The 72,089-nt window shown below is 39.2% G+C and overlaps 1 protein-coding gene across 1 annotated transcript; it reads left to right on the top strand.

Moving 5' to 3' along the window:
* Positions 1-5,001: 5,001 nt before the first annotated feature.
* NDP (norrin cystine knot growth factor NDP) lies at positions 5,002-36,072 on the top strand. The gene is made up of 3 exons (XM_026713676.2): positions 5,002-5,256; positions 32,020-32,375; positions 34,996-36,072. Exons 2-3 carry the CDS (start codon positions 32,202-32,204, stop codon positions 35,221-35,223), a joined length of 402 nt encoding a protein of 133 aa, XP_026569461.1. The 5' UTR covers positions 5,002-5,256; positions 32,020-32,201; the 3' UTR covers positions 35,224-36,072.
* Positions 36,073-72,089: the final 36,017 nt, after the last annotated feature.

Here is a 72,089-nt window from a genome sequence, read left to right on the forward strand (position 1 = left end):
TTACAGATACTTGGAAATGGAGGAGGCAGTAGCAATAGCGGGTAATGAGCTCTTTAAATAGCAATATTCCAATTTGTGGCATTAAATATTCATAAATGTGTTATTATCCTCCTAGCTAAAGATATCTGGGTTAATGGGAATGGTTGGGGTACTGTTCTTGGATCACTTGGTAACTCTTGTGTAATAACTTGCAAATCAGATGGACTATGCACAGCTGAACAGAAGTGCTTCAGGACCATACATTTGTTACCCCCCCACCCGCCGTAAAATAGCATGCATGTTGGTGTATATGTAATTAATCACATTTTTTCTGAAATTCAGATAAAATTTCTTTCAACCAGGCTAATGTAGTAGTATAGTAAGATTTTGGATTTGGTCCACAAAGATGAAACTTCACTTACCCACTCAACACTGGAGTTCACAGGAAACTTGGGGACAGATCATTAACTTATCCTAGTCTATCTTTCATATTATAGTTGCACAGGCATTTATGTGGAAAGCCAAGCGGAGGTGGGGGGATGGAGTGATACAATGTAGTTAGTGACAACATCACACAAATCTCGCACCATATGCACTTGTGTTAAGTGCCATAATGCAAATATAATTCATGGCATTTACACAATGGTATCATCATCCATGTATCCCCATTATTGTGATTTGCTGCTGTTGTTGTGAGAATAAATGATGGGCAATTCTCATATGTGCTGCATAAAGGTGTCAAATAAAAGTTGGGTATAAATGAAATTATAAATAAGTAAAATAAATACAAATAAAAAGCATTATTTGATGACTTAAAATTCTATTTTTATATAATCTGTGATATGCAGTCTTTATGCTGATTTTAGAGTAAAGTGTGGGAATGAGGCATCCAAAACACCAAAATCTAAAATTTCACACTCCCTGGTAGACAAACCCACATTGCTCCATTCAATACAACAGGGCGTATAGCAAGAGAAATGTGTATAGCAAAGATGGGAAGACTTTGGAAGATAATGGCCACATTTAACAATTTCAGAACATATTATATATGTCTCCGAAAATGGATGGTATGATAAATTGTTCATTTATAAAATGCTGAATGGTGGGTGTGGTCTTTCATAAAATACACATTTAAGAAAGAGTGGGGGGATTGTAGAGAATCTCAAAAACTCTTGACAATATCTTGTGTTTCTGAAGTTGCACCAATCTAGCTTATTTTTCCCCTCTCTCAATTTGTGGGGTTCCATTCCCAAAGAAACACACTGAAATATATGGTATGACACAGCACTGCTATAACCTGAGAATGCCAGAGATAGGTGTAGAGAGAGAGGGAACCTCTGGGAGAGGATGGGACAATGGCCGGTAACCTTTAGAGCAGCACATCTTTTACAGATAAAGATGTGGAGGAAGAGACAATCCCCAACCCATCTTCTTAGACCTATTGAATTCTTCCACACAGTCAGATGAAAATACAGAAAGGGGTGCAGAGCTTGATTATCACTTAATGTGAGCTCTCATGGTGGTGATTGGCTGAGTTTCTCTTTCTCACATACAGTACATACACACAAACACACATATAGATGCACACACATGGGATGAGGAAGCTTACCAACTATCATCATTTTACTGCAGCAAAAAGCCTCCTGTTCCAGTTAACTGAATTTTCAATATATCCTTGGAAATTGTTGGGCTCTATTATTGCTGCTAGCACATTCAGGAAAATGCAAAGATAAGTAATGGAACAGCTTGAAAAGATCTATTGCAAAATGATACCTCCTCTTCTGCCTTGCCTTATTTTTTGCGGGAGGCCAGCAAAAGGAGAGCTTTTAGAATAAATCATTTTGCATGAACAGAAGTAAAAAAAAGACATTAGGAAGAAAAAAAACTATTTTGGGGGGTATTTTTATCTCAGCATCTCCCCTCCAGATTTACCCATGGTCTGAATAGTTCAACAGCTGGAATGTTTGCCTCCAATTCATGGCTTGTGTCTTGATATTCAAGCAGGAAAATAATATAGCTATAAATGGAATGATAACACAATAGATATATCTAAAGGGCAGAAATAATATTCTATTTATAAACATAATTGTTCTCAATTTTTCACATACTTGAAAAAGATAATTTTATATGCTAAAAAAATGTTTCTATGTATTGAAGGAATAAAAGATAGACAATTTCTCTCAATCATTAGGGCAGAGTCCAGTTGTAAGAAACCTATTCAAAGAAACCAGAAAAAATTGTATTCAATTAGTCTAGGTTGTGGAGTTCACTAGAAGCTATGATCTCAACCGTTCACTAGAAGCTATGATAAGAATCCTGAACCAGGAAGCTTACTATTAGCTTTCACTACAGGAACAAGAAATCTTTAAAGCCCCTCCCTGTTGAGGCAAAAGAACAGGCAACAACAAAGGTCAACTAGAAAGAAGCTCTTCCTTATCTATGGAGATGCTGCCATTTGTTCCTGCGTGTGATGGCTTGTTACATGGGCTAAATACACATGATATGTCATGGTAGGTTCCCTGAAAGTACTAGGACAAATAGTGTGCTGAAGATAGTTATTCTACTCCAATTTCTTCCCAAAGCTACAATTACATTCATCTTCAAAAACCATTTGATGGTTCTGTTCTATATTTGTTGATAGTATTATTGTGCTTGTATATACTTGACAGTATACTGATTATAATCTATAAATTGTAGATTATCTTGGGATACTTAATTTTTTGGAATATACAGCTCATCATAAACTGTTTCATGAAGGAAAATGGCACCCAGGTAAAAATTCCAATTTCAAGACTTTTATTTTAACAGGAAATTAATAGAAACTGGCACATGAAATACAGCAGAATTAGCAATAAATCATTTTACAACCCCCCCCCCCCATATTTTTCATTGCCAGGAGTTTGATCCTGACTGGCTCAAGGTTGACTCAGCCTTCTGAGGTTGGTAAAGTGAGGATCCAGATTGTTGGGGAAAATATGCTGACTCTGTAAATCATTTAGAGAGGGCTGTAAAGCACTGTGAAGCAGTATATCAGTCTCAGTATATTGCTATTTGGAGACAAATAATTCATATTATTTTTAGGCAACTATATTGTTGGCATTGTACATACTCAGCTACGGAATGCACAATAGAAGTGCACTTTATTGAGTGATTTTTCATACACACACAGATATTTTCTTTTTCCTTATATTACATGATTTCAATGCATGAGCACTTTCACCTGTTGCTTTCACTTGCAAAGCTGCAGGGGCTTAAAACCATGTTGTAAGTTTCATGGAATGGAAATAAATTTTGGTTCTTGAAGTTTGATCCTTAACATATTGCCTTTTAATAACATGTACTGGTCAGAAAAGATGCTATTAGATCCCTGTTTTTTGTCATCATACTGTCACTCCTTTCTTTTACAAGAAGAAAAGGAACCCTTACATTCTATCCCAGGGGCTGGTTGGCTGGAAGAAATGGCTCTCTTAAGCCAGCCTAAAAGCAAAGTGGTCCACTTACTTTTCTCCCAGCCAAATCCAACTATACAGATCAAGTTGAAGAATGTTTCCTTTGTTATGTATGCATGATGGTTACTCATCTAGCAGCCATTCCCCTTTTAGAGGAGTCTATTTTTATAGCCTAATTTTCCACTTGTCTTTTGATCTTTTATCACAGAAGAGGCTCAGATATTAACAACACAGTCTAAAGAGACTGTGACAACATGGACTCAGGATGTCTGCTAGTTTGGGAGCCAGGGGCTCCCTGCATAGCAGTTTTAGATAGAAAGATGTGAGCTTCACTTTGTAGCTTAGAGGGCAAAGCTTTTATTTTTAATGGATGACACTGAGTTGTGTGAACTGATACTAATCCTTTGAGCATTACAGCAATATACAGTAGGGTCTGTTTATGGCAAAGGAACAGGTTTCATCCCATGTTAGTTCAGTCAGTATCAAGGAATGAGAACACAGCATCTATTACACTGGGTGCTTTTTCTGTGCTTAGATTTCATCTTATCCAACATTGAAGGCACATGGTGGCTCAGTGGCTAAGATGCTGAGCTTGTCAATCAGAAGGTCAGCAGTTCAGCGGTTTGAATCCCTAGCGCTGCCTAATGGAGTGAGCTCCCATTACATGTCCCAGCTTCTGCCAACCTAGCAATTCGAAAGCACGTAAAATAATGCAAGTAGAAAAATAGGGACGACTTTGGTGGGAAGGTAACAGTGCTCCATACGCCTTTGGCCTTTAGTCATGCCAGCCACATGACCACAGAGATACCTTCGGACAGTGCTGGTTCTTTGGCTTAGAAACGGAGATGAGCACCATCCCTAGAGCCAGAAACAACTAGCACGCATGTGCAGGGGGACCTTTACCTTTATTCAACATTAGAAGGGGATCATTATCATCCTGCCCCTAATACTTCAAGGTTAAGCCAAAAAGATTAAAACAATGAATCAAGCCAATAGCAAAGGACATGGAAAAAAGTGATAGCAAAAGAAATTGTTGACGAGTATGCATTAATGCTTCATGAACAAACTATTCTCTGAGCTTTAGACTTTAATAAAAGAGACTTTCAAGCTAGTGAAAAAAAATTCAGAATTACAATTCTGTGTCTATAAAGGCTTCATGTTAGGCTAGTATGATATACAGTGCCTGACTGACTTCTGTAAGTCTTCTCAAGTTCCAAGCTTTAAACTGGGGACAAATATTTCAAATACTGTACAGTGCCTGATTTTTCACATCTAGTGCATGTAAGCATCACCAGAGTTATGTGAACTAAGTTACTTTTGGTACTGAGATATATTCTGCACAGAGGGCTTCAAACTTTCATGCCTTCCTAACTTGCAGCATTATATATTTCCATATATTAACATACAATTATGCCTCTCTCCAATGAGCAACCCCTGCAGAACCGAGTTGGACTGGTGGAATTTAGTGATTTCTCAGATAACAAGAGCTTCACGTTTCTGCAAATTCTCATTTGCTGGTGAATTGCTGCTGCTGCTGCTGTGCTGCTGCTGTATGGCTGCAGCTTGCCTGATTGATCGATGGCTGCAATGGCACTTTTCCATCTGACATTCTCTCTCTCCCTCTCCCCTTTGCACTCTCTTCCCACTCACCCACCCCCCTTTTCTGTTGCTTAAACAGCAGCCCCAACTTTTGTGTGTTGCAAATATAAAAGGCAAACCATGTGATAGAGGGGCAGAAGAACAAAAGCATTTGGAAGTAACAAGACCTCATTTTAGCCCTCGATCTGGGGAGTCCAATAGAAGGGAAGGCACAGTGCATTTGCAAAAGGTAAGCAAGCATATCGCCAAAAGCTTTGGTTCAAACGCCAAATATTTCATGTGCTTAGTGTCACTCGTTTATTTTTTTGCAACCCAAGGTTATTTGAATATCTTCTTTGAAGCTTAATAAGCTTTGTTTTAAAGATAGATAACTCCAGTACCTACATCTTTTTTTTATTGTCAACATGTCTAAGGATATTTGTGTGCAGTTAGGCAGCAACAGAGAACATCTTGGCTATCAATGGGTTATGTTAAATTTATGCCTTTAGACTGCTCTTCATTTGCACAAAACCATTATCTGACAGCAGATAATATTAGAAATATTAGAATTGCATGTGAGTTCCAAAAAGGATCAGGATACTCTCAGCACTGTCTCTATATGCCATCATAATGGGACTCTACAATCACAGGCTAAGCATCTGCTTTGAAAACAACGTTTACTTTTATTGCAACTTATAGATGTTGGTCGTCTGCCAGTCATCTGATAGAATGCTTAGAATAATTGGAAACAATGGCAATAGTTATTTCAGGCATTGTCTGTCATCCTTCACAGAGAATAGTTTTAGGTTTTGTATATGAGCATGTGTGCATGAGCGCAGAGGTAGGGTGGAGGTTATTTTAAAAAAAACTTCATTAAATGTCCTGGGAAGATTTGTCACACAGTATACACCACTGGTTATGGATTAGAAATAGATTTAATATGTATATGTGATTGGTTAAAGGGAGTAAGTAAATCCATTTTGTTTGTCTTGGCTGCAGAACAGAGGAGATATATTGAGCAGTCAGCTTACCCCTTCTGCACAACCATTAATGCAATGTGGATGCCTGTTGGCAGATCAGACTAGAGGATGCTCAACAAAAAAGCAGTCTAGAGGAATCATTTACCAGGTCTTTAGTGCCTGTCCTTAAGAGAAGTTTGTTCTATCTTAGAATCATGTTTTGATGAGCAGGAGATTAAGTGGTTCTTTTAAAGAAGAATTACCTTGCAAGATAAAAAGGTCATGGGATTTAAGATAAACCAATGTTAAAACATGAAATTAACAGAGACCTTAAAGTAAGATAAAATATGGAAAAATCCTCAAATATTATTTTATTAAAAATACAAACTACTACTAGATGCTGAGCTAAAATACGCAGTCAGAGATGAATGCTTAAAACTAACAAGCTTGACTGTGGGATTAAGAACATTGTCATTTATTTTTTTTAAAGGTTGCATTTGAATTTGAGAGATTTCTGGCTGTTAGCATGAAGAATGTGAGCAAATGTTTTAAGTATAATGCCAATTTTGGAATCAGCACGTTAAAAAAATTCAATGTACATATGAAAGATTATCTTACAAGTAACTTCCCAATCACTATCTGAAATGTCATGCTACATAGGAAATGCATCAGCCAGAGTCAGGCAAAAAATAGAGGAAAAAATATACCCGAAATCACTTTAATAGTGTGATTTTTTTTTCATTTACAATTGGGACTCTATTCCTCCCTGATGGAAGGTAGCAGAAAATATAGTTATAAGAGGTGCAATATAGTTTCATTATCTCATTTCCAAAGAATTTCTTCTAGTTCCTTTGTCCTGGAACACCAGGCAACATCACTATTAAACCACATGATATGACCAAAACCCATATGCAAGATAATGACTGGGATTTAAGTGGATGCATGTTTGACAGCTTCCACCAAAGATTTACACAAGGAAGAACTTGGGATAACAAAGAACTTGGGTCACAATCAGTTTCCTTACATAGAGGAAAGGAGGCAGGGGGATTTTACCCAATGCTCTGGCTGTAATACATGCTAATGTAATCCAAGGGACTAGAGGGGGGAAAAACACTAACTCAAATCCTTAAGGCAGCTATTGTGGCTTCCTAACTGTCTGGCAAGGGCATTCTGAGTTTTAGATGAACATTTTTCTTGCTGTATGAAGACTGAACCTTGCAGCTCTTGTTTGCAAATAACTTTTATATGATAGAAGATAGTGTCTTAAAAGAAAGAGAGAGAAAATGAGAGGTAATAAAAATTCTACTTACCAACAATAATAAAGTACATAGCCTGCCAAAGAAATAGACTTCTTTCCATAAAGGTAAGACAAGATTTTCTATGATGATCATACCTATATTGATTTGCATTAGCAGCATTCTTCAGCTCTTCCTAGAGATGCAGCCAATCCTGAGAAGTCTGCTACTGCTACTTGAGAAGCAATCCTAGACCACAGTGATCCCAAGCACATTTTCATAGCCTTTTAAAGGGCTTGCACATGCACACACCCTACAGTTTATGTTGCTGAAATTTTGGGGCCCAAAATGCAACATTTTTAGAAGGAACAATTGTTATCTCAAGATAAAGTGCCAAGTCCCCATCATATTATAAACTTTACCAACTCCCTCGCATATTACCCAAATCTTCTTGACCTTAATCACATTATCCTCAGTCACCAAATAAATGCAGTATCCAACATTAATAAGATTTTCCAGTTTAGATCCAGAGAATTCCCAAATAACTATGTACAAAGGAATAGGAAATCTAGGATTTAGATCTCATGGGAGCTCACTGTTGTAGCAACTTTCTCTCTACACACACAAACCTATTCCAAGATAATTACAAAAGGTTGTTTGAATATTCTTTTTACTTTAAATATATAGTTGATCCTTTACAAAATGGTGTTTATTCCAAGTTAACAATACTTCACAACAAATTCTATTTTGTTATGTTAGTTATAATAGTGCCATCATTTATATACATTATGTTAGTTATAATAGTGCCATTATTTATATACATGCACTCCAAAATTTGCTACAGCATATTGGGTATACAAAGCAATTATAAGATGTGGATTTGTGGGGAGTTCAGGGAGAAGAAAAGTGGTCTGTGCTTTACAAATGCTACATTATACATTGGGGCTGTGCAGCACTTTGGATATGAAGGGAGAAATGGGATTCAGAGAAAAAATGGAAGCATCCGCCAGAAATGCCTTAATCCAAACATGGCTACATAAGGCAGCCACTTTAGTTCAGGAAAGGTCCATCTGCTTTAAGGTGTTTCTGACAAATGCTACATCTCTCTGAATCACATGCCTCCCTTTGTTTCCAAATTGCTGCACAACTCTACCGCACATGGCCATTTACACTTAAACTAATTTGCCAGTCCCACTCTTCTCATCTGCGATCACATTTATTCAAAGACAGTGCCATGCATGCCTCATGAAATCAACTTCCTGACTTTCAACGCTTTCAATAGAGCTCTGGGGACCTATCTTTGGGGAATTCCACCTTGCATCCTAAGGAACAGATTTCCATTTTCTTCTTAATCTATCAGTGTACTCCACCACATCTTGAATGCAGGAAAGGATGACATCATCATCTCCTCACACCCAGCCCATTGCAAATGCGCTCACACAATGTTTTCCAACTCAGATTCAAAACTATAGTTTTAGGACATCAATAATCTTAAGCCCTTTAGTGTAGAGGATATCTACAGTTTCATTCCATTGTAATAAGAGCCCTAGCTTCAGAGATGGGCTGCTGCTGGTTTGCATCAGTTTGGGCATACTGGTTGTTAAGATTCTGCACAGTTTGGCGAACCAGCAAATCCACCACTGGCTGGTCCCACCCCACCCCACCTCACCCTATCTCATCTTGCCCACCTTGGCTGGTGGCTAGAGTCACACCCGTAACCCAGATACTCTCTGGCTCCTTTGCTTGCTTGCCCAGACCACATGGCCCAGCTGATCTCCGTGCCTTGCTGGCTCTGCTCACCACAGCTGACCACAAAGATAAGACACTCAGCCGAAGGCCGCCTCAAGGTGGATACGGCGAGGCTTGGCCACCTTTCGAGCCTGTCTCTCACCATCCTTCGCCTCAGGTTGGGGAATGAGCCAGGCCCTGGCTCTGCCTTCCCTGGGGCCTCCACCCACATGCTGCCCACAAACCATTTGCCTCGGGTCAGGGAACACACCAGTCCCAGGCTCCGACCTTCCCTGTGGCCTCGGCCCACATGCCACCTGCTCGCCCTTTGCCTCAGGTCAGGGAATGTGCCAGTCCCTGGCTCTGGCTTTCCCTTGGGCCTTCACCCACATGTACGGTGAGGCTCAGTTGCCTTTTGGGCCCAGCTTTGGCTTCTGCGGGGCTTTCCAGGTATGAGGCCTGACAGAAAATGCCTCTCCCAAGGGTTGCCCACTTGCTCATCTGCCGGCCAGGCTGGCCTGGAAGCAGCATGTCTCCTTGTTGTGGGCTGGATGCGGGACCTGAGATGGAACAGAGGTTGAGCAGGGAAAAGCCCAGATCAGATCCCAAAAGGTGGCCGATCCTCACCATGTCCCCCCACTAAGAATCTTGCAGCTGCCACATCTTTGCCAGCATGAGAATCCTGCAGCCGCTGGTCTTTGTTGGTGCGAGAGTCCTGCAGCTGCCACCTCTTTGCTGACATGAGAATCCACCAGCCACTGGTTGTTGCCCTTGCGAAAAGCCTGCAGCAGCTGGTCTTTGCCGGCACTAGAACCCTCCAGCCGCCACTCCCGGCTTGGTTCCAGCCGGCAAAGAGGGCTGCTGCAGGTCCTTTGCGCCAGCAAAAAGCAGCGGCTGCAGGATTCTCATGCTGACAAAGAGGTGGTGGCTGCAGGATTCTCACGCTGAAAAAGAGTGGCAGCTGCAGGGCAGTGTCTCAGGGCAGTGTCATGTGCCCAGCTGCACCAACAAAGGCCAGAAGTAGCCGCCCGTTGTTTCCTGCTGCAAAAATCTTTTTAAAAACCCTAACTGTCGGGCAGCAAGACCCAGGTGAGCCATTGGAGAATCACCGTTGCTGCTGCTGCACAAGGATAAGTCTAAGACTTCAGCTACTGCAGCTTTGGCCTGCCTGTACCTTGCCATGAGTGACATCGAGTTGGCCACACCCGCTCAGTCACATGATACCTCCCATCTGTGCCCACCCAGTCTTTAGGATGATCAGATTGTTAAATTAGTTGGAACCCACCATTGTCTAACTCTGATGGGATACGGTGCTCACATACCTCTCTTCCCTCCAGGCACTGCTCTTTAGGCACTGTTCTGTGTTGTTGTTTCATCCTAGTCTGGCAAGCTGGCATGTTCTCTGCTGGTTGACAACTGCTACTTTTTTATAATCCCGTATTGATCTAGCAATGGCCTTTTAATTCAATGAAGTCTTTAGAAATTTATGCTTCATTCAATCCTTGCATCTCTTAGTGGGCACTGTTTTGATTTCTGCCCAAGCCAGGCAAAACATTCTCCCCATTTTACCTTTACCTACCCCAGTACAATAATGTATGCAAACCTTCATTACTCTTCCTAGGAAAGTTGCTACTTTTTGCCCCCCTAGGAAACCGAATCATCAATTCTTTCTTCTTACAAGTTTTCTTGGACCTACAAAGGGTCTTAGAATCTAATGAGCAATGATAAGGAGAAAGGAAAGGATGTGAAGGCATCTGTTTATGGAAATCTCTGGCAAAGCATGATGCTAGCAAGGTGGAACAATTCCTCAGAAAAGAAAAAAGAAAAAAAGCAGGCATTGGTAAAGTGGTCTTTGTAGCCAGGGAGGTTTGTCTTTCTTGCATATATGAAAAGAGCAAGGAATGGGAACCATCAGTCAGATCTTGAGGTGGACAGCCCAGCCCTGTGCCCAATGTTTTGCAACCAAAACCTGGAATTTTTGAAGACAGCATAGTTAAAAACCAGCCAGGAACAGCATAGGAACCAAATAGCTAAGCGGAATTTGAACCTGAAACATTTAAGATGACTTGGATTAGAAAACAGCTTTGGATCAATTTTAGAAACACAAACACCAGTGCACTTGACTAGACAGCATTTTGGCTCTCTCTCACAATGGATCCTTCCACTGTAAGGAAAGGTTAATGGTGCAGTTAACAGAGGGAAGCAACTTTTCTTCATACTCAGCTCTTTCTCAAGCACGTTTCTGCTGGGGTGAGTTGTCCTCAAAACTGCAGAAGATTCAGAATCTAAGCTTTTTCTGTTTCATAAAGAGCTAAAAATATGGGGAAAGTCAGACATCATGATCAGGCTGCCCTCTTTTCCTTTTCACTTAGCCCAGGATTGACAATGGTGGAGTTGTTCTATTTATTCTTTCAAACAAAAGAGCCAGAGAAAAGGACAATGTTTCCCCTGCCTATGCCTTATGGTCCTGATCCAGATTGTATTACAGGTACTTTCAATAAAATAAATAAAATCTGAAATTGAAGCAGAATGGCCCATTCATACCTATCTTTCTGTCTGTCATTGATAGCTATCATTTCATATCTAATCTTAGTTCAATGAGACTGAACATGGGGATATAAGATGTAGTCTGGATCAGAAAGAATGACTGGCCTAAAATTACTCAGTAAGCAAAATGAGAAATTAGGACTTTTATTCTGATCCCCAGTCTAACCACCATGTTATCCTAGGCACCTGTCTTGCTTAGCTCTGAGGAAAGAATTTATTGTAGCAATTCTACTGCCTTTCTTACATAGACTATATATACAAAAATGCCCAGAAGCCTTTCTCTGGTGAACATGCAATTTTTTTTGCCCCAATGAATTTAATCTTACAATTGTTTATTAGTTGTGGAGACAGAAAATGTCCTTTCATAATTCATGAAAATGGGACACGAGGCCTTCATTTTCCATTTTCAATGTATATGAAGGGTCCAGGAAGAGAGAGAAAGGGGGGGGGGGGAATGAGAAAAACTTTTGTGAGGAAATGCTGGAGAGGGAAGCTGTATTAGTTTTCTGATGCTTGTGTTCTGAACTATACACAGCAAATCTGACTAGTAGGAGGAAAAAAATGCAAAAGCCAAGATCAGCACCCTGCAATTGCATTCAAAAAAAGTTACTTGATGTATGCACTTGATGTATGTACTCAATCAAAGGAAGATGGCCTTCCATTTGAGCACTGCAGTGTCATGCAGATGGTAAAAAAAATGGCATGAATAGGTATTCTGGATAATCTTTGCTTGAAAGGTTAAAAAGCTTCTGCTGCTACTATTAGTCAAAGTGGACACTATTGGGTTAACCAGAGAGTCCAAACTAGATAATGCCCTCTTGATGGGCTGCATGTTCAATTCCCAGAATTCCAAACTATCAGTGGTGAAAGAGCTTTCTCAGATTTTAATCCAAATCGATCAAGAGATGACCAAATAGAGTAAAAATGTATTAGACTATCTTCATTTTATATATTTCAGACTTCTCCTTTATCAAAGAATCAACCCCATTACATAAGGATGGGTGTATGTCTAATCTGACAGAGAATAAGGGTTTGATTCAACCTGAGTAAAGCTTGTTCTAGCTTAGAAATATAAGAAAAATTTCTGACACATTTCAGCCTTTCCGCCAACTCTGTTTATATCCCAAACTCAATGCGAAAAATATACCTATATTAGATAGCTGTTATAAAATATCCCTACAGTGAATTTTACCCAGTAATAGGAAATTATAATTGAAGTTTAAAAAAAAGACAAAAAAAGAAACAATAGTCAATAGTTGGAAGACATTTCAGAAACCAAAATAATAAGGATGTTCATCCAGTCTAGCAGGATTCTTCTAATAATGCAGTGAAATCTATTTATTGCTAGTCAGCTTAAGAGTTAAACCTTCCTACTAGGCATGGATTACCAACAAGCCATGTTCTATACAGAGGGAAAAATAATTTTAAATGGAGTTTTCCTTTATTTCTTTAAGGCAAAAGCTGGCTTGGGTTCTGAAGCATAACTGAAAAACTAATAAACTTTAATGCTTCAGAACATTCTAATTGTTGTTATTTTAATTGATCATGAAGCATCCATTTCATTTCATAGATTTTATTTAGCTCTTGCTTTAAGAAAAATCCTGTGGCAGTGAATTCCATGGTGCTGCTTTAAAGATAAAAGTGTTATATTTTACCAATATTCAGTAGATTGCTTCTTATGCCATTTATTATCCCCTCGGTTCTTGTAAGCTTAGAGATGGTTAAGGTACTAAATGGATATGAGGCCACAACACATTAATTTAATTGCCTTTAGGGACTAATGACTGCCTATGAGCTGTATGGTTAACTTTAATAACAAAATATAGTTGTGGTTTCTTCCCTGAATTTATTTGCTCAATTCCGTGCACACAATGATGCAGCCTAAGTGGAGGGCTTACTATTTTGCATACATCTAAAGGGAGAGAGTGTGTGATTCTGTCGCCTGGTCTGACTTACAATCAGCTGTTATTTCCTTTTTATATGTGTCAGTGTAGAACATATTAAAATTTCTCAGTAACAGCATGCAAGGAATCTCTTTGATGCCCCACCTCTAACTTAACAGAACAATGAAACTAGGGTTGTAGTAAGCCTTTGAGCAGCTGGTTGTCTATATATTCTCTCTGTCCCTCCCCCCATACCTCTTTCTTTCTTTCTTTCTTTCTTTCTTTCTTTCTTTCTTTCTTTCTTTCTTTCTTTCTTTCTTTCTTTCTTTCTTCCTTCCTTCCTTCCTTCCTTCCTTCCTTCCTTCCTTCCTTCCTTCCTTCCTTCCTCCTCCTCCTCCCCATAATTTAATTCAGTGTAGAATTTAGGAAGTACTGGCATGGGCACTTCTTTGCTGTATCAGCTCTCATGCCAGGCACTATTATGCTTAATAAATTATAAAGTCCAGGTAGCCTTTTTGTCTGATTATTCTCACCATTTGCCAGTCAAAGTTCATGCTAATTGAGGAGACTATGAACCACCAGGAATAAGGTTGTTTCCTATTATTTTAGTGGTATTGAAATTTAGTAATATTTTACCAGCAGCAGCAGCAAAATTCAATCACAGGGATGAGGGAGTCTGCTAACAAGGTTTTCAGGCTTATTATAACAGAGACACAATCTGCATTGGTGTGGTAAGGTTGGAGCAGAAGGGGCCATACTGCCCTTTAGGACAAACAAGTTCAGCACTGGAGTTAACACCAAGTGTCTAGTTTGGCAAAGATTGAGCATTCCATGGCAGTGACATGCACATCACTGCCGCAACGATGAAGCTCTCTATGAATGGGATCTCCAAGGGTGCATTTGTATTCTTAATAGAAATAATACAGATGTATGGGTCTTTATCTACTTGCAATTAAATAGTCTTTCAAGGAAAATGGAGCTTGCATAGATTAAAAAGATGTAGCTGAAGATACAGCAAAAAAGCAATTCTTTTTCATTTTTTAAAATTCTTTTTTGCTCTAGAAGTGACTGGCAATGTCTATATGTGTAAGAGAGAGAAAGAGAGAGAGAGAAAGAGGGAGGAAGGGAGGAGGGGGAGAGGGGAGAAGAGGGAGGTTCTTCTTTATGACTGTATTAAAGTGCTATCAACCAGGTCTTGTGCTGATAAAAAAGTATGTTAGCCTAAAGTGTGTCGCGCCCATTGCTAGTCCCTACTCTGTAATAATGGCAAGGCTGAGAAATGATGCGATCCTTATTTACTTATTAAAAGGCAAGATTGATGCTTCCATTGGCTTCACTTCCCCTCTCACTAACTGTCACCTGGTGTCAGGAAAACAGCCACCAATCATTGTGGGATAAAGCAAAGCGGAAATGGAAGGAGTTTAGGCCCAAGCTCAAAATGGCAGTTATCTACCTGTCACATTGCCTAACTAAGAAAGGGGCAGGCATTATGGAGAGGGCATCAGTTGAAGCAAAAGATTTCTTGACATCTTCTTTGGGCTTCTTATCAGTCAGTTGAGCTGTTTAGTGCTCTTGTGAAAGAATCTCTCAGAGACATTCTGGCTGACCAATAAATGGCATGTAGGTATTGGGTAAAATGAGGATGATTGAACTTTGTTCCCAGTAATGCTGCAAAAAAATAGTGGTTTTGGAAGCAAGTTGTCACTAAGTCCAGGTCTGACCTCATGGATGTTGCTGAGAAACAAGATACTTTTAGAATTAGTAGATTACACATGAGGTTTGAAGACATATGGTGCAATAAAGTTAAGGTTTATATGGATTCCAAAATTTAATTTATTTAAGAAAATTTGTGTGGCTGCCCACTCTCTTTCAGGGACTTTGGGTGTTTTACAAAAATAAAAAACCAATATACAAACAACAAAAACAATAATGCTCAACCCCAACAATCAATCAGATAAGTCACTTTAGGTTCCTCTGGCCCATTGGCAAAATCAAGTCTTTAGGGCATTGTGAAAGAATGTCAAAGTGGGGGCCAATCTAATCTCTACATTTCATGAATTTTCAGAGCCTATCAATAAATATACTTCTCTCTCCCTCTGCTATTCAGTTCATACTATAGTAAGGGGCAAATGAGGAAGAGCAGAGAAAGAGGTTTCTTTGTTGACCTATCTACCCCCTCCTCATCTTTAAAAATCTATCTATATCTATATCTATATCATCTATATCTATATCTATATCTATATCATCTATATCTATATCATCTATATCTATATCTATCCATCCATCTATCCATCCATTATCATCTATCTATATCTTTCCTGCTATGCTGTCAAGGTAGTCCTTCCCATTATGCCTGCATTTCCAATCAAGTGTTCTCCACAATGAGTTGGGGATTATGGAGGCATTAACTGAGCATGAATTAGACTGGAAATTTGTTCTTGGCAATGCAAATATTAATGGTTGTACTTTTGATAGTTAGGATTCACAGAATTTGTATCAGGAAATATTTTTAAATGGGAATTCTTCTCTTTTTATCCTTGATTTTAATTTGAAAAGGAAAATTTTATATTAAATATGTTTACTTCCTCTGTGTAGTCTGTGTATATTGATTATTACAGTCTTGCTTCTTTAAAAAATCTGGTTCCATATTTTAAAAAAGTTGCTCAGTAACATCAGTGTTTCCTAATTGTTCTCTAAGCTTATAAATTTTAATTAAAATTAGTCAGTTTCAGTCACCTAGAAACCTATTCAAAGATTTTTTTGGCAACATGTGTGGTTAGTGAACAGAGAGTGGGGAAGTGAGAGTTACTGTTTTCTTCAGTAGAGAGGACTTTCACCACTCTCCCCAGTTCACATGTTACCAAATAGTAATCAATCTTCTGAATTGCTACAACTCTTTTTCATGCAGTCTGATTGTTAACCAAAGGGGAAAGGCTGAAGGCTATGGGAACAATTGGATGTGATTAGGAAACTCAATTCTCTGCAGTATATCTCACACATGAAGGCAGATTCGGCTTGATTAATCTTTACCCAGTGTGAAAAAACAACAATCCCTGGGTTCAAGTTTTTCTAAAGCATCAAATAAATACTAATTCCTCATTTTGTAAAAATTATAAATTCTAGCAGAATCTTCACTCCCCCAGGTAATTAGAATTTAAAGGTACTTTGTGAATCAGATTAGAATTTAAAATAATAGCATTTTAGTATTTTATAATAGCAAAGTTGGAGATGTAGGAAAGCCAAACTTTATTCACCAAATTTAAAAAGTCATCCAGCCTTCAGAAGTTATGTTCTATTTTCAGATTGTAGAAGATAAAGCTTCTGTAGTTTGAAAATTTATCCTTAAGGACCATATTATAGCATACTTCAACCTAATGAGCAGGAGGAGAATTTCCAGGAGAGGGTCCAAACAAATATTTGGCAAATATGCCAAAAAACACCAGCTGAGTGATTTTGAACTAGTCATTCTTTGTCTGCCCAACCTATTTCACAGGTTGTTGTAGCAAAAACAGGAAGAGGAAAGAGTATCATGTATGTTTACCACCTTGCATTACTTGTAAAATAATGAAAGCAGGATAAAATATGTGAAATATGTGAAAACTTTGAACCTATATTTCCCGTATGTCTAAGTTCCACCTCCCCACCTCACTCATTTGGGATATGATTTCAGCAAAATGGCGGAGTTCATGCTTTGCAGCAAAACACACACACGCACACCAGGTTGAATCTCTGGCATTGCCAACCTGATAGAGAAACCCCCATCTGAATTTCCACCACACTAAACTGTGCTGGACAAGGACTTGTGGTCTGACACAAGTAGAGGCTTCCTTGATTTCAAACAGGGTTTGCAAAGAATTTTTTCTGCCTTCTTAGTTCTTTCATTTTAGGAGTAGAGTAGAATAATTGTCCAGGTATGATTGGACACACAAGGAATTTGTTCCAGTGTAATATCATAATACCACCAATAAGAGAAGGTAGTAAAAAAAATGAGAAGGATGATTCTGATATTCACTTTTCTACTAAATGTTTTAATCTTATCCTTCCTACAAAGATCCTGATTCAGTACCTAGATCTATTCTTTCTGCTACACACTCATTTTCTATCTTCAAAACAACTGCACTGTGAAGGACAAAGGCTATTGACAAATTTAAAATGGGATTTGATATTTAGGTGTCCCAACTCCTTCTTTTTGACCATGAAGAGAGACAAAATAAGTTTACTAATAACAAGCATCAAATTAAGATACCACATTTGACCCTATTTTTCCTGGAGATAACTATGAGAGGTTGTGTGTTAAGTCTGGGCGGTGGGGTCCCAAGGAGAGACAAGACTCGAAATAGTGACAACAGTTCTTTATTAGGAAACTAGATACTGAGACAAGACTCCCAGCCGAGGCAGCTCCTTTTATAGAGCTGGCTGCGGCTAGGCAGCCTATGACATGCCTTTGAGCTTGCGGCGCTTGGTTTTACCAAATTGCGGCAGCTGAATAAGAACCAATCAGAATGCTTAGTTCTGTCCAATCACGGCCTGGCTTTTCCGGACCAATAGGAATGCAGGCCTACAAGCCTGCTAGTATGGAACACCCCTCCCCTCTTGGTTCCGTCCAAGGGGCGGGGCAATGTAATCACGCAAGTAGGCGGGTCTTCGTACCTGCCTATTAGACTTGCGCAGTTCACAGTGTCTCTGTTCACCATCGGGTTCGGACGGGCTCTGCGTCGCTCTCAAGCTGCAAGATGGAACTGCCTGGAAAGGTGAGCTGGTCCTCTGGCGGTGGCTCCCGCCTGGTGATTCTGGGTCGGTTGAGTCGTTTGCTCTGCTGCTCCCGCCTGGGCTCTCTGGGCTGGTGGAGCTTGTCTGGCCACGCTTCCAGGCGAAGTGCCCATCTGCCACGACTCCCTTCTGGCTGGTAAGTATTGTTGGTTTTTGCTTAATATCTATGGGGGGTGTTCTACTTGTACAGATGTTCGTTCATTTTCTGAACTTGAGGTCCCCCCCCCCTCTGATTTCTTGGTTAGAGTCTATGAGGGGGGAAACAGCCAGCCTGGATCTTAGCTGGTCGATATGACGTTTCCACGACCTCCCATCGGTGGGCTCGAGCCAGTAGGAGTGGGGGCCTGTGACTTGGGTGATTTTTGCAGGGATCCAAAGTGGGTCCCCTGTAAAGTTTTTGGCAAATACAGTGTCTCCTACCTTGAAGGCGCGGTGCTTGCTGCTGGAACCAAGGGGTTTTTCTGGAGTGTAGGCAGGGTGCAGGCGGTCCAGAGGTGACCTGAGTCTTCTGCCAATTAATAGCTCTGCTGGGCTCTTGTTGGTGGTGATATTTGGTGTGATATGTTGTAGAAGAAGCATCCCGGTGATCTTCTCATGGATGTTGCCATGTTCCATTTTGTGCAGAGTTATTTTTGTAAATTGAACTATGCGTTCAGCTCTACCATTCGCCACCGAGTGAGCTGGCAATGTCAATGCGTGTCGGATGCTGCGGTCTGCCAAGTATTGTTCATAAGCTAAGGCGGTAAATTGTGGCCCATTGTCAGAAACAATAACATCTGGCAGACCATGCGTTGTGAAAAGTCTATTTAATTTCTTGATGACAGCTTCTGTGGTGGTTGTCTTCATTGTGCTCACCTCGAGCCAATTTGAATAGGCGTCAACAGTGATTAAGAAGGTGTGCCCCTTGGTTGACCCTGCAAAGTCAATATGGATGCACGACCAAGGGCTTCTGGGTGTTTCCCATTCTAATGGTGGGGCCTTAGGGGGAGCCGAATGAGTCTCTTGGCATCTGTTACAAGCGGCGACCCAGGTTTCAATTTGCTTGTCCATGCCTGGCCACCAAGCGTAGCTCCTGGCCAGAGCTTTCATGCGCACAATACCAGGGTGCCCGTCATGCAGCAAGTCTAAAACTTTTTTCTGTAGTGTTTCTGGTATTACTACCTGGTCTCCCCACAACACGGAACCTTTTTGTGAAAAGAGTTCAGTTTGCCGGTTTTTAAACAGTTTAAAAAGTTTGTTTGGCTTGGTTTCTGGCCATCCCCTCTCCACCCAGCTGAGAACTCGCGCCAAGTGTCTGTCTTTCCTAGTTTCGTGGGCGATGTCTTGTGCAGTTACTGGTGGCATGGGGATTGTTTCAATTTGCAAGACTGGTAATGTGGGTGCTGGGTCCTCTTGCAAGTCTGGCAAGGGGGAGTGGCTTAAGGCGTCGGCGTGCAAGATTGTCTTGCCAGGGCAATGTATCAATTTGTAATTATAAGCGGCAAGAAATTCAGACCATCTTGTCATTCTAGGTGACAAGATGTGTGGAGTGGGTTTGTCACCCGCCAATATGCCAATTAGGGGCTTATGGTCTGTAATAATGGAAAATGTCCTACCATAAATGTATTCGTGGAATCTCTTTACTGCTGAAATGATGGCGAGGGCTTCTTTGTCCAGCTGGCTATAGTTCCTCTCTGGCTTGGACAATGTTCTGGAAAAGAATGCAATGGGGGCTTCCGTTCCATTTGGTAAAATGTGGCTCAGGATGGTGCCAACCCCAAAAGGCGATGCGTCGCAAGTAACAGTCAGAGGTAACGTTTCATTGTATTGCATGAGGTCTGAAGTCAAAAGGTTTTTTATCTGGTGAAAAGCGTGCTTTTCTCGCCGTCCCCATATCCAGGAAGCCTTTTTATCAAGGAGTCTATGCAGAGGTTCTGCGACAGTTGCTTTCTGAGGTAGGAAAATGTTGCAGAAATTAATGAGTCCAAGGAAGGCTTGGAGGTCCGTTTTGTTCTTTGGTCTGGGCGCGTTTTTGATGGCTTTCAATTTTTTATCTGTGGGGTGAATTCCTTGTTTGTCAAGGAGGTAGCCAAGAAATTCAACCCTTTCAGTGCATAATTGGCACTTTTCCTTTTTCACCTTGAGGCCAGCATCTTTGAATTTCTGTAGGACCGCCCTCAGTCATTTTTCCAATTGTTTTTTGGTAGGGGCTGCTACCAGGACGTCATCGAAATAGGGCACAGCTCCTTTGATTCCCTGCAACAATCTCTCCATTAGACTTTGAAAAATGCCCGGTGCGACGCTGACCCCAAACTGGAGCCGGTTACATTTGAACGCCCCTCTATGTGTCACTATTGTTTGGGCTTCGGCGGTTTCAGCATCAACTGGCAGTTGTTGATAAGCTTGAGCCAGGTCGAGCTTTGCAAAGACCTTGCTACCCCCTAGTGAGTGCAGGAGATGTTGGACTACTGGCACCGGGTAGGCGCTCTGCTTCAATGCGTAGTTGAGGGTGGCCTTGTAGTCACCACAAATTCTCAGGGAGCCATCGGGTTTGATGGGGGTGACAATTGGGGTCTCCCAACGGGCATGATCGATGGGTTCTAACATGCCTTGCGCTATTAGTTTGTCTAATTGTTCATCTATTTTAGGCTTGAGTGCAAAAGGCACTCAGCGTGGCTTGAGACGGATGGGAGCAATGTCAGGGCTGAGATTAAAGGAGATAGGGGACCCCTTGTACTTGCCTAGATGTTCACTGAAGACTTCTTGGAAGTCCTGGATGAGCATTGTTTCCCAGTTTCCATCTTCTGTGTGGTTGATGCCTGCCATCTCGATCCCCAACCGTGCGAACCACTGCAACCCGAGTAGGCTGGGTCTGTCTTTATCGACGATTGTGAGTGGTAGGATGGTGGTGTGGTTTCTGAACGAGACTTGAAAATGTCCAGTGCCAACGACCGCAATGCGATTACCTTGATAGTCTCTTAATATTAGCTTCTGGTCGCTAAGCTCTTGGAGGCGGATGCTGGGAATTAGTCTTTTGATGGTCCTCCAGGAGACCATAGAGAGGGAGGAACAGGAGTCTACCTCCATGGTGCAAGGCTGATTCTCAATGTTGACCTCTACATGTATCTTTCATGCATCTATTGATGAAGCGTGGCCGATGGTGACTGTTTGGTGCGTTTCTTCTCTTCTGGGTGCCTCGACGAACTGCCTGGGTCAGCTGTCCCAGTTCCATTGGCTGTCATTATGGTGGTCCCGGTTTATGGTGGGGGTACCATCTCTTCTTCTTGGGCTGTTTCCCCATCGTCGGGGGCTGGAATTTCGTTTGTTACGGCATACTTTGGCAATATGCCCTCATTTTTCGCAAAAACGGCAAACAGCATCCAGGAACTTGCATTCGGAACGCGGGTGATTTCCTCCACAGCCAGCACATTGGTAACTCAACTTACGACCGCGCTGGTCTCGTCGCTCGCGTTCCAACTGAAGTCTGTGAATTTCTTCCTCTTCGCTGTCAGAGGGGAATTCGATGTCGCCGTGGTGGGTGGATGCTGTGTGTATGTCTGCTGCGGTTGCCGTCTCGCTGGTGGGTTGGCGGTCATTTCCGTTTGAACACTGCATTCATGCTGCTGACTTACAGGTGGCCTCGGCTGCGGTGGCTTCGGCTATGGCGTCGGCGAGGGAGATGTCTCCTTTAGCCATCAGTCTGCTTTGGAGAGTTGGGTCTTTCAGGCCGAGGACGACTCAGTCACGCATGGCCTCGTCTAGATTGGCGAATCCGCACAAGCCTCCTAGGTCCCTCAGGTCGGCTACGAACTCTCCAACACTCTCGCCCTCACGCTGATCCCTCTGGTAAAAGTCATGCCGATGGATGAGAATCGGCACCACCGGGGCATAGTGGTTCCGGAGGATGGGAGCTAGGGTATCCCAATCCATGGTCTTGATGTCTGTTGGCTTCGCGAGCGCCTTGGCCATTTTAAAAACGGCAGGTCCGCAGTGTGTTAGAAAAACCACTCGCTTCTTGCTGCTGGTGGCATCCTTCAGGTTGTTTGATTCCAAGAACATTTGGAAACGATCAATGTAGGACTCCCAGTCCTCGCTGGCCGGATTGAATGGTGTGGGTGGCACGACGCTGCTGGCCAGCTTGCAGGTCATCTATGCGCTCTCTGCCATGTGCTAGTCAGCTCTGTTGTCTCAGTATCCCATCCTTGTCGCCAGTGTTAAGTCTGGGCGGTGGGTCCCAAGGAGAGACGAGACTCAAAATAGTGACAACAGCTCTTTATTAGGAAACCAGATACTGAGACAAGGCTCCCAGCCAAGGCAGCTCCTTTTATAGAGCTGGCTGTGGCTAGGCCGCCTATGACATGCATTTGAGCTTGCCACGCTTGGTTTTACCCAATCACGGCAGCTGAATAAGAACCAATCAGAACACTTAGTTCTGTCCAATCACGGCCCGGCTTTTCCGGACCAATAGGAATGCAGGCCTACAAGCCTTCTAGTATGGAACATTATGAAAGATGTGAAGTGAATAATCAGCAGGGCATAGTTTATCCCAAAGTACCTCATGAAGATGAAATCATAGTCCCTGCACCCAGGCCTAGGAGTTGCTCACTAGAATTTAGCAAAATGGCTTCAAATAAAATGCTGGCTTCAAGGAAAATACTCCCCCCCACAAACTTCCTGAAGAAAGGATTGCAGGTGGATTCTATCTTTATGTTGGAAATACTCAATAGCCATGACAGGACAGCATAAAGACATAGGCCAAAAGACCTACCCTTCAGTTGTAGAGAATTTGATCAGATTTCATGATTAAGCAGAATATTGTTTATACAATTTTAGATTAGTGTTCATAAATTGTAGGCCAAATTTTCACCAGGCTTAAAGCAATTTGGGGTATGTTGTAGCCAGTTTTCCATACATCTCCATCAGAGAACATCAAACTCCAAGTGTTGAATTTGGTATCCATACAGAATTGTGTCAGAGTGAGGAGTGACCCTTTGTTATTTGTTTGGAAATATACTTTATATTGCCTTTATTTTCTCCTCTTTACCTCTGAATGAACCACAGCTGCTTTATAATTTCATTGGGCATTTTACAATTGGGCTATAAAATTAGTTTCAGACGTGCTCAAATCCTTGCCCAAACAATCATCAACAATACAGAAATTTTTCAATAAGGAAAAAAGAAAAAGAAAAGGAAGAGAGAAATAAATGTAATTTTTATTTAGTGGCAAAGGACAAAATCTCTTTAGTGTACCTTTTGCTCTTTCCAAAAGACAATCATGGGAAATATATGAAGATTCATCTGACTCCTATTGTGTCTATTCCAGGCTGATAAAGTATAAATAAATGAAAGGTGGGATTCTCTTATATGTTGCATCAATTAAATGGCTGCGTGGAGTCTTTTTTATTCATATGGGATGCATTTTATCATGAATTTAATTTTGGATTTCGGTCGAAAGATATACTTGCTCTCAAAAATCACTAACATGTAAGGTGTAGGTATGTGACTATGTAGGAGATATATACGTAGTATATGGGTGGATGGTATTCAGGTATATGTGTATTCCATGTATGTATATAGGTATATGATGACTTACATATTTCTGGGTCTACATGCACTCTTGTGACTGAACTGTCCCTTCAAGAACTGTTTTGATTGTAATATAGCCCTTTTGGCTTCATGCAGAAACAATTGCATGTAGTTATGGCAATGTGGACATGGATTCAATTAACCCAAATGTAGGAGCTCAGCAGGAAAACATGAGTTGCTTTGCACACCAGACTCTCTGCTGGATTGGTTTCCTTTCTTGATAAGCACCTTAATAGATCCTTACTGAGAGAGACACCTGCATGACTTCAAAACTACCTGCCATTCAGATTTGGCAAGCAAAAATGGGCTGCCTGTTCTGATTCAAGCAGAAATAACAGTGATGTCAAAAGCTACATGCATTTATAGGTTTCCTTCATGCCCTAAAACAGCATGGAAAAAAATATATTGTGCTATGGAGGAAGAAAAATAAAGTAGAAGATCTCTGTCCAATCATATGTATGTCAAATAAATCTGAGTGTCAGTTTCAATTTCTAACTCATGTCTTACATTTAGGTATTTAATGTATCCCTGAAACTATTTTCAAGAAAAGAAAATATAATATCATAGATATAATGATGATGTAAAGGAAAAACTGAATTTAGTAATCTTGGAGCCAGCATTCTCTGCCAAGTTGTTTATTGAGTTGGGACTTGATGTGAAGCCAAAACTCACTCTACCAAAAGCACTTTATTGTGTTACAAGTTTGTGGTTGAATCAAAGCCATTTCTACAGTTAATATACATCAAATATTTATTAAGTTTGTTGCATCTTCCTTTGAATCTACAGGTAAACAATTGGGCTCCAAAAGGACAACTTGAAATTGTACAGCCAGAATGATTGTGTAATCTTTTTTTATTTTAAAGAAAACAAGTTTTATTCAGTTTTCCACATTTTAACATCTCTTTTTAGAGAACAGCATGATTACAGGTTTCACATATACATATAAATATGACCATAGTTACATATTCAATTTTTATATTCAATTTCTTATCTTAACGATGCTTTTGTACATTTTCTATTTTGTTATATTATTCCAAATGCTTATCTCATTATTTAATCCACATATATTAACTTCACAATTATTATACTTTAGTACTTTTAACTGTCACATTTGTACCATCCTCTTAAGTTCTAATTAATAACACTCCTTCTATAAATTGGTTTCCCCCTAAAATATCAGTTTAAGTGCACCACCTCTAAGTTACATATTCATTAATTATCTCCCCTTTTAAATCCCATTAAATGTTTAATATTTTATTACCTAAAACATTAAAATTAATAATCCCCTTTAAGACTACATAACATATATAGATCAGATTCTGCATGGTTTCCCCTTTTTAATTTCATAAAGTTTATCTACAATTTCAGAAAGAGCAAAGAGACATATAAATCTACTCATTTAATCCTAAACCCTGATGTTAATTGCATTTCAGCTCTTCTCCTATATCATTCCTTTTATCTCAGTATATTTCAATATATTTAATTAACATATTCTATTATGTATTACAATTATCTCTATACATAAAGGAAAAGAGCATTGACAAAAAAAAATAACAATTCTATTTTCCATTTTGTCAATCTATATGTCCCCATTTCACAACTACAAATTTATTTATGTTTCTCCCCAGCACCTTGCAGAATCCCCTCTCCAAGTATCATTCAGCCATTATCTCTATGTCTAATTAAACAATTTTCCCCATTTTTTTTAGAATTCCCATATTTCTTCCCCATTTTTTTTAGAATTCCCCTATTTGGTTCTTAAATCCTGTTTCTTTTCCCTTCCTTCCCCTAATATTTTCTCTTTTATTCATTCATCCAGTTTTTAACCCCCTCTCTATTTATAACTCCCTTCCGCCTTTTGAATTTCTGCTGACTCTTTCCCCCTTTTTAAATTTTCTGGATACTTCCCTCTTTATTAAATTCCCCAAATCTCCGATATTTATTTCCAACTCTTTTCCTCTTTCTTTCCAGATTTCCTTGTTCTCGATGGTAGTTAAAGATGGCTCCTTCTGAGGTTTGCTCCACCTCCTCTTCTGTCCGTTGTCTTTGTTGTTCATATTCTGCAATTGCATCTTCAAAATTTTTAAAAACAAAGCCCAGAGTTTCACCTCTTTCTTGTAATGTTTCTTTCTTGTTTCTAAGTTCCATTTTTAATGCCTGAAGAGATGTTGCCATTTTACAGCTTTCTAGTTAGTCCAAATAGTGTCTTTAAAATTAATTTCCAACAGTCTGCTTTTATTTTCTTCCTCTCAAATTTTAATCCTCAGATAATCCAATGCCGAATCCATATCAGAATCAACAATTAATCCAATTAATCTCCCTGTTTCTTTCTTTGTTTCAGTGTTTCAATTTTCCAAAGTTCTTATTTTGTATCAATTTTCCTTGTATTTTTAAAAGAAAACAAGTTAGGTTTAACTCAGATGGCACTCTTTGTTCTGACAAGTCCATACCTTCTCTTTTCTTCTTCCTTCCTGATTATTCAGAGCTTTTTAAACCACAATCTTTCAAAAAGGTCAAATCCAATTGATATTAAATTTTGTCTTTAACAATCTATAGTTCAGCTTTATCAGTGCCTATGTAAAAACAAAATATACTTATCCAAGTTGATTAGATTATTCCTCCTCTAGCTTCTACATCTCTCGGTTTGAAGCTCTGCCACTGTCAAAGGCAATTCACACCTTTTTTTTATCTTTCAATTCGCCCCTTTAAATCCTTTCTTAAGAATTATTTGAAATGTTAATCATAGGGGTATCTTCCATTTAATTATATTGTCCTGTTCCTCCTGCTGTTCGCTTCTTTCACTCTCTCCTGCACAATCTTATTCCAGTCCAATTTTCCCCTTCAGGGTGGCCATTTTAGACCACCACTTCAGGCGTCTTCAGGAGGGAGTAATTGCCAAGCCAGGGAGGGGATTTGCGACTCCCCTCTACCCAGCTGATGATCTCCCCTTCCTCTGCCACCCCTATGAGGTGGCTTCTGCCCCAAATCCAAAGGATTGGGCTTGCCGACACTGAAACATGGACCAAAGCCGCGCATGATCGCTATCAGTGGTCCGTCTTCAGGGAAGCTCAAAACCGGAAGCAACCGATTGTGTAACCTTCATTGTCCCAGATAGATATGATGGAAGAGGTCATCCACTAGTTTTGTAGTTTGAAATGAATTTCCGGTCTTCCATTATATGCAAAACATCATGTCCCACTGTACCTACAATTTGTTCAATAAAAATAACATCAACAATAAAATTATAAGGGGCAAAAGACTACCTTAGTAATAAATAAATAAGCCCGCTTCATTTTAAAAATTAGTTTCATTTAATTAAACAAAAAAAACCCAAGCATATAATAGGCATAATAACATCATATGATTTTCAGAATATATGTTAAAAAAATCAGGAAAATTATATAATAAAGAAAACAGTTCCAAGACTGTTGGAAGCAGAAATGTGGGTCGGAGCATTACCCTAGCAGAATGGGAAAAGATCTGGAACAGGAACAATAAGATCACGAAATCAGCAGCTTATAAAGAAAACTTATATAAAATGTTTTATAGATGGCACCTGCCCCCTTCGAGATTGGCGAAGATGCACCCCAACACGAGCCCCAAGTGTTGGAAATGTCAATACATAGAAGGTACCTTCTTTCACATGTGGTGGCCATGCAAGGAAACCCAGAAGTACTGGCAAAAAATTAGGCACTGGCTAGAGGAAATAACCATGGAACAAACTGAGTACAAACCAGAGTCCTTCCTTCTAGGAATTTTTGATAAACAAATATCCAAAAAGTCAAAGTATATTATAATTCACATCTTAACCGCGGCCAGACTGGCATTTGCCCAGTGCTGGAAACTACCCTCTACCCCCACTGATCTTATGGTTATTCAGAAAATCTTACAATGCGCCAAAATGGACAAACTAACCCAAGCTTTAAAAAATAAAGAATCTTCAACCTATTATAGCAATTGGAATCCTTTGTACATTTGGCTTAATCAAAGATAGATCATCTTTAAGAAAATTAAGACCGAGGCCTCCGAGGCAGAGATAAAGAAAAGCACTGCCAACGATAGTCTGGAAGAAGAAAAGACCTTACAGACAGTCACAAAAATATGGTTTTATTATAATTGTTTTCTTCACACTTCTGTTATCCCCACTTTCCCTCCCCCCTTCCCTTCCCTTTTCCTCTTTCCTCTCTCAAGCTTTCCTCTCTTTCCCTCTTGGCCCATGCCAAGACCTGTTCGTCTTTTTGTTGTATATACTTTGTAGCTGTGTTGTTGTTGTTTTTTAAAAAGTAAAACTAATAAAGTTTATAAAAAAATAAAAAAATAAAAATTAGTTTATTTAATTAAACAAAAAAAACCGAAGCATATAATAGGCATAATAACATCATATGATTTTCAGAATATATGTTAAAAAATCAGGAAAATTATATAATAAAGAAAACAGTTCCAAGAGTTACTCATTGCTCAAATGTCTTTCTTGTTCAATATTTTTGAAACATGTTTTAAATATGAGAGACAGTGATTCTTAATAGGACAATTAGCCCTCTATATTTGTAAGGGGAAAGTAAGTAAGAGGTTGCCTGTGTATTTTGATGTTTAGATTATGTATGTGTGTCAATTTATCAAGGAGGCCTATAAATATACAGCTGTATGAGCATAGAGGAGTACATAAAGTAATTAAGCCAAACTTTAAAGAAAACCATACATTGCTAATAGTTGTTTGTCATTTAGCTGGAGATTGTAGAAATTGTAGTCCATCTTTTGGGCATGTAACAAAAGACTGCAGAAGGTGGCCTAGGGGAGCTGAATGATTATTTTTGCAAAGATCATCATTGGGCTGTATTATTATGATTCATCACTCAGTCAACCAGATGTTCAGACTGGATTTGGCATTTTTGTCTGCCCATCGAGTCCTTCCCAAGGACCTGTGATAGGAAGATGAGGATGTTTGATGAGTATGTTTGATGGTGTTACAGATATCATGGAAGGATGTAAGTCAGGGGGTCAAACTCAATTTCAATGAGCGCCGCATCAAGGTAGTGTTTGACCTTGGGGGGCCAGGGTGGGTGTGGCCAGGGTGGGCAGGGCCAGCTCAACATCACTTATGTTGGGGGCACTTCTGGTGGTCCAAATGCTCTGTCAGCGAAAATGGGCTCCTGAAACCCTCTGCCAGTGAAAACGGAGCTCAGGAGGGCCACACGCAGCTCTCCCAAGCTTCATTTTTTTCTGGCAGAAGCACCATAGGCCAGTCCTTCACTGTTTGCAGGTTGGCCCCGTGGGTCAGATCTAAGCACTCTGCGGGCCATATTTGGCTCACGGGCCTTGAGTTTGACACCTGATGTAAGCTGTTCCAAGTAAAGCTGCTTTTTGCAATTGACTGATGTGAATTTATCAATGCCAATGGTGTCCAAGTGGTGCGCCAATTGTTTTGGGATTTCAGCCAAGGCATCTATTATTATTGGTACTACCTTTGCTTTCTTTTGCCACAGTTCTATTTCTATTTGCAGGTCTTCATATTTTGCTGTCTTTTCCAGTTTTTTTCTCTTATCTTCTGCTGTCTCCAGATATGGCCACATCCTACCAGTATTATTTTCATTACTATTGTAATATATAAAATGAAAACAAGAAATATTACCACAGCATACAAAACAATATATATAAATGGAAAAAAGTGAAAGGAAAACTATTATAATACACGGTGACAGCATATATCCTGGGAGTCACAGTGGCACAGTGGTTAGATTGGTCTGCCCACAGCCTGGAGTTCAATCCTGACTGGCTCAAGGTTGAGTCACCATTCCATCCTTCCAAGGTTACTAAAACGAGGACCCAGATTGTTGGGGGCAATATGCCAGCACAGAGAGTGCTATAAAGCAATATGGAGTGATATATAAATCTAAGTGCTAGTGCTAGTGCTATATATTAAATCTTATTAAACATGCATGAAGTAACATTGGTCAATCTTTCCATTAATTCAAGGAAACAGCCAATTCAAAGCCCAACTTTCCAAGTAAGGAGTAGCAGTAGTTTTTCAGTAAAAGCACAATCAGTCCTGTTCAATGTTCTTTGGTCTGACACTTTTCCTACTTAATTATTTAGAATATTTAAAATAGCTTTTGAAAAGTTTCAGACATGGTAGAAGCTGCTGCTATTGCTTTTTTCTTTCTTATCTCTCCACACTTTGCAGTGGTTTTCCATGATTCTGAAAAAAAAAATACAACCACAGGCAAAATTCCCCCATGGGTGTTTCAGTGGGATTTAATTAAGGTGTAGGAAGCCATGTAACCTGCAGAGTGCTATAGTGAAGGTACAATATGGAAGACAGAAGAGTGTCTTCAGTCATCTCATAAGGAGCAGAAGTGCTAGAATAACATATTATTTTTCTTGGTAGCTGGAATAGTTTTCCCATCAAACTGAATGAGAAGCAGAGATGGAGGGGTACAAAATTGGTATAGCATTAGCTTTCCCTAAGTTGCTGGCATCCTGCATTTCCAACACTTTACTGAGCCAATTTAATTATGACTCAACTGTTGAGTAGGATGTCTGCAAGGGTAATGCTGCAGCTTAGGTTTTTACTTCTTGATGGCTTCCTGGTGCTACACACTTCCCCAAACCTTTTCAGTTGAATGGAAAGATGGCTTTGCAGCTTTCTCTCACATGGGAACAGTTTGAAAACAAATTACTATGAAAATGCTCAGCAAGCTAAGGATAAGGATAAGGTGAATTGCTAGTTCAGTATTGTGCAGTTGGCTGAAAGAAACACAATTTAATTTACGCAGACACAATAGGATTTCTGCAATGGCTTTGGTGAAGACTGTGTAGGTGCTTTGTTTTTCTCTGTATGTCAGTTTGTATACTAAACCGTATTATTTCTAAGAACTGACCTCATGTTCACAGAGAAAGCAACTTTGTGAACAGAATTTATGTACGGTACTTTTTTTCTCTTCCTACAGGAGTGTCCAACTTCTAGATTTCTATTGGAAAGAAAATGAGTCACTTAACTCTTCATGTTGCTTTCCTTGATAAAGAATGTGGGGGAGATACCAAGCAGATGGAACAGAGGATGTAGCTCTGTCCTTGAATAATGAAATGATAGCTCTTATATGCTAATGGAAAGGAACATAATAAGTTTAGTAGATGAATGGTAGCTACAAAATCAGATCTCTTGTTGATTTATCAAGTGGATCATGTCTCACCAGATACACATTTACAATTACCCCTCTATGAATAAACATAAAGTGTGTATCTTTTCAGCTTTCAGATTTTCAAAAATCAATTTTTGCAACTTGAAATTATCTATATTTCTAGCCCCATCATTTTATAGATTTTCAGCATTTATATTTTAACTAGTATATTCTTTTAAAGCAATCTGGAATGAGTTTTATGGTTCTTTTTAAGTAGCAGCTACATTTATTGAATATTTCATAATTATTAAGGCCTGATATGTTTACATAATTATTTGACTGGGTTTGAATAAATTAAGGGAGTTAATAATAGCTGTTCTTTTCTCTCCGGTGGAAAAATTAATTTTCTCATGGGTGCATATGAAAATAATGAGTCATATTTACAGTTAAGATCAAGATTTTCATCAGATTATGCCTTTATAAATGATTTTTTAAATTTTTTTTATAGCTTTATCTTTCTTATAGGTATACTTTTTCATACATATATTTCCTACTTAATGGATCACATATATCATTAGTGTGTTCACATACAGATATGTGTAGCCTATTTGCATGTGCTGATGTAAAATCTATTTTCACCTTGCAAATATTATTACATCCACTAATTCCATATATCCCAGTACATTTTAATGGGCAACAGCATGAGCGGGGCTGTAACCTATAGAAACAAATATATGGCCGAGGAACTCATGCTTTTGTAATGACAAGGCAACCTAACCAGGAAAGGGAAGAATTCAATTTCTCTTGCTCTTGAAGCCAAACCAGCAACTCTGATGAAACACTGTCTTGATCTAAACCTTAGAATAGGGCTTTTATTATGACATGTAGATATACAAGCATTTACATTTAGAAACCGCAAATGCCTTGCTAATTTTCATTAAGCTGGACCCCAGTGGATAGATTTCATCACCTAAAAACCATTCTTCAGGATTAAAAGTTAAAATTCTCACCATTATAATATCAATAGAAGAGGCCTTAAGCATGGTTTTACCCTTATTTTCATTATATGTAATTTGGGACAATGGTTACTCCATAAGTGTTTCTTGGACCAGATCAGCCCTTTGCGCTCCATTGTAATTTATGCTTATTCGCCTCTTGAGACCATTGTGCTGTTTTCAAGGAGTGTAACTTATTTATTTTTATTCCAGCTATGAAGGGGATGTTTTGATGGATTATAACCTCAGCAAATGTCTAACCCCAAACCAGCAATGACAACTCGGAGACTTAAAACAGACCCTCTGCTTTCTTGGCAAAAGACTGGGCCTCAGTCTTTAGAGGGCTTCTGATACTCTATCTCCCTCTACTGGTACTCCTAAGACATTCTCCAAGGATGGGAAATCATGTTATTGCCGTTTCAATTTCCATGCTGTCCCTTCTGGTGATAATGGGCGATACAGGCAGTAAAAAGGATAGTACCTTTATGATTGATACGGACCCAGGGCGATGTATGAGGCATCACTATGTTGATTCTATCAGCCATCCTTTATACAAATGCAGCTCAAAGGTAAGTGTTGCTGGAAACTTCTCAAGCTTTGTGAAATTATTACAAGCACTACCAAACTTGTAAGGAACGACAATTACATTTTCTAAAACCAAATATTGGCTTAATACATAACTGTTTATAAAATTAGGTTAATTGCAGAGATGTTTTGATGTTAAGCAAGATCATCACAAAATGATCTTTTATCACCTGAAGTGATGTAAAGATGTGTGCTTCTGTACACTTTATTTAGAGAAAGAAGCTGAACTAACATTTCAATCAACTTCAGTTCATAAAGAAGTTCATATAATAGGAAAGAGTTCTCAAATAATGTAATCACAAATTGAGCAAGGGGCAGAGTAGATTATGTAATATATATTGCTCTGTTTCCCACAGTGGAAAACATTTATAACGTTCAGGAGAAACTCTTGTTCTCTTGCATCTGAAGTAATCACTTTGGTCTAATGATTGGATTAACCCAATCTTGGAGTAAAGTAGATTTACTGTCATTGTGGGTAGTATTTTCTAACATTTTGGAGTAACTGATATTCATATTCTCCCTCCCTCCCTCCCCCCTCTCTCGTAACCATGTACCATATTTCTGCAGTGATAAGTCTTCAATTTTAATATAATTTCATTAAAAGTTTTAAAGATGAAAATTAACGCAAATCAAAATGAAGTAAGAAGAAAAAAAAAGAAAAAAGAAAAGTGCAAAAAAGGAAAAAAAATAGAAAAGAAAACACACAAAGAAGTAGCTTCTGATCTTTACAGCTGTTATAAGTACAATGATAAATTTTCCTCTTACTCCAGGATTACACCATTGCTCTTTTCTTTCCATAATCTATCCTGTAATCATAAAACCATTATTTGTTTGATTGTATATTTGTTTGTTTTTATTTATATTCTGCCTTTATCATTTTTATAAACAACTCAAGGTGGCAAACATTCCTTTCTCTTCCTTTCCCCCCTCAACAACCACTCTGTGAGGTGAGTTGGGCTGAATGAGAGGCACAAAGTCACCTGTCCAGCTTTTGTGCCTAAAGAGGAATGGTTTCTAGTGGTTTAACCAAACTTTTTATTTCTGCTCTATGCTAAAAACCATAAAGGATTTTCAGTTAACAATAAACATAGATATTGTCTTTTCTCTAAATCAAAAAAGCAATTCGATCATCTCAGAAATTTCCATCATCTTCACTAATCATTCCTCTGTGGTGGACAATTTTTCCATCTTTGTGCATGCAATAATCTCAATGCTGTTATCACGTACAAAAGCAAAGTTCCATGACTTTTTTCCAGCAGTTTCTCCATCAATCCCCCTCAAAAGACTTCTGATCTGAATTGTATATCTTTAAAATCCTCTGCATCACTGTGTATATTTGAATCCAAAACTTTCTAGCTTTTTTACATGTCCACCAAACATGATGAAATGTCCCTTGTTGTTCACATTTCCAATTTGAATTTGAAGCGTTGTTATACATTTTAGACAATTTCTCTTGTGATATATCCCAATCCCACATTATTTTAGAAAAATTCTCTTTAAGATTATAACAGCCTAAATTTAAATCCTTTCAATCACATATTTTTCCTTTGGTCCATCTGTATATTAAAAACAAAATTCATAGCCTGCCTTATCATACATTATTTAACTTGTTTTTCCTTTTTTCAAATTTCAGTTTAGCGATTACATGTTCACTAATGCACAATTGTACTTCAAATATGGTCTTATTTTGCTCCATAGCATATACAGATGGCTGAAAATTTAGACTAATTTAGTGGACTCCTTAACAATGTAGGGGGATTTAACTGCTATAATTTTACTTAAATTAAGTATATATTAAGGAACTCTTCATTGTTATGATTCTTTCACTCAAACATAAACCTTGACTACAAGGCCAGTGACAATGCTACTCTAGAATCTGAATTTGTATTAGATTCTGTGAAGTGGGAGATTTTGTATCTGATTAAAATGCACCATTTTTAATTTGCCATAATAAATTACTTAATTTTTGCAATATGCAGCATATCAGTTGAGTCATTCGACCTACAGTGTGGTCTTACGATTTCCCTTTCTGTAGGTGGCACATGTAAAAGTTTATAGTTGTGAAATTTTGTTCTCTTTCTCTGTGGCATGCTGTCCCATCATTCTGAAGCCTCTCTGGTTGCTCATGAATACTGATTAGAAAAAAAAAACCCCTTCCAGACAGTTCCTCATAAATTTCCCCTCAAAATTCATTTAAATGTGAAAAGTCAAGAGAAACATACCTTTCAATATATACTATATGCAGTATACATAGTGAGAATTCCATCAGCTTTGTTCTCCTTTTGAAAGACATGCCTTTATTAAATTGATTGGGAGTGATTAAAAATACACTGAAAATATTGCACATGCTTATATAATTAATACAATATGCAATGTCCATGATATAACATTTAGGGTATGGCTATTTATATGTGCAAGGAGGACTACTGTAAGTTTTATACAGACTTTAAAATGACTCAACAACATATATATGACTTCACCTGTTTATGAACTGGGGTGTAAGAATCATACAGTTCTGAGCCACACATTTTCTACTGGTATTATATGTTGCACTCTTTAGGGCTGATTCTTCTCTTCTGATCTTTTGGTCTCCTTCCTTTATAGATGGTGCTGCTGGCTCGCTGTGAGGGACAGTGCACTCAAACATCACGCTCAGAGCCAATGGTGTCCTTCAGCACAGTTCTGAAACAGCCTTTCCGATCCACATGTCATTGCTGCCGGCCACAGACTTCTAAACTGAAGGCCATGCGCTTGCGCTGCTCTGGTGGTATGAGACTTACTGCCACCTACCGCTACATCCTCTCATGTCACTGTGAGGAATGCAACTCTTAAGGGCAAATCTACTGTAGCAAAAAGACAGGAAATAGAAATGCTCTTCAGCAGAATTTCCAGAAGCCGAAACAGCTAGGGACAATCTTCCGATGGTTTGTTATTGCTACAACCAGGACTATTAGAGTGGCTTTCATTGGAGAAAAGGACCCACATGGATACATGGGGTTTGTATCAAACAATACAACATGTATAATTGCACATTGTTGCTGAAGATGTAATCATTTGTGATGGTGAGGAATGGGAACATACGTTGTTAGAAATCTCTTATTCAGGTTCTTGGGGTCATTTTTCTATGTCAGTAATTCTTTAATATTGATTAAGGTCAACTTAAGAATTATAGCTATTGGTTTGAATGTTCAGCCAGAAACACAAAAGGACCAGGGACATAGAAAATGCATACAGTGGATGCTATTATGTCAAAAACAATTCATTCTACAAGAAAGCAAAGACCCCTTTCCTGTACACAGAAGCCTACTATGTCTTTTAAACATATTCTTTAGTTTATACCGGCCATGAAAAGAGACTGTATTGAATAGTAAAATATATATTTTATATGGTGTGGCAGCAGCTGGACAAGTTATTGTGATTTAGGTGTAGTTACAAAATAAATAGTAGAAAATTTATGGAACTACCAGTCTGGCTTCTCCAGTATTGGGAAAGTATATTTACAGTCAAAAATTGAAATCTGGAAAACAATCTGCTCCTCCTCCTCCTTTCTCCTTTCTCTTTTCTCCCTTCTCCCTTTGGCCAGTATTATAATATTAATCTAAATCTACCAAAATAATAATACTTGGTTTTGCTTTCATTTATTTGTAAAACAAGTTTAAATAAAGATCTATCTTTAATGTACTGGTATGTATCGCTCAGAAAAGGTAGTATCAGCTGATTACTCACAACATAGTGAACTAGTATGCTTACATTTTTATAGCAGAACCATAAGATTTTTAAGCTTAAATTCATTGACTCATTGTGCCAAATATACCCATAGCTCTAGGTGGGAGACTCTAACAAAATGATTTATTCTGGAAACATAGGTTCAATAAATGTTTTATATTAAAAAAAAGTTCTTCATGAATTTTGTAATTCACTGAGATATTTTTAAAAAGAATTATATGGATTTCATTTGTTCATACATAATATATGTTCTCCAATGAATATACATTCCAGTTTCAAAGTTACACAAAAGAGAATTATAGAGAGTAAAAGTAGGGTAGAGATGGGATTCTCATCACAAACACCTTGATATAAGGATCTCACCATTGTCACTATAGTGTACAGTGATTTTGCTTCACATAGGCTTGTATAACAGTTTAGAGTGATTCCTGGGTGCTGATGTGTTCTTCAGAACAACTAAATACCTTCAGGAAGTTTGTGGCTCCAAAGAAACTGTCAACTCCCCAATTAATTATACTATAGTCCAGTGTTGGCAAACCTTTTCAGCACCAAGTGCTGAAACAGGAGTGCGTGCATGCACGGGGGAGCATCAGAAACAGGAAAAGCATCTATCCAGCGTGCGTAGGTGGGAGCACCAGAAACCTGAAGAGCAGCTCCCCAGCTTGCATGCGCATGCTGGGAAGCTGAGCTTCTGGTTTCTAGCATGCACGTGTGCCAGCCACCTGATCTTCTGGTTTATGACATGCATGCACGCACAAAGGCCAGCTGGTGCACATGGATGTACAGGAAACTGGAAGCTCAGCTTCCTAGTGCACACATGTGCACTGTGGAGCTGTTCTTCTGGTTTCCAGTGCTCCTGTGCATGTGAAGATCAGCTGACCAGCATACATGTGAGTGCTGGAACCCGGAAGAGCAACAGGTGATAGCTGGCATGCTCGGAGAGATGGCTCTGTGTGCCACTCCCGGCATGCATGCCATAGGTTCACCATCAGTCTAACAATTACAGTCATATTAATATTGTTAACATAGTTTAATTGATTAAAAACATAAAATGAGGGCTTAAACTGAGAAGGCAAGCAGCCCATCTGTTCTATGTCATATATATTTTCTGGAATACTTGCCATGTAGAGCAACCAGGATTTTGACAATGAAATCAGAGAGATTCCTTTAAATATAGAGGCGCCCTCTTAGTCTGTTGGGGAATGGTTGCCTGGCTAATGGAAACAACAACTGAAATGACCTGATGAAGCTGCCAAGCAGCTTTGTGAATTACATGGCCATAATTATGATCATCCAGGTAATGCCAAAATTCATTAGTATTGACCTTTGATCAATAGACTGCAAGGAGAGATAAAGAGAAATTAGTGGCAATTAATTGTATAATTATAGTAAGTGAAAAGGCTTTAGGCACAATAATATAATTCTGAAGTTAAATGTTTTTCACCAAGATATCATTCATGGCAGAAACTTTTAGAATATTCAATCATCATGGTAGATATGCATTGTTTCAGAAAGATCTTTCCATTGCCATGGTGAGAAGTATTTTGAATATTTTTGTCATGTTTTTTTTTACATTTCTGTTAGTGTTATCAATGGACCTGATATACAACTGATATACAGCTACTAAACTCTTCTATCTATGGTGGAGATTGGCAATATGAAGTCTTCAAATTATGATTCGACTTTAATTTCAGTCAGACCCAGCGGATGGGTAAATAGTGTATGAAGTGCCACAGTTTGCATACCTCTAAGTTGATTTTTAAAATTTTCTATATCTTCATATAAATCTGCAAACAGAACTGAACTATCAAGTAAAAATATGATTATCATATTTTAAAATTTTTTGAATACCAAGCTGTTAACATCCATGTTATTAAATTAACCAAAATGCAAGAGTTTATTGGCTTTAACTAATTTTTGTTAATACTGTGAAAACAATAAATTGTGAGTTGTCCAGCAGATAGTCAGGAAGTTTGTGGAGATCACTGAATCCAAGTTCCTTCATCCATCACAACAGGGATCAAGCCTAAAACATCTTTATGGCTACAGAATCAAATCCAGATGTTCACAGATTTCAGTCTAATTCTATGTTCCTGGCTAAGTTATTTTTTTCATCTAGAATGCTTATAGTTTTATCACCCTATAGCTCATGTGGCCTATATTTGACACACACATATATGTATAATATTGACATTTTCACTTGTTTCTGAAACAATCATTTATTTATCTTACATTTTGGACACTTTGACCTACTGGTTTTGTAGGCATGGCTTGCTGGGCATGGCAGGGGAAGGATACTGTAAAATCTCCAATCAGAGATGGTATTTGCCAGTTCTCTGAACTACTCAACATTTCCACTACTGGTTCTCCAGAACTGGTCAGAACCTACTGAATACCACCTCTGCTTTGAACCACAAGCTATAGTGGTTATTTCAATAGTTGAATAAATTTGGAAAATGCATGATTTATAACTCAAACATTGTGACAACTTTTTATTTGAATGTAGATAAACCCAAGCCCAAGCCTGAGGCTCAGTCAAAGCTTTTCTTTGGTTTAATTTATTCTTTCCCAGCAGTAAGGCAGATTTTTCCCTGCTCAAATCTTTCTTTCTTTCTTTTTTCCTGACCTTTGATAGTTGACTTCTTCCTGGCTGCAGGAATGTCTTCTGCAGGCTCAGGGTTTTCAGAATCAAAATTCAAGAAGCATTAGACAACAAATTAACCAATCAAACAATGGAAGAGTAATAATTGATTTAAATATATATTGAGGCAAAGTAAAGTGATCATACAGATAGCTGTAGGAAAGCAATGTGATGGTGATTATGAATGCATGTAGGTGTGTATGTGAACAGGATTGTATGGGTGTGCTGAGAGTGTACACATGTATACCTTGTAAGTATAACTATTTTGACCTCATCTATTTTCCTCACACGTTCCAGCTCCTGATGTATTTTTCAAGAATTAAATGGGACCATCAACTCTCAGTAGATCATACACCAATTTTCAGAATTGTCATTGTTTTTCCACCTCTGTGACATTTTAAGATATTAATGTAGAGCCAAGTGGTTCAGAATTGAATAATAATGCATTATTCATGTAGCTGTTCCATTCTTTCTCTTGCATAGCAACAAATAAAATCAGAAGGAATCTGTTAGCATCCTTTCTGATTAACAAATTTCATTAAAGGGCAGAAGCTTTTATCAAAAGTTATCATAGGCTAACATTCTCTCCTACAACATCAAAACATTAATGCACATTATAAGAAAAAAGGTCAGTTCAATATTATACTTTCACTAGAGAATGAGCTTAGGAAAAATATTTATAGTAAGTGAAAAGACTTTAGGCTCATTACTGTCTTTTCCTTTGCTATTAAAATGTCAGAATTATTATCATACAATTTAACTCAGAAAAGATAAAGATAATACTTAATTTTAAGTGTTACAGATTTCTTCCATTTCTGTTATAAAATGTTCAGTATTATACATTTGCATATTAAGTTGTCAGTATCCAAACAATTTAAGGATTAATTGAAGCTTAAGCATCAAGGCAGCCCAAAAGCTATTAAGATATAATAGTGTATACAATTAGATTTAGATGTTCAGTGTAGTGTAAATATATGTAGTGTAAATGTAGTATAAATCAGTGTAGATTATGCTGTCAGGAGATCTATATTATTTGTTCATCTGGTTTTTCAAAGATGATCATTCCCAAAGCAGCTTGGTGCTTTAGTCAAATTAAATATATTAAAACAGCAAATCTCACAATAATATAAGCAATTAGACATTGTTAAAACTCAACTGGAAAAGAGGTACCCTATTCCTGGGGAGTAGTTTCACATATGGCTATCTCCAATCATTCTTCCCAAGTGACTCCAAAAGCCAATATGAACCTTGAAGGGGGTGGATTTATTTTTAGATATCCCAGGCCAAACGCCATTCAGGACTTTAGGAGAAATCTCTTATTTTCTACCCCAAAATGTGTGGCATTATAACATTGATATAACATTGTGTGGCATTATAACATTGATATAACATAGTGTGTAAAATATAACCCGGGAACCAATTAGGCTGTTGCATTTTGAACCAATTGAAGCTTCTGAGGTACACATAAGTGCACCTCTATGTAGGGCATGTTATAAAAGTCAAGTCTAATACCTTTTTAAAGCCATTATTATCTAGGAATGGTTGCAAGTGGTGTGCCAAGTGGAATTGATTACAATTACAAAGAGGCCATTTTAGAATCATTCCCAAATTGTATACTGTTAGGAGAGTATAGCTTATCCAGAATAGGTAAATTTATCATGAATCTATAATATCCCTTTTTGAAGTAACTTCTTCAGTTTTATCTGCATTCATTTTCAATATATTTACCACCATCTAACCCAATATTATTCATAAGCAAGCACTAAGGGGATCTATACCAATTGCTTAATGATGTTGGTATATAGAAGCAGGAAGTGTCATCAGTGTACTCACATTTTATTCCAAATATTATGACAATCTCTTTCATGTACTGTATTTATTAAAAAATATCAAGGACAAACAAAGCCTGTGGGGATTCCACACATTTTCTGCTACGTGGAATAGCAGTGTTTAAGTGAGATATTGAGACAGACAGGAAAGGAACCCCTACGAGCAAAGTGCAATCCTCCTAAATCTACTAGGCTGCTCAGAATATTTTGGTCAATGGTGCTAAAAATCTATGACAATCAATGGAGTTCTTTCTCAAATCATAAATAATAATTAAATTGACTTGTGTATTTTCTTCTCTGTTTTCCTCTGAACAAAATTGAAATGGGTAATCTATTCTATTTAGATCTGTCTGAAGCCAATCAGCTACCTCCTTCCCTAGACTTGAGGAGACTTCAGTTCCAAGTCTAATAAATCTAAAGTGGGTTTTTAAAGCAAAGACCTAATAAAATGATCCTTTAAACCAGGGGAGGAACTAACTTTCATCAGAGATGCATTAATCATACTTTCTAGGTTAGCTGCAAATATCTTCTGGTGACAAAATATTGTATCGAGCAAGAGGAGTGAATCTCATTATCATATGAGACCTGGAAATACCCATCACTGAACTAGGTCAAAAACAGCATGCATATAAATTGGCAAAATCTTTTACAGCAAACTTCAAAAATTCTGTCCCTGAATTAAGAGGTTGAGGAAAAGATGTCAATTTTCTCACAACTCAGGGAAGTTGAAAACATTCTTGAAAGAAGTTAACAACAAACCACTTCTATAGTGTTATCAAGAAAGTACTATAGATATGGCCATGTAGACAAACTCAACTGCAGACTTTAACATTTGCTAGGCCTTACACAATCTTTCTTGGACTTTTTGTTTTTGGGGTTTAGATTTTGTAGGTATTTTATTTATTTATTTATTTGTTTGTTTGTTTATTTATGTCAATTGCTTGCAAGATAATAGGTATAAGTATATACATAGTTATGAATACATGAAATGGGTACATATAAGAAAAATAAAAGAAACAATAGGACATGGAGGGTAGGCACGTTGGTGCGCTTATGCACGCTACCTACAGACCTCTTAGGAAAGGGGTGAGGTCAATAGTAGACAGTCTAAGATTAAAGTTTTTGGGGTTTGGGGAAGAAACCACAGAGTCAGGTGAGTATTCCAGACACTGACCACTCTGTTGCTGAAGTCATATTTTCTGCAATCAAGTTTGGTGCAATTAACTTTGAGTTTGTATCTATTGTTTGCTCTTGTGTTGTTATGGTTGAAGCTGAAGTATTCATTGACAGGTAGGACATTGCAATGTATGATTTTATATACTATACTTAGATCCGATGGAAGGTGGTGGAGTTCTAGATTTTCTAGGTCTAGAATTTCGAGTCTGGTGCCATAAGGTATTCTGCAACAAGTAGAGGAGTGGAGAACTCTTCTTGTGAAATATTTCTGGACTTTCTCAACTGTGTTAACATCAGATAATGTGGGTTCCAGACTGATGAGCTGTATTCGAGTATTGGTCTAGCAAATGTTTTGTATGCTCTGGTTATTAGTGTAATATTACCAGAGAAAAAGCTACATAAGATTAGGTTAACAACTCTTAACGCCTTTTTGGCTATGTAGTTACAGTGGGCTCTAGCACTTAGATCATTAGAGATGAGTACTCCAAGATCCTTGACAGAGTTTGGATCATCAACAAGGTCTTGACTATTCAGCTTGTATTTTATTTTCTGATATTTTTTTGCCAATAGGTAGGACAGAGTATTTATTTGTTAAGATTTGAAGTTGCCATTTGTTTGACCATTCTGATACATCATCAAGGTCTTTTTGAAGGGTAGCAGTATTGTCTGTGGTGTTGAATAGCTTTACATCATCAGCGAAGAGAACGCAGTTGCTCTTAATATGATCACAGAGGTCATTTATGTAGAGTATGAAAAGAGTTGGTCCTAGAACACTGCCTTGGGGGGCACCACTGTTGACAGGTACAGAATTTGATAGGACGCTCCCAATTTTGACCATTTGTTGTCTGTTTGACAGGAATGCTTCTATCCAGTTATACAGGTGTCCAGAGATACCGTAAGATTTTAGTTTTAGGAGTAGTTTGTTGTGTACCACTGAATCAAAGGCTTTATAGAAGTCTATGTAGATTGCATCTATTGCTTTGCCTGATCGAGTTGTGTAGTCCATGTTTTTGCAGTGTAAGAGTTGCAGATTACACGATAGTTTTTTTTTTCCTGAAACGAAATTGTTTATTAGAGAGTAGGTTGTTTATTTCTAAGTGGAGGATGATGGATTGGTTAATAATTGATTCCATGACTTTACAGGTGATGCAGCATAAAGAGATTGGTCTGTAATTTTCAACTAGGCTGGGGTCTCCCTTTTTGAAATTCCTTTTTGTTAATTCCTTTTTCATAGACACAGCCAATAGACTCCAGTAAAAATCTTATGATTCCTAGGAGTAGGTTTTATATTTCAACACTGATTAGTTCTTTAAGACAGTTGGTTTATAATAGTTACTTTTTACATCTACAAAACTGAATTAGTGAAATGGCAATTTAAACATTTTATAAGTACAAGCACGTTGTTCCTTTCCAGCATTTCCCTATTAATGCTAAATCTTCATTTAATGAACCTTTTGAGAGGAAGGAATGTCCTCATGTTAATGGACAGTCCAACTGTCCATTAAATTCAAATTTAAATAACCAATGTAATTGTGCTATATGCATAATTAAATCTGCATAATAAAATCATCACTAATCTGTAAGACTTTCCTTTAATTTACATCCATCAGCACATTACTAAATTAGAGTCTATTGCCATTATTGTTTATGGGTGGTTAACTGCAGCTTTTTCTTGAAGACTTTATGGATCCCACTGCTCATTGTCAGTAAAACTTGATGTTGTCATTGACCATGGGCATTTAGCTGCAAACACTTAACTTGCTGGAACAATAATATGGAAATTATTAGGGTTAGAAAAAAGAAAAGCAACCAGGATGGTTTACACTTCAGAGTTATAGAGGTTCAGAATATAAATGAAAAGTAGGAAAAAAATTCATATTTTTCTTATTTTGAAATGCCTCCACTTGATGACGAAATGGTTGAACAACAGTATTTAATAGTGAAATCAGAATCATACCTGTCAGCTTTTTTTTAGAGATCAAATTGCCAGACGGAGATAATTAAGTTTATTCTTATGTGATTTAACTCATTAAATATTAATCTCATGTCACATAATTTTTGATTTAAGATAGCCTATTTGGTATAATAGTTAAAGATGATATGCTAGAAACTGGGAGGCCATGAATTTTAGTTTTCCATTAGGTATAAATCCAGCTGGATAACTTTGGTCCAGTCACCATAGGACATCTAGGAAGAAGACAATGGTAAGGCACACCTGAAAAATACTGCCAAAAAAGCTGCATAGACTTCTTGGTGTAGTTGCCCAGAGTCAAGGCTCACTTTGACATCACCAGCTTTCCTTTGATGGCTCTACCCATTTTTTTTGGCTGTACTACATTTTAATCGGCCTTGGCCCGCCACTACATGTGGTCTGTATTTTAAATGTTTAGCCACAGCTTTTATTATATGGAAATTTCTTTTTTTCCAATTTAATTTTTTTATTTTTGAAGTATAAAATATAAAGAAAAACCTCATGGAAAATAAGAAGATAGGAAGGGAAAAAGAGGGTATATAGTGTAACGGGAGAAAAAGAAAAACGCACCAACTTCCGACTCTCTTTGGCACAGTTGAAGGTAATAACATTACAAAAACTTTTTGCTTTTACGCAATAGTATGCACAAGCCATTTCTATAACAACAAGCCTGTCTAATTTACAAAAACAGGATCAAAGTTACATTTTTTTTTGTCATTGCAAACACAAAATCCAGAAGCAATTTCCAACTAGAGAAAAAAATAAATATATTCTCTTATTTGGATAAAAGAATCATTTCAACCATCTCAAAACTCTTTTTTCCTTCCAAACAAAGCCAAACTAAGAAAATTATCCTATCAATAGAAATAGAATTAAAATGTCACCAAATACAGGATTTAATTATCAAAGGCACACTTGGATGTCAATCAGTCTAGCTAGCCAAGAAACTTTGCTGAATGTCATTCATCTTCATTTCTTGCCATTAAAGACATCTTTCTGGCAGCTCTGCCTTGCTATTCCATTTATTCTTCAAAGGGCCGTTCCTTGTTTCCCAGTAGCCAAAGGGGTTGTTCCATACTTTAGGGCAGTTGCAGCAACAGTAGAATTAGTAAATGATCAAAAGACCTGGTTTTAGAGCACTCTCTCATTTTAAGAGTTCCCCATGATGTGTTTGCCATACTCTTAAAATCACAAACTCAATGTCTAGCTCAATATGAAGTAGAATTATCCACTTCAGAAAACATCACCTTTGAGCTCTTCAGAAAACATCACCTTTGATATTCTTAACCCAGTAACCCTGCTACCTAGTAATCCAACTATCTTTAAAAACAAATCCCAACTCTTACTGGGTTACATTCATATTAAAGCCTATTCAGCACCATCGATCATAGTATGTCATTATTACAGTGTCATTTAATTTTTTGCTTTATTTTCCAACCATCCATAAAATAGATCCCAATTCTTATAATACTCCCTTTCTTCTCGCTCTCTAATTGCTAGTGTTAAATTTACTCATTTCTGCACATCAGAACTTTCTCATTTTTCCAATTTTGGGCAAATACAATTCTAACTGCTGTTAATACATGTATAATCAAATATGTTATTTCTTTGCTATAATTCTCAGGCAAAATCGCTAACAAAAAAATCTCAGGCTTTAAGTCTATATGCTGTTTTTTCATCTTTCTCTACCATGTATGTATTTTAGTCCAATATCTTTTAGCTTCTGTGCATGTCCACCACATATGGTAGTATTGACATTTCCAACATTTTGCTGATTTATCTTTAAACATCTTTGCCAATCTTGCTGGGAGAAGGTGCCGCCTGTAAAACATCTTATACAAGTTCTCTTTATAGGCTGTTGACATTGTTAATTTATAATTTCTATTCCATAATTTCTGCCATTTATCTATCAAATCTATCCTATATTCAAAATCTCCCCCCCCCCCAGGTTATCATCATTTCCTTAACTTGTTCTTCTTCTACCTTCACTCCTAGTAGATAACCATACAGTTTTTAAATCAACTTCTCTTCAGTTCCTGTTAGAATTTTATCTAATTCAGTCAATTCATTATAAAACCCATCTATTTTAACATTTTTCTCATATCTAGAATGTATTTTCATATATGAATACCTGTTGTGACTCCGAGACTTGAACCTGATCAGTCAGCAGATGTGGGCTCGAGTGAGGAAGAAGATCTGGCATTGAGATTCAAGCCTGCATTGCTGAGCTACCTTGAGAGGAGTCTGGGGGATGAGGAATTGAATCTGAGAGATGAACCTGATTTATTAGAAGTTTCAGAGACCTCTTCCTCTTCTGGAACTCCCTCCCTGATTGCACCTCAGGTGTTAACTGTTAATCAGGAAAGTGTATCAGAGGATTCCAGCTGTGATGAAACTGCCGGATGCTGGCTGGATGCCAGAACTAGGAGAAGATTGAGACGTCAATCTCAATTAGAAAAGAGACGTCCAGCAAAGGATTAATTAATGAGACTAACACGCCCTTTCTTAGAGGATATAAGGGAGCGCATGACTGTGAGATATTTGCTGGAAAACAAAGTGAATCTTGCCTGGGAAAGACTTGCGTTTGATTTACTGAGTTGTGAGCTTTACAGAATTGCCGGACAGATTCTAGGAGGATTGCCAAAGGACTGTGATAACAGAGCAATTAATCTCCTGACTCCGGTTTTGTTTGCGTAAAGTATTTGAACTATATTACTTGAAGTTTCATCTGTGGATACAGGTGGAACAGAACAAATACCAATACATTTCAATCCTTTGTTCATCTAGTTCTTGTTTTGTTTTGAGTTCATACCTTTCATTTAAAACATCATTGTATCTAACAATATGTCCCATTAAAAAAACATTTGGATATTTGAATGCCTCCATTGTTGATAACCAGACTGGTATTTTCAAATCGTGTTGTTCCCTTATTTTCTCCCATATTGACAGTAAGGCATCTCGCACATAATGTCTTTGAAAGTAACCATGTGCCTTTGTTTTCTTATACCATAAAAATGCATACCAACCCAATTGTAGATCATGCCCCTCCAATGTTAACAGCCTAGTATTCCTTAAAACAATCCATTCTTTCATCCACATCAATACCATGGCCTGATAACATGCCCAATTGAGTAGTCCAAAACCTCCTCTTGTTCTTGCATCTTGTAACAATTTTAATTTGATCCTTGTTTTTTCCCCTTGCCATATATATTTCAATATCATTTTATTTAAATCCTCAAAATATTCTTTCCCCAACTTTATTGGAATTGTCTGGAATAAATATAGTACTCTTGGTAAAATATTCATTTTAATTGTTGATATTCTCCCTATCAAAGAAAGTTGTAAATTTTTCCATTTATCTAGGTCTGTCGCAATCTGCTATTTTAATGTATAATAGTTATCCTCTTTAAGCATTCCTCATCTTGCTGTCAATTGTATCCCCTAGTATTTCACTTTTTTTGTGATCTGGGTATCTAATCTGTCCATCAGTTCTCTCTCTCTCTCTCTCTCTCTCTCTCTCTCTCTCTCTCTTTTTGCTTTTCAGTTATATTCTTCACTAAGATCTTAAGTTTTTCTTTATTTATTTTCAAACCTGCAACTTCCCCATATTCTTCTATCTTTTCTATCAGCTTAGGTCCTGTTTCTAATGGTTCTTCTAGTATAAAAAACCAGATCATCTGCAAATGCCTGTAATTTGTGCTCCTTTTTTTATCTTCATACCCTTTATTTCCTTGTTTTTCTAATATTTCTATTTAGTACTTGTCAAGTCAGTATGAATAACAGTGGTGACAGGGGGCATTCCTTTCTTGATATTAATATTCCTAGTCAAGTCCCCATTTATCATTATTTTTGCTGATTGTTTATAATACTGTATATTGCCTCAATTGTTATGACAAACATTTTCCCAAAGCCCATCTCTTCCATCTGCACCAACATAAATAGCCAATTCACATTGTCAAATGCTTTCTGTGCATCTAAAAAGACCAGCGCCATTTGCTTCTCTGGGTGTGCTTCACAGAATTCCAGTGTGTTAAATATTGTCCGCATCTTTTATTTGTCTCTTGGGCAAAAAGCCATTTTGGTCTACGTGTATGAAATGATTTAAACATCTTTTAAATCTTTCTGCCATTATTGAAGCAAATATTTTATAATCTGCATTCAACAGGGATATTGGTCTATAATTTTTTATCTGTTATAAATCAGAGTCTTCTTTCGGTATAAGAGGCATATATATAATAATATTTGTGCCTCCATCCATGAATTTGGTACTTTGGCCTTTGTCAATTCTTCATTCAATAGCTCTAACATTATATTACCAAAAGATGTTTTATACAGTTCTGCTGGTAGCCCATCCGGGCCAGGAGCTTTTCCAGTGTTTTGTCTATTTATTGCTTCTGTTAATTCCATCATTATTTTTCCTTCTAGGGTTGACTTAATTTATTCTGGTATTTTAGGTAGTTCTGCTTCTTGCAAATACTGTTTAATTTTTTCTTCTACAATTATCTCTTGACCATATAATTTCTCATAGTACTTTTGTACTATTTCTTTCTTTTCTTCATTCCCATAGCAAACAGTTCCAATACTTGAGCATGCTGTTTTTAAATATGTACCTCTTGTGAGCAGATTCTGTCTAATTTTAAGTTTTCTAATTTATGAAAAGTCTTTTTCTTTTGATGGCCAAATTCAGTCCATTTATATTTATTGATATTAACTTCTTCTCTTCTTCCATTATTTACACTTTATATGTAGGGTTTATTGCTCTCATTGTTCTTTGCTCTCTTGCTTCTTTTGGTTCTACCCTTCCTCCTGTTGCTCCTTCTTCTCATGTCCTTTCTTCTATTTTTTATCTCTTTCTTCAGCCATCTCCCCCCAATATTTAATTATTTCACATCTCTTGTTCTTTATTTTTCTTTTCCCCTAAAATATTCATCAGAGAATTGCTCTGCTTTTTCTATTGAATCCCATCTGTGTCTTTGTTTTTGCCAATTGACCATCCAGCCTTCTGGAATCATCCATCTGTAATTCACTCCTTTCTTGATTAAAATCTTTGTCAGGAACTGATACTATTTTTTCAAATTTCTCACTCTTTTTGGTACTTGCTTTAAGACTGTAATCACCTTTCCTTTGTATTTCAATGGGCCATCCCTTGCTCTCTGTAATATTTCTGTTTTAATGGCTTTCTTGGTAAATCTCATATGTACTTGTCTAGGTAGTTTATTTCTCATTGCATATCTGGTATACACTCTAAATATTTCATCAATTCCATCCATCATTCTTTCTTTTGGTATCTCCATAGCTTCTGCCAATATTTCTGTCATAATCTCTGCAAGGTTTTCTCCTTTTTCTTTCTCCACATTTTAGAATCTTAGATAAAAATTGGCTCTGTCCATCTCCAATGAGATCATTGTCTTTCCCTTGTCTTTTTCCTTTACTGTCATCCTGTAGTCTATTTCTCCTACTTTTTGCTCTATCTGATCTGCCCTTTCTTCTATTTTTTGCATTCTATCTTCATTCTTCATCATCATCTGTAGTATATTCTCTATTTTCTCTTCCACTTTTCCCATTTTATCTTCCACTCTCTTTCTTTGGTCTTGTACTGCTTGTATCTTTAATTCTTACATTGAAACTTCTTTTTCTTTTCCCTTTTCCCTTTCTTTTTCCTGTTGTATCATAGTTTGTATTGATTGTTGACCTGCTGGGCTTAAAGAGAAAGAAGTAGGAATTGAGGATGCTGTTGTAACTGTCTTCCTCATATCAAGATAGTTGTAATCCCAAAAAGAAAATATCTGCCAATTAATCCAGGTCCAGCTTTCTTCAGGTTCTTCTTTACCTTAATCTAATTTTGAAAAAGCCATATCCTCAATGCTAAAAAGAAAAAAGGGTAAAAATTTAAAAATATAGGGATGGAGGAATCAAAAATACAAAATCCACAGAGGAACCATACAAAATAATAATAATAAAAGAGATTAAAAATAATCCACTAGCAATAATCCAATAGTAAAAAATCCAGGCAATGTGTGTGTATGTATGTATGTATGTATGTATGTATGTATGTACCCTGTTTCTCCAACAATACAGCCTCCCCCAATAGGAAGTCCCAACATGTTTTATAGGCATGAAATGAAATTAAGCCCCACCCCCAAATTAAGGCCTATATTAAAACATGTGAAATGGGGGGGAAATGGCAGGGGGGCTTGCTGTTAGGAAGTACTTTTGTTGCACACCCAGATATGATGCTGCCTGCATTGACCTTGATACAAAGTGCCCCACCAACACTGAGGTCAACATCCAAGCCGTCGCCGCCTGCCTGCCCAAAGATGCAAGAGGGGGGAAATTAAGTCACCCCTGAAAAGACGGCCTAGCCATTTTTTCGGGGCTCAAACAAAAATAAGACCTGGCCTTATTATATGAGAAACACAGCATGTATGTATGGTATTCAGCTCTGTTCGGGTATTTTCCCACGTCATTATAGTTGTGCTTTTAAAGTTGTAGCGACATTTTGGCAGAATCTCATCTGCTATCATCGGGTTTGTGTATTGTGTTCATCTGTATGTATGTGTGTGTATATATATATATATATATATATATATATATATATATATATATATACATACATACATACATACATACATACATACATACATACAAAAAAGTAGGAATAAAAAAATAGAAAGGCCAAAAAGAAGTATCAGAAGCAAAAAAATAGAACAAAACAAACAAAACCCATCAGTAATTTTATCCAAGTATTAAGTAGAATTCACAAAGCAAGTCTAAGCCACCTTCTAGTGTCCAAAAAGTAAAATCAAAATCTCCAAACAAAGTATAATCCAAGGTCAAAATAATCTTTTTCTCTTTTCTCTTCAATTCCCAGCTGTTTAGATTGTTTTACAAGAGGTGCACCTGTTTAAACACTTCAGCACTCAGCTCTCTATGTTTCTCTTAAGTCTAAACAGCCTGTAGTCAAAACAGTTTTCTCACAAATTCAGTCCTTTGATCTCTCCAGCATTTTCTATATCCTTAGGTGTCACTGTTGCTTTGCTTTCTCTTACTTCTTTGTTATATTGTATCCAAAAAGTTTCACTTTTAGAGTTTGTAAATTAATAGGTAAAAAACAAAATGGGAAAAGCAGTCCAATATTTAAAATTAAAATTAATCTTTCTCAATTTATTGCAAAAGTATAGTCCAGTTAAAAATTTATATCTTGTTAAAATCACAGTAAATTAATCTTAATTCAATTTGACAGTTTAAAACATGCTCTCCTTGCCACTAATCTTTCTCTCTCTCTTCTGTCTTCTTATCTTCTTAAAATTCTTTTTCCCCTTGGGGTGCTCTTTTATTCTTAGCAAAATAAAAAATAAAAAAAGTCTCACGGCCTCAATGGCCACTTTCCACTGCAGCCGGTTTAGGGAGCTTTTCCTGGACCAACCATGGACTCTACAATATCCCTGGGATCAGCAGGATTTGCTCCCCTTGTTTACCATCGGGATAGTTTAGGTCCAAATGGACCATGCAGCTGCAAGATTTTGGCTGCTTTTTGGGAGCCCCCAAATAGCCGATAATCTCACCACGATGTCAGCCCCGCCCTCCCCTCCTATCTGCTTGATAGAGCCCATGGAACAGGAGCCGCAGTTGTTTCCTTGCATGAAACAGCTTGGGTTTCCCCTTTACTGCCATGCTGCAGCACCAAGCAGCTGAACTTATTGCTTTAAGAAAAGCATGTGAACTAGTGAGGGACAGATCTAATAATGTATATACTGATTCCAGATGCACTTTTGGAGTCTGTCATGTGACCGGTGCCCTGTGGAAACAAAGGGGCTTCTTAACATCTAATGGCCAACCGATTGCCCATGCTGACCTCATATCTGACCTATTGAAAGCTATCCAATAGCCTTCATCCATAGCAGTCTTCCATTGTAGAGCACACCAAAAGGCTCACAAAGAGAAACCAATTCACTGATACCACAGCCATTTGATCATCAGCCACCCTCCTAGAGGTATCCACCACCATCTCCATTTTTGAATTAAGACTAACAGTACAATATCTAGATCTATTAGAACCAGGGGAACAAAAGGCATGGGAGGAGAAAAGTAAAGCCAGTTATCAGGATGGCTTCTGGTGAGTCCCGGATGGAAGGGCCATAGCTCCAAAACACCTGCTGAGACTAATCTGTCAGTAGTTACACTCAGTGGTGGGATTCAAATAATTTAACAACCAGTTCTCTGCCCTAATGACTGGGTGGGCATGTCTAACTTGATTGGTCTCACCCTTAGGAAATTTCTCCTTAGTCCAACTCGCAATAAAATAGCACAACAAAATAGCACTGTCCCAATATTTAGAATAGAATAGAACAATAGAGACAAATGGTTATCCAATCTCTTCTTATAAACTTCCACTGTTGGAGCATTTACAACTTCTGGAGGCAAGTTGTTCGACTGATTAATTGTTCTAACTGTCAGGAAATTTGAGGAGCTCCTACAAAAATGATGGAATCAATCTATTTTCCAAAGCACCAAAAGGCACAACAAGAAACAATGGATGGAAACTAACCAAAGGGAGAAGCAACATAGGATTAAGGAGAAATTTCCTAAAGGTCAGACCAATCAACCAATGGAATAACTTGCCTTCAGAAGTTGTGGGTGCTCCATCACTAGAGGCTTTCAAAAAGCATGAAGGAAGTACACCCCAAAAGGACAGTACCAGGAACCACTAAAACAATGCTGAAAACTTAAAACAGCCATTTCCCTTTTTTTAAAAAAAGTCAAAACCCCAAAGCAAAAGCACCAGCTGATAGATGAAAAGCAGCTCAGGCTAATTGAAAGCTTGGGTGTGCTGTCAAAAGCCATTACTCTTCCAACTCTATTATTCTATGCTCTCTATGTTCCAAATTGGGTGCTTCACAGCAGAAGCAATACAGCTGCCTGGACAACACATACATTAAATTCACAGCCTGTATGATCAAGCTATATCATTGTCCCCTCCTGTATTTTCCCCCCAGGAAGAAACAAGAATTAGTCAATAGTGCAGCAGCTATAAAAGGTTTTGGGGAACTCTAGGGAGTATCAGCTTATCACAGAAGTGCTACTTAATACTCTTTGTAATGAAAATGTTTGTAATCTTGTCCTTCTTGAAGGGAAGAGGTTAATCCCATCCCTAGATGGGTGATTGATGGGTTTCCCTGCTCATATCCTGTCGGTTTCTGTTGTTTATTGACTTTATTCAAGGTGTGTATTGGCTGCATTCCAATATGGTAAGCGGTTCTTGGCTGTCTGCCCAAAGCTATTAACTTAAGGGAGGGAGGGAGAGAGAGAGAGAGAGGGAGAGAGAGGAACCTCTCTTGCACTTTATTTTTAGCCATTCTTTGAACTGCATAAGCAATTAATTAACAGTTCATGGGAATCAGTGAGAACTGGCTGAATCCCACCTGTTGTTACACTCTCTAAGGGGCATTGTGGAACCCAAGCAATGGTAGATGTCATAAGGAGGGTGTGGTATGCCTAGGTGTATCAGTGAAGCCACACATGTAGCCAAAACCTGCTAAGCCAACAATTCCTCTTCAAGAAAGGCTACCTACTCAGGAGGAAGGCCATGGGCCCAACGCCCCTTCAAAAAAATCCAACTAGACTACATCCAACTCCCCAAGGCCAGTGGTTACCAGGATGTATTGGAAAGGTGGAAACCTTCCCATGCTGCCATGCCATGGCCCTAGAGACAACACAGCACTTATTAAAAGACCTTGTGCCCAGATTTGGAGTCCCAAGTGTTTTGGACATGGACATAGGCACACACTTTGTGTCACAAGTTATCACACATGTCCTTCAGGCATTGGGTATTAAGCAGGACTTACACACTCCAGGACACCCCAGTTCTTGGAGGGTGGGGGTGAAGAGACAAAATAAGGAGTTAAAGATCTTCCTAGGTAAGTTTTACCAAGAGACCTGTTGAGGTAATTCCCCGTTAGAAGAATGAGCGCATACAGGGAGATGTATTTGAGAGTAGTGTTTGAATAATACACACACAGCACACAGATACACTGTACAGTAAATGTAGGTTTTTACTTCCAGAAAGGTTAAGCAAAGTTCAAAATAAGCAGTCCAAAGTCATTCATAGGTTAAATCAGTCAGTTTTCATCCAGGGATAATCCAATAACAAAGTCCAGTATCAGAAACAGTTCAGTATCAGACTTACATCAAATCCAAAAATAGCAGTCAATAGAAGGAACGGCAATACTCTCCAACAGGAGAAAACAGAGATTCACTCACTTCTGAGACTAAGACTAAGACTAAACAACCCAGGTTTCTGGCTCCATCTTATGGCCCTTTGAGAAACCACAGCCAATTACACTTTTGCATTTTCTTAAAGATACAGTATTAAAATGTTTATCCTGGTTTATATATTTCCAACCCAAATACCTGTTAGGTGACTCAAATTCCTAACAAGACCCACCTACCCTGGCCCCAAGTACTACCCATAGTCTTGTTCCATCTTAGAACCCAGCCAAGGTGAGACATAGGCATCTCCCTAAATTACTATTTGGCCAGCTGCCTGACACACTCAAAGGCCTGGACCCCCAATCCTTTTGCCTAGAAAGAGGGGAGGTGGTCTTATCATCCCATCTTACAGCTATCCGCCACCAGGAACTGGTGGAGGAACTGTGGAAGCAGAGTGCCCTTGCACAGACCCTTCCTCTGGAAGAAAATCTACATCTTTTTGAACCAGGAGATTGGATCTGGATAAAGTCTTACACGTTCAAATCACCACTACAACCAAAGTGGACTGGACTCTTTCAAGTTTTGTTGACCACTCACACAATAATTACTGTAGGATTACAGAAAAGAACACCTGGATCCATTGGATTCATATGAAGCCAACAGTTGTAGCCACAGCATCACATCCAAAACAACACCTAAGATCCCTCCCCTGCAACTCAGAAAAGACCCAGAAACTGAGGAGTGGACATTAAAATCTTTTTTTGAAACTGAATCAAATGGGGGAAGGATGAGAATGGGGAATAAGTTCACATTTGTTAAATTTCTGTACAATGTTTGCTGTATATTTTTATATGTAAAGTGTACCTCTGGATTTATTGAACCAAAATTGTTTCCAGACCAGGGAAATATATTGGAGTATTTAGCGAGAGAGGTATTGAACACCACAGATTTTTGCCTTGCTGGAGGTAGATCAGTTAAGGATATCTTAACTACATGCTTGATGGGAGTAGCAATAGGACCATAAGCCATCACCAATGAAACTAAGTTAAGGGAATTTCTTCTTACAGCCTCATACTCCAACATGTTCAACTGGGGCACAATTGTAGATGTAAGGGACAATAGCATGTACATACTGCAGGTAGCAGCTATAATTCAGGCAGCTACCTGCTTCACACTGACAGGATGCCAGACCCCTAAAGTCTCAGAATGCCATAATCTCACTAACACTGAATTAGCCTGCAACAACACTGAAGCCATCACCTTTTCTTAAAACCATATGAGAGTCCCTTCGGGATGGTTGTTGTGTGGCTTGAAGGCTTATTCCTACCTACCAGCAAACTCCACAGGCTCCCCCTGCATTTGATTAACCATGATAATGCCCTCTCTGCAGAAATGACAAAAAAGGAGCTTCCACATATTAAGTCCCAACAGTGACTCAAAGATCTTTCTCCTCACTATGGCTGAATATATTGCATTGGCTGTCTCTCTAGTGGGAGTGCCAGGACTAGCAGTATGGAATTCCAGAAATATAAACACCCTGGCTAAAAGTTTAAACACCACCTCTCATGCCCTGGATGTTCTGAACAAAGAGTTAAGGCAGGTGAGAGAAGCCACCCTTGAGAACAGGGCTACTCTATATTATCTTTTACTGAGGCATAATCATGGCTGCAAAGAATTCCGTGGACTTTGTTGCTTTAATCTGAGTAATGAATCTGGCCTAATTGAGAAAAAGACACCAAACATCTGAAACAGGGATGTCAAACTCAATTTCATTGAGGGCCGCATTGATGTTGTGTTTGACCTCGGGGGGCGGGCGTGTGTGTGTGTGTGGCCAGGGTGGGTGTAGCCAGCTCAACATCACTCATGTCAGGGATGCTTGTGGAGGCCTGAGTGCTCTGCCAGTGAAAGTGGGCTTCCAAGCTCCATTTTCAGCTACGACAGCCTCCTATGCTCTGCCAGCAAAACAGAGCTCGGGAGGGCTGTGTGTGGCCCTCCCAAGCTCTGTTTTCATTGGCAGAGGCACCATGGATCAGTCCTTTGCTGTTTCCCAGGTGGCCCCATGGGTGGGATCTAAGCACTCTACAGGCTGGATCCATCCCCTCAGCCTTGAGTTTGACACCCTTGATCTAAAAGAGCTAGTAAAAAATATGGGCCACAACCAACCTTCCTAGGACTTCCCATGGCTTTTCTCATGGCTCCCAGACTTTCATTGGTTAAAAATACTAATTGGGACCATAGGCAAAGTTACAATGATGGGAGTAATCATTTGTTGTTTCTGCCAATGCATATTCCCCTACCTTAGATGTCAAAGAATGTGCATGACAAAAACCAGCAATCAGGCCAATGAGGTTTCACTAATGATGAGCCAAATCGACAGCCATATCAAGTTTACACTGCACCAGTTTGAATCTTGTACTAATTACTGAATCACCAGTAATAGTACAAAATGGGGGAGTAAAGGAAGACACCCCCGCTTCCCGGATAGAAGAGAAACAATGAGGCGGCAAATAATTCAAACACAATACAATAAATCAAATACAAATGATTAAATAACAACAATTAAATTAAATCCTTTCAATCCAAAACACTAGCCTTGTCTAACTCCTTTCTAACAGCCCCAGGGGAGCTAATCAGGAAAACTCTTAAGACTAACAAAACCACCAGAATATAGCAACAATATAGCCAGATGCATAACTGACACATAACACAGTAGTGATATCTTGTTAACCAATTACCACCTTTGTTAAATAAACAAGGCACAAGAACTAGTCAAATTTCCAAATTCCTTTTCTTTTCAAGAGAGATAAACTCTTTTCCTTCCAAACAAAGCCAAACCAAGAAAATTATCACATCAATAGAAATAGAATTAAAATGTCACCAAATACAGAATTTAATTATCAAAGGCATGTGTTAAGCTGAAAGGCTCAGAAAAAATATATATAAACTCATGTTTGGATGTCAATCAGTCTAGCTAGCCAAGAAGCTTCTCTGGATATCATTCTTCTTCTTTTTTTGCCATTAAAAACTTCTTTCCGGCAGCTCTGCTTCGCTATTCCATTTATTCTTCAAAGCACTGTTCATTCTTTCCAGGCTGGAAGAACTCTCTTTGGGAGGCATTTCCCCCCCAACAGCTATAAGTATGAAAAATCCAGAGCCCCAGCAGGGGACAAAAACATAAGATGCCAACAGTCTACAGGAAGTTGTTTTGAAATGTTTTTATTCCCATTAATGGCTCAGCCTAATTTTACAGAACAAGGTTGGAAGCCGGAATATCACTTTACCCAGAGAAACAAGTTAGCAAGCAAAAGTTAGTTTGTAAGGGTGGCAAGTTAACAGATTTGTCAGAATGAACAGAAAGAAACAAAACAGAAATAAAAAATCTCTTCAAAGCTGTTATTCTAGTACCCAAGAAAATTAGGGGTAACAGAGCAACAAGGTTGTCACACAACCTTGCATATTCCAAACTGCTTCCCCTAAGCAGGGCCTGAGCAGAATTAAACATTTTGGCTAGTTTGTTTCCAGGATATTCACCTTTCAAGACTTTAAATAATTCCAGGCCTCTGTTCATCCACTCAGAATGATACTTTATTCATCAAATCTTTAGATGTGTATATGTCTCAAAATATTTAGGATTGCCAGTTAAAAACTGTGAAATCCTAAAAGATTCAGACTACAGGAAAGTGAAACTATATAAACTATGTATTATGTTGCCTTATTTCCAATTTGTATGTTTTACATCTCCATGAAAATGTAACAGAATTGGGCCCTATGGACTTTAGAGGGAATGCTTTTCCACAGGGCAGGCCCAGCTACTGTGAAGGCATATCTCCTAGCTTCTACAAGATAATATTGATTTACAGATGTGTTGTGTGCATATATCTGCTTCTGCTTTCATTACATGTTATGTTTTTGTGGGTTTGTGGATTGGGAAGCACAGAATAGGTACTGACTGCTTTACATTTGGTCATAAGCAGAGGTGGTATTCAGCAGGTTCTGACCAGTTCTGGAGAACTGGTAGCGGAAATTTTGAGTAGTTCGGTGTTGCAATATCACCCAATGATCCAATGATACCATACCTGCCAGGTAACACGTGTAAAGCTATGATTGGTCAACATAGTGAGGCAGGTAACAAAACAACCAACAACACGTGTAAAGCTATGATTGGTCAACATAGGTATTACCTTATATGGTCAGTATGCCTTATATGGTCAGTTTCCTTATATGGTCAAATATGCAAATACATAGCCTTATATGGTCAAATGTACCCAAAAGGAATGTTTCCTCACACACCCTAAACCCCACCCTAAACTTGCACAATAAAAGAGAGGGGCAAAGTTTGCTCTGGGCTTCCTCCCCCAAGAACATGCCTTTGTGTCCTTGTCTTCATTGCCTCTGCGAGAGAAGCCCGTCCGGGCAGTCGGTCCGGGCGTGGGCTACCAGCTGACCCCTCATCCCTGCAGTGGGACCCGCAACTCATCAACTGGTGACCCCGACGTGATCGCCTTCACGTCCCCTTCACAACGTGCTCCTTTTCTAGGGAGGCGTCGCCCTGACTCCTGTACTACGCCACTGGGCAACAGCAAAGCGCATTCGTAAGTATGGGCTCCCCACTTTCCAAAGTTCTGTCCAAGCATGTGGATGAACTTCATTTTTTAGTCAGGAAGGCCAATGCTCTGCAAAGAACTAATGGCATGACAGTCTTTCCTCTTTCAAGGAAAGCTATAATATCTTTTCTCCTCTATCTTCAAAAACATTGCCCAGCTTATTCCGAGGATGGCACTCTTAAACGCTCCACATGGGAGAAAATTGGGAAATGGATCCATCAACCTCCTCGGGCAGCGCCACATATTCTCTGTACCTGGAGAGCGCTCATGGCTGCGATTGATATTATTTATCCTTCTTCTGATTCAACTTCGAATCAACAAGATTCCCCCCCTCCTTCTTCCTTGCCTAATTCCCCCCCTGCTCTTTCGGCAGCTTCCTTGCCCAATTCCCCCCCTGCTCTTTCGGCAGCTTCCTTGCCCAATTCCCCCCCTGCTCTTTCAGCAGCTCCTTTGTCTAATCCCCCACCTCCTCTTCCAGCAGAAACTTCACCCATCTCCTCTTTTTCTTCAAACACCCCCCCCGCTCCCCCCTCCCTCCTCCCCTTCAACAAAAGCCTTACATCCTGCCTTACATTCCTCGCATTCCTCTCCCCCCTCTTCCCCCCCTCCCCCTCCCTACAGCCTTTCAGCCTCAAAATCTTCCTTTACAAAACCTGACTCCTTCCCCTCTGATACCCCTAACCCCTTGCTTCGTAATACCTTTCAGGAAGCCTTGATTCAAGGAAAAATAGATCCAGAGGACCTCTCTTGTTTTCCTAAGGTCCTCCAAGCCCCGGCAAGTGGTGGAAATGCAAATCCTGCTCCTCAATCTCTGCTTCTAACATCTTCCCAACTTGCCGCCCGCTCCACACAAACAGCTTTTCCTGTTCTGCTTTCAACTTCTATCATCCCAAACTCCTCTTTGATCATGGAAGGGGTGGTCGCTGCCCCCTTTCTTTATGACTCATCCACTCTTAATTGCCTCTCTCTCAGAGGTGAAAGATCTTTTTCATTTCCTGTTAACACTACAGTAGCCACTCTTGTTATTGCAACCCTTTCCCCTCTATTCCATGCCCTCAAGGGCTTGATCGCATCATCCCCAACTGTCTGCTATCTTTGGCTATCTTGCCCACAGCTATTCTCTTCCAAACAGCCCCCAAAACAAAGAAGCTGTGCATCATCGAATGGCTTCACCTCCCTCACACTCCTAGCCATCACAGTTTTAACTGATGGCTCTAAAACTCATGGTGCCTGTGTCTGGTATGATCAAGGCAACTGGCACAAGCAATTGACAAAGCCCCAATCTTCAGCACAACAAGCTGAATTGGCTGCTTTTAACTTGGCTTTGAAAACATTTCCTGAACAACCAATTAACATCATAACGGATAGTCTATATGTCTCCCAATTGGTCTTACATATTTTTGAGGCATATCTATCTCCTTCTATACAACCATCATTAATGACACTGTTGCTTCAGCTGCAAATGCTCATTCAATCTAGGACCCATTCTCTATTCGTAGCCCACATACGTAGTCATCAACATCTCCCAGGTTTCCTTTCTGAAGGGAACCAGGTAGCTGATACTGCTTGTAAAATACTTCCAATCAGTATTAAGATGCCTCAACCTTCCCCTCTATCAGCAGGGGAAAGTCATAGTTATTTTCATCAAAACAAAAAGGCTTTGGTTAAACAATTTGGCATTTCTCTGGAAGAAGCAAAGGCAATCATCCAACAATGTCCCACTTGCAGTTTGCAAGCAAAAACTTTTCCTCAAGGGATTAATCCCAGGGGCATAGAGGCTTGTGAGACATGGCAAATGGATGTCACTCAATTCTCACTTTTTGCACCCTGGAAATACCTTCATGTGTCTGTTGACACCTATTCAGGGTTTATTATGGCCACCCCTCAAAGGGGAGAAATGTCAAAGCATGTTATTAATCATTGTATTCGGACCTTCGTAGTGCTGGGATCGCCAAAAATTCTAAAAACAGATAATGGACCAGCCTATATCAGCTCTCAATTCTCTGAGTTCTGCTATCACTGGTCCATTATCCACAAGTTTGGGATTGCCTACAATAGCCAGGGGCAAGCTATTGTTGAAAGGGCTCATCAAACCTTAAAATTGGCATTGCAACGATACATGGGGTCAAATGGCCTTAAGGGCCCCCCTAGCCTCCCAGCATTACAAAATATTTTGAATGTTTGTCTGTATACGCTCAACTTCCTTAATCTCACTGGCACCCCTCCCCTGTCTGTTGCGTCTCGACACTTTACTAAACCACCTGTTCCCACCTCGAGACCGCTTGTTTATTACAGACCGTTGCCTGATCCTGCGTGGAAGGGACCTGCTGAGCTGATCACCTGGGGGCGAGGCTACGCCGCTGTCCAACTCCCTGAACGAGTACTCTGGATCCCTGCCAGGTGTGTTCGTCCCTACCACCGTGACCCCTCGCTCTCCACTTCCTCTCCAAAAGGCGCCTCCACTGACCAGGATGAAGATCCTCTTGCTTCTTTGCTGCTGCTTCCTTCCTGAAGTCATACTTTCATCATCTCATGACAACGCTCATCGCCCCTACAACATCACATGGACAATCAAGGACGCTTATGGACAAATACTCAGCTCCACAACTAACTACACCATGATTTTCTCCTATTTCCCTAAACTACATTTTGACTTTGCCGAAATGATTCTAGGTAAGGCTGCCTACTCTCATCCCACTGATGCCCCTTTCCCAAGCCATAGTATTGTTAAAAGACATTACCTGTATGTCTGCCCGGGACATATTACTGATGCAGACCATATCTACACCTGCGGGGGAATTTCTGATTACTATTGCAAATCCTGGTCCTGTGTCTCAACTGGTTACATTTCCTGGACACCTCCCTTGAAGAATGATCTCATCACACTTACCAGAACCACCCAGGATATACAATGTACGACAGGTAACAAAAAATGGTCCAGATGTAATCCAGTGACTGTCTCCTTTACGACCGAAGGAAAACGAAGTAACATTTGGGACACTGGGGCAAAGTGGGGAGGTCGCATTTACGCCTACTGGCCTGGGTATCATTATGGGAATGTCTTCTATATACAACGCCATGTTCATGTTTCCCCATCCCTATCTGTAGGACCCAATGCTAACCAAATCCAATCTGAATTTTTGAAACCCCTAACAAATGCCCAGAACCCACTGGTATCCCTCGTTGCTTCTGCTCATGCATTGTTGAATCACTCTCAAGATTCCCCCATTTCTCAGCACTGTTGGCTTTGCTTGTCTTCAAACCCCCCTTTTTATGAAGCCATCGGCTCCTCCCAACCTATTTCCAACTCCACTTCCGATAACAATTGCCGATGGAGGAATAGCCTTCTCACTATCACGGCCATCACTGGCCAAGGTTGCTGTCTTGGCCACATACCTACTAATTATTCACAATACTGCCTTAATGCCACCCACAGACACAAATGTGAACTTTATCTACCCAAAGAAAGAACCGGCCTTTCAATTGGAGGTTACAACCAGGTATTCACCACATCTGGTGGCAATATCACAAAACGCCTCCAAGGCCAAATTTTTATTCCTGGAAATAACTCTGTTTGGGCTTGCTCAACAGGTTTAACCGCATGTGTCCACGGAGATGTATTATTAGCAAAAAAATCATTCTGTATTCAGGTCCAGCTGTTGCCAAAAATTGATGTATATGATTCTGAAGATTTTGTTTCCATCTTAGAACCTCGACAATACCACCTACGAGCTAAACGAGAAGTTGTCACAGCTCTTACCTTATCTGTGCTGCTAGGTTTAGGTGCTACAGGTGCAGCAACAGGCATATCAGCTTTGGTTGTAAATGATAAAAGCATAACACAGTTAAGTGCCACCATAGATGGAGATCTTAGAAGGGTCGAAAAATCCATTCTTGCCTTGCAAACTTCTCTTACCTCTTTATCTGAGGTGGTCTTACAAAACCGCAGAGGCCTAGACCTCTTGTTTTTGAAACAAGGGGGACTATGTGCTGCTCTTAAAGAAGAGTGTTGTTTCTATGCTGATAGCTCAGGAGTTGTCCTAGATTCCATGAAAGAACTAGACACCAGATTAAAAGAAAGAGAAAGGGAACGAGCTTCACAACATACTTGGTATCAAGGTCTATTTAACCTTTCCCCATGGTTAACAACATTGTTATCTGCTATAGCTGGTCCACTTATCCTTCTCTTGTTGGCATGTACCATTGGACCATGTTTGATAGGTAAATTCTTAGAAATCCTTAAAAGAAAATTTGGCCAAATTGATTTGGATTTATACTCAAAACAAAAACAAATTAATGCGCTAATAGAGAAAAAGGCCCTCTTGCAATTCTCCTCGGATTCCGATAACTCTGATAACGAGTTCACCAAAGATGCTGCCAAAGGGGAACCACGAATTCTCATGAACCTATGACAGGATGAGTCGGAGGACCTAGACTGGACATAACAGTGAGGATAGTGAGTAAATAGCCCTAAAAACAAAATAAAAACAGGGGAGATGTTGCAATATCACCCAATGATCCAATGATACCATACCTGCCAGGTAACACGTGTAAAGCTATGATTGGTCAACATAGTGAGGCAGGTAACAAAACAACCAACAACACGTGTAAAGCTATGATTGGTCAACATAGGTATTACCTTATATGGTCAGTATGCCTTATATGGTCAGTTTCCTTATATGGTCAAATATGCAAATACATAGCCTTATATGGTCAAATGTACCCAAAAGGAATGTTTCCTCACACACCCTAAACCCCACCCTAAACTTGCACAATAAAAGAGAGGGGCAAAGTTTGCTCTGGGCTTCCTCCCCCAAGAACATGCCTTTGTGTCCTTGTCTTCATTGCCTCTGCGAGAGAAGCCCGTCCGGGCAGTCGGTCCGGGCGTGGGCTACCAGCTGACCCCTCATCCCTGCAGTGGGACCTGCAACTCATCAGTTCGGAGAACCAGCAAATGCCACCTCTGACTGGAGATTTTATAGTCTCCTTCCCCTGCCACGCCCACCAAGCCACGCCCACAGAACCAGTAGTAAAAATTTTTGAATCCCACCACTGGTCATAAGTAAGATGAAAAAGAGAGAGGGCTGTAGAATGGACCAATATGCAGCCTATACTGCTATGATAGAATTTTGGGGTTTTTTTTTCCTGGAATGCTTTACCTTGCAGCCCTAAACTGGATTTGGCCTATGTTTAAATTCAAAGTTTCTTCTTCCACAATAGAAAAATTGATTCCATTCGGTTTAGTTTTACTGATGGCAACCTGATGGACAGAGTCCTGACACCCTTTTTGTAATTTCTATCTGTTCTGCTGGAAAGAATAAAATGCTGAAGAGCCAGAGGAAAATAGCAATCCAGATAACCATATGTAAATCTTTCAGCATCAGAAGAAGGGGAAGGACAAATAATGCTAAGGCTACAAAATAGAGTAACAGTGCTAAGATAGTCAGGCCTAAGGAGGTCCAGTGGTAACAAACTATTCACAGAAATCGTCATTCTACCTGCCTGCATTTGATATTTTCCTAAGTTGAATCTACAGCAAATTGAATTCATTTATGCATGCATGCATGCATGCATGTATGTGTATGTATGTATGTATATTCTGTATGTGTGTATATAAGTTAAGTTAATTTTTGAATGAAATGACATACTATTCAAGGTTACCGACAGGCTTCTTTAATATCTGATGTTCAGTAAATCTCAAACTGCAACAAACAAATCACAGTGAAATGAAAGCTGGGTAGAAAACTTCCTTGACAATAATCACGAGCAATACGAAGAAAAGCAGAAGAAATTGCCACTGTAATTAAGGAAACAGTGAAACAGTTGGGTGATCAATCTTTGTTTATTAGCACAACTACTCTAGGAGCACTGTGACTCATGTGGTTAGGATGCTGCCTTGACAAGCAGCAAGCTTGCGTTCAAGACCTAGTGATGCCATGAAGCAGGTTGAGTTCCTGTCCTTCACTCCTGCCAGGGACATGAAGGAGCCCCCAACTGGGTATCCTTCAGGCAACATTGATGTCACCACCTAATAATTTCAACCTAGACGTGCATCAATGCCTCTGACACGAGCATGAACTGAACACAACTATTTAAACCAATCTGAAAGAAATCTGTCTACAAATGTTTTAAAATTATGGACTATTAAAGTACCTCTCATGCAAGTCAGTATCTCCTTTTGAATATACATAATCTACATACATAAAAGGCAGAGTTTTCCTAGTCTTTTCTTCTTGGAGACAAAAAATAAGAATCTGTTTTAAAAATTTGAATTCAAGTAGGGAACTGAAGAAACATTCAAAGACTGAGTCTGTTATGAAAGAAGTTTACCATCATCCTCTACAACCTCTGATTAAAATTTGGATTTTCAGAAATCGCAGGACAAGATCAGATATACACAGGGGTGGGATTCTACAGGTTCGCACCTATTCGCTAGAACCAGTTGTTAACATTTTAAGCAGTTCAAAGAACCGGTTGTTAGAAGAAATTACTGGCCTAATCCTGTAAGGAAGGCTGAAAGGAAACATTCTGGTGCTGCTTACAGAAACTGCCTCTCTGTTAACCCTTTTTACATTCTTGGAAGGACTAGACTTGCTGTCTCTGGAACTTCTCTGGAGTTTTTTCCCCTCCTTTGCTGGTACTTTGCTTGTGTGGAGTGACCAAAGTAACAATGGCACTGAAAAAACTGACATAACCATTTTTCACACTTACGACTATTGCAGCATCCCCACAGTCATGAGAGGCCAGGTGAGGAGATGCGTGCCTCAATGTGAGTTGGCCATGCCCAGCCAGTCACATTACCACCAAGCCACGCCCACCAACTAGGCCACGCCCACAGAACCGGTTGTTAAAAAATTTGAATCCCACCCCTGGATATACAACCAGAGAAAATTTAAAGTCAAAACACCATTATCTTTGTAGAATTAGGTAAAAATCTATAATTAGGAACTTACTTTTTCCTGTGTGTTGCTAATTAGTCTTATTTGTTCCTTGTTTTTATTGCAAATACTGCAAGTGATTCTATGTAAATAAAGCTCTTTTTTTCTCTTCCTAGCTATATCCAAGAATATCCAATTTTCTCTTTATTAATTTCTTAGAAATATCTATTTTTGGGGTGTCTAGCCAAGGTCATTATTTGTAGTAGACTGCCACCATCTTGTGGTTAGTCTGGAATAGTGCATGTAGTTTTGTAAATTTATTTTTAAGAAAATGTTTCCAGATTTCTTTTCTTTTTAAAACATTTGGTTCTGTCTCATGAGATATGTCTATATCCGAAGAAAGGGATCACATATCCACAGGCTCTACTTACTGCCTCTTCAGGAGCCAAGAGTTCCTGTGCAGCAAATACTTCATTCCCCCCACCCCCGATTTGTGAAATGAAAGATGAAAGAAAAAGAGAAGGAAAGCAGCAAGTACAGCCTGAACTCACAGTTTGCATATTTTCACTAAGTTTTTGATTGCTGATGATGGAATGGATCAAAAGGCAATTTTCCCACCCACCACCATAGATTTGTTAAAAAAACGTATGAGTGGATATAGATATATACATGCACATTCAGTCACATTACTATTACTATTATTTACAGGCATATGCTTAGTTTAGTGGGTGTTTCAACTTTCTTGTGGTTCTATATATGTCCCCCTTCAAGGATGGGCAATGCATAGAATACAGATACCGCCTCCTATCCCAGCGCTGTATTTTCAGTTCCCATGAGCCTTTCAGGGTGGACAGGGATGTCTATTTGCCTCTTTGTTTGTTTTTGTCCTCTTTCTTCATGGAGAGGTTTTGAGGGGTCTACCAGCAACAAAAGGACATGATTCCATGGTTCCACCTATGGCTGTTTTAAAAGTTTTTAAAAATGTTCTTGACTACTTTGACTTACAATAGACATGATGCTTTGAAATATTTGAAATATTTCGAAGTGCATTATATTTTCACTTCCTTACATGAAGTTAAAATAAGGTTACACTGATTTTTTAAAAAAAATGATATTGCATTTTATTGTTTCTTAGTAAAGCTGTCTTAGAAAATGAATAGTTTTCAGAAAGAGTACAGAATTGCATTTTTCAGTGAAGCATTAAGCAAACAAATATATAAATAAACAAATGTCAAGGCTTTATTAGAAACAGATAGCTAGAAACAATTCCAAAGAGTCCTGTTTATTTGGCAGCTACAGAAGAAAATGATATAATCAGTTACGGAGCTGAAGTGAAACCTCACATTCCTCATAGAATAGAAACCCCTGGAGCATATAACAATCAGATATCATTCAGAGAGCAATATTTTGAGCAGAGTTGGCACTTGGAATAATGGGGCACTTCCATCAAAGTCTCCAGAAGCACATCCAGGAGATGAAAACTGAGGTTTTCACACTATATACGATATACATCTATATATCACTAAAGTATAACTCTTAGCTATTCCTACCAACACATTAAAAAGGGAAGGACTCTGGGAGCTGTGGTTCAACCATTTCTAGAACCCAGGCCTAAGAAAGAAAAAGAAAGGGGGTGGGGAAGGGAGACAGACAGACTACCCCCTTTTGTACTTATTTTCAATTCAAAGGAATATTTAATTTATTTGTTTTTCTTTCATTCAATTTCTATAGCCACCCTTTTCAGATAAGCGTTGGACATACATGATGGAAAGTGACCCCAAAATTGTTCAGTTTGTCTATACATTAACAGAATAACTCTCCAAAAGTTGAACAAAGCAAAGACCAAATTTGGTATAGTGGGAGAAGCCATCAAAAGAGATTGAATTTGGAAAGGAACCAATGGTGAGATTCAAACAATTTAACAACTGGTTCTCCTGCCCTAATGACCAGCTGGGTAGGTGTGGCTGGGTGGTCATGTGACTGGGTGGTCATGGCCAACTCAACACCACTCACACTGAGGGGCACTTCGCTTCACCTGGCCTCTCATGACTGTGGAGATGCTTCAACAGTTGTAAGTGTGAAAAATGGTAATAAGTTACTTTTTTCAGTACCGGTGTAACTTTGAAAGGTCAATAAATGAACTGTTGTAAGACAAAGATTACTGTAAAAAAAAAGAAAAAGCTTCTTTGTTTGGAAAAAGCTGCCCTAAATGTTTGGACATTAGATTAGAAATTGGGGAATACACACTGAAGATCAATGACAGTCACAGCCATCCTGGAAATCTAAACCATACCTTCCTTTTGATTACCAATACCTGCAAGCCAGAGTTACTAATCAGGGAGGGTCCCAGAGCACTGAGGAATTAAAATAGTTAAAATGCAATGATAACTATCAACAGACAACACTTGCTCATAAAGTGAAACTGAAAGGTCATTTAAGCTCTCCAGAAAGTAGGTGGGCATACTTGGGCTACAAAATGCTGAGTTAAAGAGACAAATTAACAAAGTGTCGGGCTCCAGGCACACTGCAACATGCTCTGGAGCCCAACACCAATGCCAGGCGGCTGCGGGAGGACCCACTGGCTACCTCATTGAAGTCCACTCCACCAAATGTCACTACCACTAGTGTCTCATCTGGCGCTGTTCTGCTGAAATCCTGCGGTGAGATTCCCAACTGCCAGCTGATTCCTGACAGTCAGCTGACAATCACACTGGGTTCCAGGGAGGCCATGCTGACATCATCAAAAGATGCCAGGGAGACTGTGGACTGTGGAAAGCTGAATACTGAATGCAGCAGGGCAGACATGGGTAAACAAGGGGCAGATGAAGACTGGAGTAGAACAGACTTGTTGATGGTAAACACACTCACGGGGCAGTGAAAGAAGATGCACATGCATGGCTTAAGGAAGAGATAGGTAGGACTCTATAAGGGATGAGGTGGACTGGATAGAATGGATGTTAGGCAGCTTGGATGAGTGGGAGGGGCAGAGCTAGGATATTTAAAGTGCTGAGAGACAGTAGCTCTCAGCACTGGCTTTACTTGGAAGTATCCATACTCACTGTTGCATGTATCTCGGTTACTGGAATAAAGTGAAGATTACTCCAAACTGTGAGTCTTGTCTGCTTTTTCCTGACAGAAAACCAGAAGACCACAGACAGCCGAGGCAAAGTATATAGGGGATCCAGGTTCAAGCCTCCCAAGCTTGTCAGGAGCACAATAAAATTAGTACATGCCACAGATATCCAAACAAACTTCAAGCCTGGTGCCATGTTACTAAACCTTATTATCATGAGAAAAAACTAAAATGAATTGGAGGATCCACACCCTTACCTCCTTTTTAAAAAATCTTACTATCAGTGAGCAATCATGTCCCTTGGCCATTCAGAAGCAATGAAGGAGACTCCTGTCCCAAAGGTGCTTTTTCAAGAGGCAACTGGACTTTCTAATAAAAAAAGTCCAGTTGCCTCTTGAAAAAAGTACCTTTCGGACAGTCATGACCTGGATGATTGAAGTATCCCATAGATAAGAGACTCCTGTGCTCAGTGAACTGACAAAAAATCCTTTCCCACCCAGGAGAAGCAATCCTTAGATCCATTTGCACCACTTAAAGATACAAGCTGGTCTCACTCACTTCACAAGATATCCTAAGGAAATCATCCAGATTTAAGGAAAGATCACATGCCCCCAGAAAGGCAGTAAAAAATCAGACAGTACCAAGCTTACACCCTGCCTCTTGGAAGTACACCCCAAAAGGACAGCACCAGGAACCACTAAAGCAGTGTAAAAAGCTTAAAACAATCCTCCCTCTTTAAGAAAGTCAAGCCCCTCCAGAGAAGCAGCTCAGGTGACAGAAAGTCTGGGCATACTGCCAAGAACCATTAGCTGTTACAATGTAACAAGGCTTTGCCTGAGAGGCAGTTTATGTAATCAGGGCAATAAAGATAAGGATTAGGCTAGAAATAACACAGAGGCACACCAGAATGTTTCCTTCCTGCCTTCCTGACAGGATTAGCCCTGTAAAGTGGGAAAAAATAAAAGGCTGTTGGAAGGAGATTTCTTCCAACAACCGGTTCTCCAAACTGTTCAGAAAGTTAACAAATGGATCTCCTGAATAGGTGTGAACCAGCTAAATCCCACCACTGAAAGGAACCAAATTCAGAACGTGGAGAAAAACATTCCAAAAAGAAAAACTCCAGAGCATCCCAATGGGAGAGACTAGTTGGCAGTCTCCTGAAGCTTGGAATAAAAAAACACCCTTTCATGAAAGATATATAACTGCCATGTTCTCTCTGGTAGCGACATTGTGATGCCCCCAATTCCCACATTTTAAAGTATACTATACCCTTCAGACACAAAATTGTTGCTCAATCCTAAGCTAATCATGGGAATATCAAATAGAATTTACCTAAGTCAATTCATGTCTGCTGTCATGAGACATTATCAATCACAAATATGGCCACAAATTTATTCTAATAATTCAGCTGAGGAAGCTGAAAGAGAAGAAAAACTGTAGTGGGCTTTGAAGAAGCAGACAAGACAACACACCCAAGACAATGATCAAATTAAAGGAATCTGAGTCCAAAGCAGAAATGAAATTTGAGAAAACACCTCAGATCTGACTCTCCCTAGTTCCATTGTAGATAAATGCAGGGGGGAGGTGGCACTTTCAGACTTGCAAGATTTGACTATTATAACCCTATACTAAAAATATTTTTAGTTTTCCTAGATTTGGTTACACAATGGCTGACAAAAACTGAAAACAGGATGGAAAGAAAAAAATAATCTACCAAAAGAAGGTCATGAATAGACATTTCTTATAAAAGGAAAAAAGAATGTTTTTTCTAAATGATATTTGTCCATAATATCAAAAATGGAGAAAAAGATGCTAAAACATGTGGCTCATCAGAAATTTACATTACTTCTGGAAGAACAGTTTTTCTATTGAATGTTTTTGGAAGGTCATATGGCAGTTCAGAAAGCAGTTGAGAAGGAAAAATCCTGCAAGGGAGGTTTAAAGAAAGCTTTTGGCCACACTGTACATAAGTTTATTTTCAATTCCCATCTAGCATGATTAATTTTTAAAAGTGAAGTTGAATTTTAGTCCGTTTTTTTAGCTTCTGGACTGCATTAATCCTACCCTGGATTCTGATAGTGGAATTACTTTATATTCCTAGCTCAGGGATCTGCAAAGAGCCATTTGGACCCATTTCCCACAGAAAAGAAAACACTGGGAGGCACAAAACCTGGGTCGGCATGGCCAAGTTGAGACCACTCACTCCCACCCAGTCACATGACCCAACCCCTCAGCCACGCTGACCCAGGTTTTGTGGTTTTGTGGTATTTTCTTTTCTCTGGGAAACTTCTCTCTCTCTCTCTCTCTCTCTCTCTCTCTCTCTCTCTCTCTCTCTCCCTCCCTCCCTCCCTCCCTCTCTCCCCCTCCCTCCCTCCCTCTCTCCTCTCTCTCTCCTCTCTCTTTCTCCCTCTCTCTCATCTCTTTTTCTCCCTCTCTCTCTCTCTTAAAAAATTAGAGAGTGCTGAAAGGATCCTGCTGTTAACAACACATCAGGTGACAGAAGGTGGGCATGCATGCAGCACTGAGCAAAACAGTACCACATCTCCATCACGGAGTGAGACTCCAAATGCCAAGCGCAAAGTGAGTTGATTGGAAAGTTTGAGAGGTTTCTTCAGACTTTTCATTCCCAAAGAGAAATATAGGAGGTTAAGCTTCAAGAAGATAACTGCTCACTTTTCAGCTGACACTGATATATACCTTCCATCCAATATGTTTATTGTTATGTTTGGGGGTGGGGGCGAGAGGGAGAGTGAAAGAGAGAATGTTATAACCATGCTAGGGTTCAACCTATGAGATTGGGGCACCCTGCCTGTGTCAGGGCTCCGACTATCCACCCCCATTCAAATCATGACTCTAGCCACATCTCTCAGAGATTTTTAAAAAACCCATTTATTAGGAGTGAACATGTCGGCGTTACCTGAGTGCAGCTGACTCTGAGACACACCATTCATCTCACCCTTGACCCTGGTCTTCCCCCACCCCCTAGATGTATATTCTCCAATATGACACATCCATAACCAAGAGTCATCAATCATGCTCTCCAGTAATAATCTTGCGCGCCAGAAGCTTCGGATGCCTAGCAATTATCTATGAAAATATTTTAGGTATGCATTACTTCCCCCACTCCCTTTCTGCTGACAACTCTAAAAGACCAGAGAACTATTTTTGAGTTGACAGCCTGCCTGCCTGCCTGCTTTCTCCACCCAGTGGGAAGATTCTCTCCTTCAGCCTGGACAGGTTTTCTACCACCAATTCTCCCATGCTGCATTTAAGTGCATAGATGGGCAAGGAGTGCACACAGCCAGAGGACCTTGCTAGCCCCATCCCCCTCAGGGAAAGAAAAAGAAACAGGATGGCACTTCTCTCTCTCTCTCTCTTCCTTCCCCCGACTGAGACAGGAGTCAGCGGCGGGGGTGGGGGGGGTGTCATCTGACTTTCTGCGTCTGGCCTGGCAAGAATTACTAGAATTGGGTCACTAATAAAAGAAAATTAAGTTCTGAGTATTAATTGGCTCCAGTTTCCAAAATACAGCTTCAGGTCAAAACTGCATCAAAATAATTCAAAATTACAATGGGGATGTGTGATTATGT

The sequence above is a fragment of the Pseudonaja textilis genome, chromosome 7 (genome assembly GCF_049901715.1).
Source record: "Pseudonaja textilis isolate UNSWEBS1 chromosome 7, rPseTex1.2, whole genome shotgun sequence".
Taxonomy (NCBI): Eukaryota; Metazoa; Chordata; class Lepidosauria; order Squamata; family Elapidae; genus Pseudonaja; species Pseudonaja textilis.

What these genes read in the sequence shown, in the direction of transcription:
- NDP (XM_026713676.2), top strand. Translation starts at nt 32,202, where the DNA reads ATGGGAAATCATGTTATTGCCGTTTCAATTTCCATGCTGTCCCTTCTG. An exon ending in TATACAAATGCAGCTCAAAG is followed by an intron (nt 32,376 to 34,995) that starts GTAAGTGTTGCT and finishes CTTCCTTTATAG; the next exon opens with ATGGTGCTGCTGGCTCGCTG.